This window comes from Neoarius graeffei, chromosome 3 (genome assembly GCF_027579695.1).
Source record: "Neoarius graeffei isolate fNeoGra1 chromosome 3, fNeoGra1.pri, whole genome shotgun sequence".
Taxonomy (NCBI): domain Eukaryota; kingdom Metazoa; phylum Chordata; class Actinopteri; order Siluriformes; family Ariidae; genus Neoarius; species Neoarius graeffei.
In genome coordinates this window covers 95,776,182-95,841,861 of record NC_083571.1, presented here as the reverse complement: position 1 = coordinate 95,841,861, position 65,680 = coordinate 95,776,182, and the positions used below count along the sequence as shown (strand labels likewise).

General features: G+C 43.0%; 2 protein-coding genes across 4 annotated transcripts; both read left to right on the top strand.

Annotated features, from left to right (window-relative positions):
- The first annotated feature begins 15,100 nt into the window (after positions 1 to 15,100).
- Positions 15,101 to 24,817, top strand: xrcc3 (X-ray repair complementing defective repair in Chinese hamster cells 3). Of its 3 annotated transcripts, none has more exons than XM_060917695.1 (8): positions 15,101 to 15,256; positions 16,519 to 16,656; positions 18,759 to 18,833; positions 20,270 to 20,482; positions 20,892 to 21,046; positions 23,098 to 23,310; positions 24,219 to 24,265; positions 24,385 to 24,817. In XM_060917695.1, exons 1-8 carry the CDS (start codon positions 15,202 to 15,204, stop codon positions 24,611 to 24,613), a joined length of 1,125 nt encoding a protein of 374 aa, XP_060773678.1. In that variant the 5' UTR covers positions 15,101 to 15,201; the 3' UTR covers positions 24,614 to 24,817. The 3 variants fall into 3 exon arrangements, with proteins under 3 accessions (XP_060773678.1, XP_060773677.1, XP_060773679.1); XM_060917694.1 differs by having other exon boundaries at positions 18,756 to 18,833; XM_060917696.1 differs by lacking the exon at positions 18,759 to 18,833.
- Positions 24,818 to 49,420: 24,603 nt separating this feature from the next.
- On the top strand, positions 49,421 to 51,738 carry LOC132882633 (creatine kinase B-type-like). The gene is made up of 7 exons (XM_060915720.1): positions 49,421 to 49,621; positions 50,090 to 50,244; positions 50,333 to 50,465; positions 50,579 to 50,750; positions 50,918 to 51,041; positions 51,121 to 51,310; positions 51,509 to 51,738. The coding sequence occupies exons 1-7, from the start codon at positions 49,429 to 49,431 to the stop codon at positions 51,736 to 51,738; spliced, it is 1,197 nt and encodes a 398-aa protein (XP_060771703.1). The 5' UTR covers positions 49,421 to 49,428.
- Positions 51,739 to 65,680: the final 13,942 nt, after the last annotated feature.

The window sequence follows — 65,680 nt, the reverse complement described above, 5'->3', positions numbered from 1 at the left end:
CGCATTGTTCCTCCTGGATCCGAGGTTCGACTATTGGTCGAATTCTCCTCTCCAGTACCCTGGAGTAAACTTTCCCTGGGAGGCTGAGAAGTGTGATTCCCCTATAATTGGAGCACACTCTCCGGTCCCCTTTCTTAAAAAGAGGGACCACCACCCCAGTCTGCCACTCCAGAGGCACTGTCCCCGACCGCCACGCGATGTTGCAGAGGCGTGTCAACCAAGACAGCCCCACAACATCCAGAGACTTGAGATACTCAGGGCGGATCTCATCCACCCCCGGTGCCTTGCCACCGAGGAGCTTGCAAACCACCTCAGTGACTTCGGCTTGGGTAATGGACGAGTCCACCTCTGAGTCATCAGCCTCAGTCTCCTCAGTGGAAGACATGACGGTGGGATTGAGGAGATCCTCAAAGTATTCCTTCCACCGCCCGACAATGTCCCCAGTCGAGGTCAACAGCTCCCCACCCGCACTGTAAACAGTGTTGGCAGAGTACTGCTTCCCCCTCCTGAGGCGCCGGACGGTTTGCCAGAATTTCTTTGAGGCCGACCGATAGTCCTTCTCCATGGCCTCCCCGAACTCCTCCCAGTTCCGAGTTTTTGCCTCTGCAACTGCCCGAGCTGCAGCACGCCTGGCCTGCCGATACCCGTCGGCTGCCTCAGGAGTCCCGGAGGTCAACATGGCCTGATAGGACTCCTTCTTCAGCTTGACGGCATCCCTTACTTCCGGTGTCCACCACCGGGTTCGGGGATTGCCGCCACGACAGGCACCGGAGACCTTGCGGCCACAGCTCCGAACAGCTGCGTCCACAATGGAGGTAGAGAACATGGTCCACTCAGACTCAATGTCCCCCGCCTCCCTCGGAAGCTGGGAAAAGCTCTCCCGGAGGTGGGAGTTAAAGACCTCCCCAACAGAGTGCTCGGCCAGACGTTCCCAGCAGACCCTCACCATACGTTTGGGCCTGCCAGGTCTGTCCAGCTTCCTCCTCCGCCAGCGGATCCAACTCACCACCAGGTGGTGATCAGTTGACAACTCAGCCCCTCTCTTCACCCGAGTGTCCAAGACATAGGGTCGGAGATCAGATGACACGACTACAAAGTCGATCATCGACCTCCGACCTAAGGTGTCCTGGTGCCACGTGCACTTATGGACACCCCTATGCTCGAACATGGTGTTCGTTATGGACAAACTGTGACTAGCACAGAAGTCCAATAACAAAACACCACTCGGGTTCAGATCGGGGAGGCCGTTCCTCCCAACCACGCCCCTCCAGGTGTCACTGTCATCGCCCACGTGAGCATTGAAGTCCCCCAGTAGCACAATGGAGTCCCCAGTCTGAGCACCCCTCAGTACCTCTCCCAGGGACTCCAAGAAGGCCGGATACTCTATACTGCTATTTGGCCCGTAGGCACAAACAACAGCAAGAGCCCTCTCCCCAATCCGAAGGCGCAGAGAGGCGACCCTCTCGTTCACTGGGGTAAACTCCAACACATGGCGGCTGAGCTGGGGAGCTATAAGGAAGCCCACACCAGCCCGCCGCCGCTCACCACGGGCGACTCCAGAGAAGTGGAAAGTCCAGCCCCTCTCGAGGAGCTGGGTTCCAGAGCCCAAGCTGTGCGTGGAGGTGAGCCCGACTATCTCTAGCCGGTACCTCTCAACCTCCCGCACAAGCTCAGGCTCCTTCCCCCCCAGTGAAGTGACATTCCATGTCCCAACAGCCAGCCGCTGTGTCCGGGGATCAGGTCGTCGAGGCCCCTGCCTTCGACTGCCACCCAATCCACACTGCACCAAACCCCTACTGCTACCTCTGTGGGTGGTGAACCCACAGGAGGTCGGGCCCACGTCGCCTCTTCGGGCTGAGCCCGGCCGGGCCCCATGGGCAAAGGCCCGGCCACCAAGCGCTCGCATACGAGCCCCAACCCCGGGCCTGGCTCCAGGGTGGGGCCCCGGCTGCGTCCTACCGGGCGACGTCACGGTCCTTGATTTTTTCTCCATAGGGGTTTTTTGGTGAACTGCTCTTGGTCTGGCCTGTCACCTAGGACCTGTCTGCCTTGGGAAACCCTAACAGGGGCATAATGCCCCCGACAACATAGCTCCTAGGATCAGTCAAGCACACAAACCCCTCCACCACAATAAGGTGGCAGTTCTAGGAGGGGGCGTGTGCATGTGTGTGTATATATATTATTATTATAATCAGTTGTGAGAAATTTAGGTGGGGTTTACATTAGACCGTATCAGCGGATCATCAGATTAACGTTTTTAAAATGATTAGCGTGCACACAGCAACGCCAATACACGATTCGCATGCACACAGCAACGCCAATACACGGATACGCTTGGCTCCGCAGGCATCCTGCGCTCCAAATCACTCCGCCCTGAACAGCGAGTGCCCTCTGGAGGGTGTGCACTCCGGCCCTGTGCAGCTCACAGAGCGCGTGAGTGAAGTGCACAAGCAGTGATTCGGGACTGAGCCGCTGTGTGTGTGATCCTAGTGCATATCAGGCATGCGCGTCACTTACCACTTGCAAGTGGAAGGATGGCAAGCCTAAAGACAATCATAACTACACAATGGGCAGTATTTGCATCAGTATTTGCAGTATTTTCCTACTTTTATACTCTTTAATGAAAGGTGATACAAGGCGGAAGTCCGCGCCGTTTTTCAGCAGTCGCGTCACATGACCAACGCCAGCGAATCAGGAAGGTGCATGTCACAGTGACGTTGTCCAATGACGACGCCAGCTAGAGCTCAGCACAGCGTATCCGCGTATTCTCAATGTTTACACAGCACCGGACCAGACACGATCTGGATTGAATACGTGGACCCTGGCGGATTCCCGTTTCCCGGCGTTTCCAGGCGTTTTAATGTAAACGGACAGTGCATCCGCGAAGAAAACGAGACAGATACGGTCTAATGTAAACTTGGCCTTAGGAAGTCCCAGTGAAAATCCAATTGATATAACACTCCCACATTACACTAGGCATCAGTAATATGGATTGCAAACAAAAAAGTGGGGCTTCAAAACGAAAAGCCAAAAAAATTAGGGAGGCAAAGCAGGCCGATTTTTTAAAAAATGTGCCTCTGATTTCTAACTTTTTCGACAAGCCTCAAGATTCAAGTATTGATAATGTCATCAGTGGCCCGAGTTGTAGCAATGAAGAGATCACTACTGGCTTGATCATACAGGAGCCCTCACAGACCCAATCAAGCGTAGACCCGACCTGTCAGGCTCAGGCCTCAGGCCCACAATCAGACCAGGCATCACCTGAGAAAGTGTTTCCAAGTGAGGAGGAGTGCACGGAGTCCAGTTTCACACCAGAAGCTTGGGACTCCAACTCCAGTTGTGAAACACTTAATGACCCTGCTTTACGGCCAAATACCACAACCGACCAAGACTGCACTCTTGTTAGTACAGGAGACTCACTGTCAGACCAGGCATCGCCTGAGAAAGTCTTGTCAAGTCAGAAGGGGTACACTGAGACCAGTATCACACCAGAAGCTGGGGGCTCAAACTCCTGGTGTGAAATAGATAATGACCCTGCTTTATGGCCAAGTTCCATTACTAAACAAGCCAAGTCGATTCTGGTTAGTAGAGGAGCAGCTGCTTTTCAAAATCGAAGTGAAAAGTACCCTGCCTCAAGTAGGGATAGGACAATGGGGGGCATGACTAGGAGTTTCACAAATTCCTTACTCAAATGTTCTTTACCTAATGGCCAGTCTGTGACTAGGCAGTGGCTACTTTACTCCCCTTCAACTGGTTGCATCTTTTGTCTTGCTTGCAAGCTATTTTCAAGTAAGCACAATGCGTTTGTCCACGGGTTTTCTGATTGGAAACATTCTGAGCATATCGGTGAGCATGAGAGGAGTGAGGAGCATAGGGCTTGCATGGTAGCATTACACAATCACTCCCAAAACACAGGAAGAGTTGATTCTGATCTTGTCAAACAAATGGATGCAGAGAGGCAATACTGGCAGGAAGTTTTGAAAAGAGTTGTTGCTGTAATCCAGTTTTTGGGGGAGAGGGGCCTTGCTATCAGGGGAGACGATGAGCAGCTGGGATCACCTCACAATGGTAATTTCTTGGGTATTGTCGAACTGTTGGCCAAATTTGACCCTTTTCTAGCTGACCATCTCCAAAGGTTTGGAGGCAAGGGCAAAGGCTCTGTGTCCTACCTCTCATCAACAATCTGTGAGGAATTTATCCACTTAATGGGAGAAAGAACAAAGGAAGCAATTATCAGCGAGATTAAAGAGTCCAAATACTTTTCTGTTATAGTTGACTCCACCCCAGACCTTGCTCATGTGGACCAACTCACTTTTATTTTCAGGTTTGTAAATAATGGTGGAGAAGTAGTTGAGCGTTTTCTGGCTTTTGAGCCTATTGGAAATCATAGTGGGAGCAGTTTGGCTGAGTGTGTTGTTGCTATGGTGGAGAACCTGGCCCTAGACTTAACTAACTGTAGAGGCCAGTCTTATGACAATGCAAGTAATATGTCAGAAAAGTACAATGGAGTCCAAGCTCATCTGAAATGAATAAACCCATTAATTTGTTATGTCCCCTGTGCAGCACATTCGTTGAATTTAGTTGGTGTCAATGCTGTTGACAGTTGCCCAGAAGCTGGCCATTTCTTTGACTTTGTGCAATCACTATACACATTTTGTACCTCGTCAACACACAGGTGGGGAAAGGTGTATCGTGATACAGATGTGAAACTCACATTGAAATCATTGTCAGGTACTCGCTGGAGTTCAAGAGCTGAATCCACAAAGGCTCTTTGGAAATATTATCTACAATTGAGAAAGGCACTGAACAATATTTCCAAAGATTCACAGGAGAAACATGAAACTAGAAGCGAGGCCTCTGCACTCTGTGGCAAGCTGGACACCCTAGAGATAGCCTTCATGGCACACTTTTGGGATACAATACTGAAGCGGTTCCAAGCCACAAGTCTGCAGTTGCAGAAACATAACATTGACATACACACGGCTACACGGCTTCTCCTTTCACTTCGTGACTTTGTGGCAGAACAGAGAGACAATTTCACCTTTTTTGAAGGGACAGCTTTAAATGTTACCCATTCAATCTCCCAAGACTACAGGCATGACCTCCAGCGCACAAAGAAGCGCAAACATATGGCTGATGAAAGTGAAGAGCCAGGTGTTGAATTTAGTGGAAAAGAAAAGTTTCGGATTGAAACATTCAATGTTCTAACTGACAAACTTGTGTCCTGTCTTAACCATCGGTTAACTGCATACACACACCTGACCAATCTTTTTCATGTTCTTTTCATGCCTGACAATATGTCCAACAGTGAGCTCACTTCAAGGGCCAAATCACTTGCTGCAGCATATCCCACAGATTTGGACATGAGCCTGGCAGATGAACTTGTACAATACAAATCATTCATGTCAGAAAATCAAAAATGCCCAAGTACAATGCTGAAGACCATGGTGGATTTGGATCTACAGTCCACTTTTCCAAATGTCTACATAGCACTCAGACTTTTTTTGACCCTGCCTATTACAAATTGTGAAGGGGAATGTTCATTCTCCAGACTGGCTCGTATTAAGAATGAACTCAGGATGACAATGTGCCAAAACCGCTTGAATTCACTTTCTCTTCTGGCAATTGAATCAGAGTTGGTCCGACAGCTTAACTTTGATGAATTAGTGGATGACTTTGCAAGAAGGAAGAGTAGGAAAAACTTATATAGCCTAGAATGAATTATTTCTTAGGTACGGCTTAATTACTGACATATCCTAATCAGTTTCCTTGTTAACTTCTTGACACAATACGGTACATATATCTTTAATCACTAACATTGTATGCCTTAATGTTCTAAACATACAGTATGTTCACATGTCACTTTATTTACTTCATTCACATGTTGCCCTCTGCTAGTTTGTGACCTCAGTAGCCTTTGTGTGTGTGTGTGTGTGTGGGGGGGGGGGGGGGGGGGGGGCTTTGCGAACTCCTGGCCCCAGGGCCCAGACCCCCCATAATCCAGCCCTGACTATGGCAAACAAAAAAGGACTCAAAGCAGATCCTCCATCAAGGATCTGCTTTGAGTCCTTTCTTGTTTGCCATAGTGATGGATAGCTTGACGGACGAAGTGAGGCAAGAGTCACCATGGAACATGATGTTTGCAGATGATATTGTGATATGTGGTGAAAGTAGAAAGGAGGTTGAGCTGGGTTTGGAGAGATGGAGGGATGCATTGGAACGAAGAGGAATGAAGGTGAGCAGTAGCAAAGCATGTACATCAATGAGAATGGGGATGAGAGTGGAGTGAAGACACAAGGAGTAGACGTAAAGAAAGTTGGTGAATTCAAGTACCTGGGGTCAACTGTGCAGGAAAATGGGGGCTGCGATAGTGAGGTGAGAAAGAGAGTGCAGGCAGGGTGGAGTAGTTGGAGAAGGATTTTGGGAGTCATTTGTGATAGGAAAGTCCCAGCAAAAGTGAAAGGTAAGATGTATAAGACAGTAGTGAGACCAGCTGTGATGTATGGATTGGAGACCATACCCTTAACGAAGAGACAGGAGGCAAAGTTGGAGGTGGCGGAGTTGAGGATGTTAAGGTTTGCGATGGGAGGTTGGACAGGATAAGGAACGAGAACATCAGAGGGACAGCACATGTGGAGAGCTTGGGAATTAAGCTAAGAGAGATGAGACTGAGATGGTATGGACACATTCTGAGAAGAGATGCAGAGCATGTTGGAAGGAGAATGCTGAGGATGGAGCTGCCAGGCACACGAAAATGAGGAAGGCCAAAGAGGAGATACATGGATGTGGTGAGAGAGGACATGAAAGTGGCAGGTGTGGTAGAGAAGGATGCAGAAGACAGGGAGCAATGGAGACAAAAGAGCCGCTGTGGCGACCCCTAATTGGGAGCAGCCAAAAGAAGAAGAAGACTGCAAACAAATCCACAGAACAGAACCAAACTCAGTAACCAAACAGTATGTCCTCAGTGCAGGTTGGCATTCAAAAAAATCAAATGCTTCAGCTTGGATGGGCTGATGCGGTTTCTCCTCTCAGTTAGTATCTGCCCTGTTTTTGAGAAGATTGTCTCCAAAAGAACAGATGTTGCCACAATACACAGTCTCCCCTCTATCACCTTCACCAGGTGTGGGAAGACTAAGGCCTTGGCCTGCCACCAGCTCAGTGGGTCTTCTGCTCGTTGGATGAGGGGCTCCTCAAGATAATATCGCATCTCCATTATAACATCAGCTGTAGTATTTCTCCTGTAGCTCTTTCATCAAAGAGCCTCCACACAGCAGAAGTTTGTGGCTCCCCCTCCACTTGGCCCTCTAATGGTGGGGCTGGCTGCTGGGGGTGCATTTTGCTGCTGCTGCAGTTATTCTCTGAAGTGCCTCGTCAACAGCTCTGTTGTCACTGAATGCAAGCTTTTTAAACCTAGGATCCAGTAATGTGGTTTCTGAGAGGACAGTGTTGAACTCCATACGCAGAAATTTTCAGTCCATGGCTGAACAAAGAGCTGCAACCAATTCCTTTACTTTCTGCATGGTTACTGTCAGTTGGTGTTGGGCTGTCACCCACTGAAGACCTTTGCAAAGCAGGAGCATTTTGGAGGCTGTGACATAGCTGAAGGAGAGAAAATGGCAACTTTTAAAATTAGGCTTTTTTAAAATTATGTGGCATAATTGTCACTGTCATCCTTGACACCTCTTTGTCATTCCAAACCCACATTAATAATGTTACCCGGTCAGCCTACTTCCATCTTCGCAATATTAACCACCTCCGTCTGTCCCTGACTTCCAATAGTGCTGCCATCTTGGTCCACACTTTAGTCACATCCTGCCTAGACTATTGTAACTCCCTCCTCTTCGGTCTCCCTCACAAGTCCATCCATAAGCTCCAACTGGTCCAGAACTCAGCCGCTCATATTGTCTCCAGAACTCCATCCATCAATCATATCACTCCTGTTCTCCAACAACTCCACTGGCTTCCTGTCAAATTTCGCATAGACTTTAAAATCCTGCTCCACACTTTCAAGGCCATCCACAACCTCCCCCCCCCCCAGCTCTCCGACCTTCTCCACATCAACACTCCCTCCCGGACACTCAGGTCAGCCTCCTCCATCAGCCTCACTGTGCCCTCTGCCCATCTGTCCACCATGGGGTCCAGAGCCTTCAACCACTCTGCCCCTCGCCTCTGGAACTCCCTCCCCCCTGACATCAGGAACATTAACTCATTATCCATCTTCAAAACCTGTTTAAAAACCCACTTTTTCAAACTTGCCTACTCACTATAACTTGTCACTATAACTATATAACTATAACTGTGTATTGTCACTATAACTGCTATAACTATAACTACTGCTGATTTATGATTTTATTGCATTTATATTGTTGTGTCTTTTTTGCTCTTTTTATTGTCGTTTATGTGTATTGTGAGGTGACCTTGAGTGCCCTGAAAGGCGCCTTAAATAAAATGTATTATTATTATTATTATTATTATATTGCTTTTTTCGGGCGGCACGGTGGTGTAGTGGTTAGCGCTGTCGCCTCACAGCAAGAAGGTCCTGGGTTCGAGCCCCGGGGCCGGCGAGGGCCTTTCTGTGTGGAGTTTGCATGTTCTCCCCGTGTCCGCGTGGGTTTCCTCCGGGTGCTCCGGTTTCCCCCACAGTCCAAAGACATGCAGGTTAGGTTAACTGGTGACTCTAAATTGACCGTAGGTGTGAATGTGAGTGTGAATGGTTGTCTGTGTCTATGTGTCAGCCCTGTGATGACCTGGCGACTTGTCCAGGGTGTACCCCGCCTTTCGCCCGTAGTCAGCTGGGATAGGCTCCAGCTTGCCTGCGACCCTGTAGAAGGATAAAGCGGCTAGAGATAATGAGATGAGATATTGCTTTTTTCAATTTAGTTTTGTCAATCATATGTGTTGTGTCTGCAATGTATAAGAGTGACTGAATAGTAGTAGAGAAAAAACAATTGTCCAAGGTACCTGGTACCACTGAGAGTGAGAGCTGAGCAGCGAAAGGAAAAAAAAAGTGGGGAGCCGGATCTCACTCGATGGGAGTTGGCTCTTCTGATTCACTACAAAGCATCGGTTGCGCATGACACATCACTACTGTGGTCTGTGTTTGATTATGGATGTTTGGCTTATATGTCGGGGCGGCACGGTGGTGTAGTGGTTAGCACTGTCGCCTCACAGCAAGAAGGTCCGGGTTCGAGCCCCGTAGCCGGTGAGGGCCTTTCTGTGTGGAGTTTGCATGTTCTCCCCGTGTCCGCGTGGATTTCCTCCGGGTGCTCCGGTTTCCCCCACAGTCCAAAGACATGCAGGTTAGGTTAACTGGTGACTCTAAATTGACCGTAGGTGTGAATGTGAGTGTGAATGGTTGTCTGTGTCTATGTGTCAGCCCTGTGATGACCTGGCGATTTGTCCAGGGTGTACCCTGCCTTTCGCCCGTAGTCAGCTGGGATAGGCTCCAGCTTGCCTGCGACCCTGTAGAACAGGATAAAGCGGCTAGAGATGATGAGATGAGACAAGTTCAGGCTTTAAGAATTTGCAGTGGGTCTTTTAAAACATCCCCAGTGTCTTCAGTGCAGGTGGAAATGGGGGAGATGCCATTAAGGATCAGAAGGCTACAATTGATGACATATTGGGTCAGTCTTCAGGGGCATTATGACAACCATCCTGCTAAAAGTATTACAAAAGATTGTTGGGAACACTATGAATCTAATTTCCTAAGTTTTGGATGGATAAGTGATGCTAAAGCAGAAAGTATTGCTTTACATCAGCTACAGTACTGCCCAACAGTTCCATTATCACCAGTCCCACCATGGATATTCCCATTACCAGTAATGAAATAAGAAAGAAATCAAAGGATATACCAGTAAGAGAAATTGTACAAAATTATTTGGATTTTTATTTTTCTAAATATACAGTAGTGCTTGAAAGTTTGTGAACCCTTTAGAATTTTCTATATTTCTGCATAAATACGACCTAAAACATCATCAGATTTTCACACAGGTCCTAAAAGTAGATAAAGAGAACCCAGTTAAACAAATGAGACAAAAATATTATACTTGGTCATTTATTTATTTATTGAGGGAAATGATCCAATATTACATATCTGCAATAAACAAAACAGTCATAATCTCAGATAATTACTCAGCATTGGAAAGTATTCAATCAGGTAAATCATTTTGAACAGATATAATCAATGAAATCTTTATAACTTTGCGTAAAATAGATTCAAAAGCATTTCAACTAGTTTTCTTTGGGTACCTACACATGTTGGCGTGGAGGGAAATGAACAGGTTGACAAGCTGGCTAAGCAAACGCTATATAATATAAATATATAATTGCAAATCCCAATTAGTAAGGCAGAGGCTAAGATTTACATCAAGTCCTATACAAAGTCAGTCTGGCAGGAGTATTGGGATCGCAGTGAAACAGGAAGATATCTATACTACATTGAAAAACAGGTGGATGGGGGCAGGAGTCGGAGAGAAGACATCATGATCACCCGATTAAGAGAGCACAACTTTATTCATCACACACTTGTGAAATTCCTCTCTGCATTTAACCCATCTGAAGCAGTGAACACACACGTCAAGTTTCTTTGTATAGCCGCTATACTATAGCACTTTTCACAAAAGACATTGTCCCAAAGCAGCTTTACAGAATCTGAATGACCCAAGACATGAGCCAATTTTATCCCTAATCTATCCCCAATGAGCAAGCGGTGACAAGGAAAAAATCCCCCAGACGGCACGAGAAAGAAACCTCAAGAGGAACCAGACCCAAAAGGGAACCCATCCTCACTTGGACAACAACAGACATGACTATAACATTAACAGTTTTAACATGAAGTCAGTTTTGTTGATGTTATAAACTCTTCATTAATGGAAACTTGAGTGCAAAACTGTTTGTGACAACTGCAGTCCTAAAGTTAGCAAGTCAACTGCAGTCCTCAGCCATAAAAGCATTACTCTAAGTGTCCAGAGCGTCCTCCAAGTGTGACTTTCAACTGTCCATATGGGGCCGTCGTCCACACGAGCGATGTGATGAGACTCCAACCAGACATAGGGTATCAGGATGGATTAGGCAGGTCTGAGGAGCAGAAGAGGTCACATGCACACACGTGAACAATGAGCACACACACATAACCAGAGCAAATGGGCAGCCATGCTAACAGCGCTCGAGGAGCAGTTGGGAGTTAGGGACCTCACCCAAGGGCACCTCAGCCCAAGGCTGAATTGGACATACAGGACTTAATTATTCTCTTCACAAAATAGGCAAACACCCAACCGGAAATTGTGAATACTGTAGCCATTACTGTAAGAAATACGAACGCGAAAGAAATGAGCTTTATAAATCTCTCAGAATGGTTAATCATAACAATTTCACTTTATCTGGTTTAGAAGAAGAAACCTTTGTTTGTCACATGCACACTTCAAGTACAGTGAAATTCATCCTCTGCATTTAACCCATCTGAAGCAGTGAACACACACACACAGCAGTGGGCAGCCACACCAGAGCACCCAGGGAGCAGGTACCTTGCTCAAGGGCACCTCAGCCCAAGGCCACCCCACGTCAACCTAACTGCATGTCTTTGGATTGTGGGGGAAACCAGAGTACCCCCACACAAACACAGGGAGAACATGCAAACTCCACATAGAAAGGCCCTCACCAGCCACTGGGTTCAAACCCAGAACCTTCTTGCTGTGAGGTAACCATGCTAACCACTACACCACCATGCCACCCATTAGGAAGAGCATCAAGTCAGATGTATTATTATCTTATCAAATGTCTGAAAGATTCAGAATTAGCTAAAAGAATATTAGGTTCATCTCATTATCTGTAGCCACTTTATCCTGTTCGACAGGGTTGCAGGCAAGCTGGAGCCTATCCCAGCTGACTATGGGCGAAAGGCGGGGTACACCCTGGACAAATCGCCAGGTCATCATAGGGCTGAATATTATTTTATTTTATTTTATTTATTTTCCTCCCTTATGGGTGGCATGGTGGTGTAAGTGGTTAGCATGGTTGTCTCACAGCAAGAAGGTTCTGGGTTCGAGCCCAGCAGCCAACTGGGGCCTTTCTGTGTGGAGTTTGCATGGTGTCTGCGTGGGTTTCCTCTGGGTGCTCCGGTTTCCTCCACAGTCCAAAGACATGCGGTTAGGTTAGTATGGGACGGTCTTGAGCAAGGCACCTAACTCCCAACTGCTCCCTGAGCGCTGTTAGCATGGCTGCTCACTGCTCTGGGTGTGTGTGTGTGTTCACTGCTTCAGGGTTAAATGCAGAGAGGAATTTCACAAGTGTGTGATGAATAAAGTCATACATGTCAACCTTTGGTCAATCAAACCTGTATAACCAACCTCCAAAATCTGTATTTCCCTTATAAAATCCTTATAAGATGCAAATTAAAATAATTTACCTAAAATTTGAATGATAATTAACAACAGGGGCGCAGATACGTTTTTTGAACTGGGGGGGACAAAGCTACCAGCAAACCAACCCCACCCCCACCCCCAACATGTGTTGTGCGAGGAATATACTCTGATGCCCTCAGGGCGGCGACATTACTCAGCTAAGACAAAAAAAACATCACTCCTTCATCCCTGCAACCGTTAGCTTAGGCCTACTAATAAATAAAGAGTCTCTACTCCGTACGATTTTTCTTTCACTACGACATTACTTTGAACAGACTATCAAAAAATTGCAACGTGATATGATAAAGTAAGGCACAGTTTACTTACAGTCGTTGTTTTTTGAAAAAACGATGCAATCGTTTTCTGCCTTTTCGGTTTGTCATCCTTCATCATGCCGTGTTGGGGTCCTGAACTAGGAGCTGTCCCCGATATGCCTGTCAAACTTGTTGTGGGTAACCATAGCAACCAAGCTCGAGCTCGCAACCTGTGCAGTCTGCGCAGCTCAACCAACCGAATATCAGTCTTCGTTTTGTTTTATGTGAGTTGTTGCAACTATGTATGTATTGCTGTGCACCTCAATAAACCGAATGGTAATTAGTCTTTTGATTTTTCCGTGAGGTTTGCCTTATGCAAAGAAAGACAGCATAGACGTTTTTTCCTCCCTATAAGTGGGGGGGACCGAACGAGGTGAATTTAAATCTGGGTGGGACGAATCCCACCCGTCCCACCCTCTATCTGCGCCCGTGATTAACAATGATATATCCAAGTTACTTTTTATTCAATATTAATAATAATAAACCTTCAGAATGAATACAAAGCTCCAATGTTTGACAAAAACACAAAGTGTCACTCTAATGTTCTGAATTGTAGGGGAGAGTGGGGAGGAGTGAGCCGCTTTTTTTATTTTTGGACCCCTAGCCAAAATAAAAGGGCTGAAGTTAAAATGATCCTATGCAAATGAAAGGTATTCAGAGTAGTTGTAACACGAACCAAGTTGTACAACTAATCGTGCAACCATCAGTTCTACAGATGGGAGAAAAAGCCTGTTAATTTTATGGCTCACTCCTCCCGATCTAAGGGAGGTGTGAACCACCCCATGGGGAGGACTGGACCACTGGCTTGAAATCATGAACAAATGACATTTGTCATGAAATACAAACTTTTATTTGAACTGTAACAAATGAAACGTATTAAAAAAAACAAAGACTGTAAAACTTGTAAAACAGTAAAGATATAAAAAAAATCTAAAATCTTAACAAAAAAAGTCCAGCTATTATGTTTTTTTTTTTGTAGGAACACGTGTTTGCACAGCAGCATTACAGTCTATAAAACATAATTAAACCTGAGGCCTGTCTTTAGCCGAAACACCAAAATAATCTGAAATGAGATACTAGTAATGGGCACGCTTAGCCAAATAACCAACTAACCTGAAATTGGAACTCAAGGCTTCTTAAAGCCTACAACAGAAGTATAGGTACCTCGTATGCCATCCCAGCATACAAAAATGAACGTGTTAAAAGACCACATCAAACATGAACTGGTCTAAAGTACGTTTGATGCCAACGACTGGTTGGTAGGATTATTGGTAATCTGTGGATTATAGCCCCATACCTTAATTACATGTAAAAGTATTAGTACGGTAATGTATCACCATGACACAAGATTAGTTAAGGGAGGAGTGGGCCACTGAAGGGAGGAGTGAGCCTAGGCTCACTCCTCCCATGCACTGTGTGGCTCACTCCTCCCAAAACGACCCGCCATTGCTTCTGATGTCGACCTACATTTGAACGGAAGGATGTGGCCCAGGTTATGTCATCACACAATACCATAGTACATGCCTAATAAACAACAACAACAACAATGTGATTGTTATCTTGGTTTATTAGACAATAGGATGAAAAAACATGTTAAGTGAAATATTTACTTACTACCTTGAATTTTAGACTTTTGTTCTCCTATTGTGAGCAGGGTGCCAGGCTTCCATCCACTGTGGGTTGAAGTCAGGGGAATTCCCTGGTGACTTCATATGACAAGTTAACTGGGATAAACCCTGGCTAAATTTAGAAAAATTTTAAGTGGTTCACTTCTCCCCATGGCTCACTCCTCCCCACTCTCCCCTACTCCATGACAGCTTTTTTAGCAGTCTGCACCAATACCTCACGAGGCTGCATGTCACAGCAAGTGTCTGTGTTGATCTTGCCCAAGTGCCCATTCAGAATCTTTTCAGTCGCTATTGAAAGTCGCTCAGGTGGAAATACGCGTTTCAAACAAAATGTTACTTCCCGGTTGGCGGGATTCTCGCAATGCGGTGTGTGCATGATCAAAAGTGGAACGAAGTCTCGCTAGTCGCTACCACAAGATAACGCGTGATTTCATAAGACTCTTTACTGGCTGTTTGTGCTTTCTGTGGTGTACAGTACGTTTGTAAAGGTTATGCGCTCTTTTATCATCGTGGGAATTGATTATAGCTCTAAATAAATATTGAAGTTTTTTTAAAGAATCTGTATAACTTTATTTGTACGCCCGTATACTACGTTTATTGAATGCTTTCTTTCTTTATAGTGCCTGTTCCACACTCCAGCCCAGTAGGTGGCGGTAATGCAACTTTAAGTTGGTTTGTCAACCGCTATAAAACCTTAAAGAAGAAGAAGAACTTTTATTTTGGCGGTTGTTGAAAGGTTGATTCTAACCCGGAAGTACTAAACAGGGAATTTTATTCCTTACAGCTATTAAAATATTATAACAAGAATGTAGTATATTTCTTTAAGGTTTGTGACTGTAAATATGCTGAAAGCCAGACACAATGGATTGGGAGAAACTTGAACTGAGTCCAAAGATTATTAATGCTTTAAAAAAAGGTACATATATCTGCAGCTATAGAAATGAAATGGAGTAACTCTAGGGCTTCTGTGATTAGAGAACATGAATGTTAATTGAGTTTATTCCAAAGGTTTGTACTCCACGGGCATCCAGTCAAGGATGAAGGAGACAGTAGAAGTTTGTTTGCAATCTTTAATCTCTTTTCCAGTTCTGAACCTTCTTCTGTTGGTAGTTTCTGAATTTTATTATGAATATATACTATGCAGTGTTCAATTACACTACCGTTCAAAAGTTTGGGGTCACTTTGAAATGTCCTTATTTTTGAAAGAAATGCGCTGTTCTTTTCAACGAAGATCACTTTAAACTAATCAGAAATCCACTCTATACATTGCTAATGTGGTAAATGACTATTCTAGCTGCAAATGTCTGGTTTTTGGTGCAATATCTCCATAGGTGTATAGAGGCCCATTTCCAGCAACTCTCACTCCAGTGTTCTAATGGTACAATGTGTTTGCTCATTGCCTCAGAAGGCTAATGGATGATTAGAAAACCCTTGTACAATCATGTTAGCACAGCTGAAAACAGTTTAGCTCTTTAGAGAAGCTATAAAACTGACCTTCCTTTGAGCAGATTGAGTTTCTGGAGCATCACGTTATTTTGTGGGGTCGATTAAATGCTCAAAATGGCCAGAAAAATGTCTTGACTATATTTTCTATTCATTTTACAACTTATGGTGGGAAATAAGGCAGCACGGTGGTGTAGTGGTTAGCGCTGTCGCCTCACAGCAAGAAGGTCCGGGTTCGAGCCCCGTTGCCGGCGAGGGCCTTTCTGTGCAGAGTTTGCATGTTCTCCCCGTGTCTGTGTGGGTTTCCTCCGGGTGCTCTGGTTTCCCCCACAGTCCAAAGACATGCAGGTTAGGTTAACTGGTGACTCTAAATTGACCGTAGGTGTGAATGTGAGTGTGAATGGTTATCTGTGTCTATGTGTCAGCCCTGTGATGACCTGGCAACTTGTCCAGGGTGTACCCCGCCTTTCACCCGTAGTCAGCTGGGATAGGCTCCAGCTTACCTGCGACCATGTAGAACAGGATAAAGCGGCTAGAGATAATGAGATGGTAAATAAAAGTGTGACTTTAAATGGAAAACACAAAATTGTCTGGGTGACCCCAAACTTTTGAACGGTAGTGTATATCTTCCCTCCCTGCTTCTGGTTCCACTTCTTGTAGTCACTGAATCCCACTCCAATCTCTTTGTTAGGGCATTTTCAACAGAGTTAATTAATTTGATTGGGATTTTCTCAGCCAGTGTGAACTCAGAGAAGAAGATTCTGAGTCTCCCAGCTCCTGATCTGCAGAAACTCCTTCAGCTATCTCTCTCTGAGGTGCAGCTGGTCCACACTGCAGTAGCTGCTCTTTACCGCCCAGTCCCACCTGTTACAGGTAAACACATTGATTATAGAAATGCCAGAGCAAATTCTGCACAATAATTTGTTTACCAGTATTAGTGGTTTGACTCGATACATATACAATGGTGCTTGAAAGTTTGTGATCCCTTTAGAATTTTCTATATTTCTGTATAAATATGACCTAAAACATGATCCGATTTTCACACAAGTCCTAAAAGTAGATAAAGAGAACCCAGTTAAACAAATGAGACAAAAATATTATACTTGATCATTTATTTATTGAGGAAAATGATCCAGTATTACATATCTGTGAGTGGCAAAAGTATGTGAGCCTTTGCTTTTAGTATCTGGTGTGACCCCCTTGTGCAGCAATAACTGCAACTAAATGTTTCCGGTAACTGTTGATCAGTCCTGCACACCGGCTTGGAGGAATTTTAGCCCATTCCTCCATACAGAACAGCTTCAACTCTGGGATGTTGGTGGGTTTCCTCACGTGAACTGCTCGCTTCAGGTCCTTCCACAACATTTGGATTGGATTAAGGTCAGGACTTTGACTTGGCCATTCCAAAACATTAACTTTATTCTTCTTTAACCATTCTTTGGTAGAACGACTTGTGTGCTTAGGGTTGTTGTCTTGCTGCATGACCCACCTTCTCTTGAGATTCAGTTCATGGACAGATGTCCTGACATTTTCCTTTAGAATTCGCTGGTATAATTCAGAATTCATTGTTCCATCAATGATGGCAAGCCATCCTGGCCCAGATGCAGCAAAACAGGCTCAAACCATGATACTACCACCATCACCATGTTTCACAGATGGGATAAGGTTCTTATGCTGGAATGCAGTGTTTTCCTTTCTCCAAACATAACGCTTCTCATTTAAACCAAAAACTTCTATTTTGGTCTCATCTGTCCACAAAACATTTTTCCAATAGCCTTCTGGCTTGTCCACATGATCTTTAGTGAACTGCAGATGAGCAGCAATGTTCTTTTTGGAGAGCAGTGGCTTTCTTCTTGCAACCCTGCCATGCACACCATTGTTGTTCAGTGTTTTCCTGATGGTGGACTCATGAACATTAACATTAGCCAATGTGAGAGAGGCCTTCAATTGCTTAGAAGTTACCCTGGGGTCCTTTGTGACCTCGCCGTCTATTACACGCCTTGCTCTTGGAGTGATCTTTGTTGGTCGACCACTCCTGGGGAGGGTAACAATGGTCTTGAATTTCCTCCATTTGTACACAATGTGTCTGACTGTGGATTGGTGGAGTCCAAACTCTTTAGAGATGGTTTTGTAACCTTTTCCAGCCTGATGAGCATCAACAACGCTTTTTCTGAGGTTCGCAGAAATCTCCTTTGTTCTTGCCATGATACACTTCCACAAACATATGTTGTGAAGATCAGACTTTGATAGATCCCTGTTCTTTAAATAAAACAGGGTGCCCACTCACACCTGACTGTCATCCCATTCATTGAAAACACCTGACTCTAATTTCACCTTCAAATTAACTGCTAATCCTAGAGGTTCACATACTTTTGCCACTCACAGATATGTAATATTGGATCATTTTCCTCAATAAATAAATGACCAAGTATAATAATTTTGTCTCATTTGTTTAACTGGGTTCTCTTTATCTACTTTTAGGACTTGTGTGAAAATCTGATGATGTTTTAGGTCATATTTATGCAGAAATATAGAAAATTCTAAAGGGTTCACAAACTTTCAAGCACCACTGTAAGCCCACTCCAAGTATATTCACATGACCATCCATGATCTGAGGATGTTTAGTTATGTTGCAGGTTACACAAAATGATCACGTCACATTTGTAAAGCTGAAAAACACCTGAGCGATAAAACAACACACTAAAATCAAATGATGTCCTGCAACTACAGTTGAGACAGGATACAGCTGAGCAGTTCAAAGTTGTTGGGATTTGAGCTCACAAGTTTCTGATTAGCAGGCCACTGAGCGGAAAAAAAATCCTCTTAAAAAATTCAACACCCAGACATAGTGATGCAGGGGATTGAACTCTAGACCTATATAATATTTTATTTAAAAGCCTGTAAGCTGCCATTGAGCTACACCTTTAGTTGTAGTGTGTATGAATGGGCAGCTGATGTATTTTCTGTAACAGCAGCTCTGAGAGTAATGCTGGCTGCAAGGCAAATCACATTTTCATCCTTACCATCAAGATTGGATTTCCTAAAGAAAGGTAAATAACTATAATATTCCCATGTTGTTTAATTCAAAACATTTCTGAACTAGAAGGGCACTCAGGCCCTGTCCACACGGCAACGGGTTCAGGTGAATCTGATAAAATTGTTTATCGTTTCGGCCTGGCGTCCACATGGCACCGGCGTTTTGGGTGCCCCAAAACGAAATCTTTTGAGAACGGGTTCCAGAGTGGAAAAATCTGGCAACGGCCCCGTTGCGAAGTCGTCTGGATGAGTAGAACGGATTTGTTTACGATGACGTCACAACCACATGACTGGTCAGTGCTTCACGCCGGGTGTAACGAACTCGATGCGAGTTGTCAACAAATCCTATAACTTGGTTCATGAAACGCGCTTACAAAATATTTTCACTGTGAATATTTATTGTGTGATGGTGCAAAGTGAGAGAGAGTGAGAGAATAGCCCTTAGAGCAGAGTCTTTAGTCCAAACACTGCGGAAGTACTGAGTATAACCAAACTGCGCACCGCCCGTGCGCTTTCCAAAAACAATCCCGCCAGCAAAAATAGGAAAAAAAAAAGGAGCGATCTCACCTCTTCAGATGTTGGTTTAAGTCCGACAATACATTCCTCAAAAAGGGCGTAGAAGAACAAAGTAATCCATCAACGTGTAGCATTCAATTTATTCCGGACCATTAAAGAATTCTGGAAGATATCAGAATGTTGGTGTACCGGCTTCCATCTGCCCCCATTCATTCCTCTTTCCGCGTCTTTCGTTTTACGCTACTGATTAATAATCAAAATTTTATGTGGCTAATGTTACAGAAGAAGGGGTTTATGCGCATGCGTCTACTTCTTCTATTGTTCTGGTGTCTCCGATGGGACCGTCTTACAGCGCATGTAGAGGTGTGGCATGTGTATTGCATCGTTTTCAGCAAGCGTTGCGTTGCCATATGAACCTGATATTTTACTGATCCGTTGCCCATGTGGACGTGATATTTAAAAAAAAAAAAAATCTCGTTGCCGTTGTTGTGTGGATGTAGCCTCAGTCGAGTGCATACCTCCACCCAGCCACATATTATCAACATCAAAATCAAATCACTTGAACCTGGGATAATACTAAAGTTGTCCACCAAATTTCATCAAAATCCATTCACTACTTTTTGACTTCTGTTGGGAACAGACAAAAAATTCCTGGATCCACATACATGTCCGGATTTGCATCAAAATCTAATAAATTGTTCCTTGGCCCATGGCCCACCATTCCTCCCAATTTCATCAAAATCCATTCACTACTTCTTGAGTTACATTGGGAACACAAACAAACAAATGGAGGCAAGCACATAACCTTCTCCAACAAAGTTAAATGCGTTTCTGAACACAAACAACATAAACCCATAAATTTACTTGAATTACCAAACAGGCTCTTGCAAAACATTTTTCCTTTGAAGTATGTATTCCCACATGCTCTTTACAGCTTTGCAGCTAACGCTTGGAGAATTTCCTTCTTTGGAGCCTGGACATAGGCTTTCGTTTGCTTGTCCTGTTTTGGATGGTCTCTTGCATGGTGGCCTTCCACTGCATGGGATAACGGAGTTAGCAGGCGAGAGTGCTGCTGGAAAGACCCAATTTGGCCTGCAGCTTTCTTTATCTGTCCAGTATCCACGTGAGCATGGGGGACTCGGGGCAGGTAAGGCTGGAATAGGCCAACTGAGCCTGAAGATAAACTGCAGTGTTTATTTGGTCTTTCATGGGGCTGAATAATAGTGGATAGATTGCTAATCACTAACCATTTACTTAGAAAATCTTAGAAAATCACCCATATTCCTTTAATCATTTAGATCAAAATCTAAATGTAATCAAAATAAGACATCTTATCAGTGTGTTGTTGTTTGTACCTTTCAAACATTACAACCGCACAGATGGTGTTAATACAGATTCAGCGAAGACCAGTAACTTTTGCTAACCTCAGCAATATTCACTACTGATTGTTTAATTAGTTGAAGAAATCAAATCTGTTGATCATGATTCATTTTTCAGGCTTGGTCATCTTTATGTCAATCAGAAATACTGTAAGTTTGATTGTAATCCATGAACAGGAGCTGTATATATCTGCACTGAAGACCCTTTTCCCATCAAACGGTTGAGGCAGTTAATTACCCAGCAGTCTCGGCTTCGCCCAGATGTTCCATCAGCTCTGATCCGCGCCATCCGCTTCAGTGACAACGTCTACATCGAACACACTGCAGACTTGGTAAGAGGAGCTGTCCCAGGGTTACTAAGGTACAGAAACATTTCTTCAAGTGCATCTCTTAAAAAAAAAAAAACTCACAAAAAGGCATGAAATTAGCCCAAAAATGGAAAAAAGGGAGACACATTCCATGGTGCACGTGTATTTTTGATGTACAGACAATATCCACTCCATATTCCACTTTTCCATCTCTCAATCTTTTCATAGAGATATTTCTGTACATCATCGGCACACTGTCTGCACTTACACTTGTTTGTGAAAATGTATTACATTTCATTCTGAATATCTGTAATAAATCATGGCAGGTATGGACTGTTTTTGAAATTGCCCAATTTAATGTAAAACCCGTGACCCTGGTTGTGCACGTTCTACTGTATTTGAAGAGTTCAGATGCAAAACCCTCTAACTCCACTTGAGCACTTTTTGAGAAAAAGGCCATTTTTTATCAGGCCTTTGTATTTAAGTATAGAAACCTAGATTAATTTGAAATCACAAGGTTATTAGTTAGGAAAAACACTGTGTTAATCTCACAAATGTTACTTCAGCAAAATTACTGTTTTTAACAAAAATTTTCTTTCTTTTGCGTCAAAACCAGCTAAATCCATAGGTTCTTTGTGTGCAAAAACCTCTAAATCCATTTTTTCCTTACAGACATGGGTAAGTGTTACAAAATCACCAGAGATACAACTGGAAACATTGAAAATTAGTATGCCACACATATAGGGTGGTTGTAATAGTGATGGTGGTGTGGTTGGCACATTTATAGCTGTTAATGGACCTATGATCATGAGATAATCGTGTCATGTTTTTAAGCAATACCTAAATAAATACCAACACTCCTCTTCATAAATGAAGGCAAAAGGCCTGTCATGTCAACATTTAAGAAATTCGAAATCCACACAGTTTAAACAACGCCAATAGGTTTATTTTCTTCACATCAGCAGACTTTTGCTTTCCAAGCAAATGATACAAAGTACTAAACCAAATAAAATACATTGGAATAATACTGAAGTGCAATAAAAACCTGGTGTAAACAACATGAAAATCTTAACACAAATACATGTACAGTAAATGCAACAAGCAATATTCTGCCAAGAAGGGCAAGTTTAAGTTAGTAACATTAACAACATTGACACAATAACTGTGATAATAATAATAATTTGATTTGATGGTAAATAATATTATTTATATTATATTATTATATATTATTAATAATAATAATAATATTAATATTATTTTAATTATTATTAAAATAATAATAATTAATTTGATGGTCACGTCTCTTTGTCGTCTCTTCCCCTCGTCGTCAACTTGTTCTCTCCTCCGCTTAACCGGCATAATATTCAAGTGAGACAGAAGTATAGCGTCCTGTTCAACCTTATCTTTGGACGTGTATAACTGTTTTTTGAAGTAAGCCAGGTCGATCTGAGTTAAGCTTACCGCGGCGCACATCAAGCTGTTGTGATGGCAGACTATTCCATTTTCAACATTTTCACCGCTATATCGCTTCATTTTCGCTAAATAGCGACCATGATTTTCCACAACACGACGTTTCCTCCGCCCATTCACTGTCTGGAGGACAGGTTCATTCATGCCATCGTAATTCATGTCGGTATTAGCTGCCATTTCGCAAAAATCTTCCTGTGAATAAAGTTTTCCTGATGAAACTTTGTTTACAAACGTTATGGCACGTGAGTCCAGGTCACGTTCTGATTGGTTGTTGAAAGTAGAGGCTTTTGCTGCTAAAGTGAAGTGGCGTTTAGAGGTTTTTGATACTAAACCAATATTTTAGACAAGACAGGGAGTGGTTTTTATGTAATTTTTTTACAAAAATATTTCAGTTACATATACTAGATGTAGACAGGATTCACACATCATCATTAACTCATTTTTCACAGAGATGGCGTTTAGGGGTTTTTGTATCTGAACTCTTCATTTGTAGTTGTATTGTATGTACAACAACAATAAAAAAATATTCATGCAGCTTTAAAGACTTTTGAAAATAAATAAGCACTAGTATTTCTGATCACAGTGGTGTGTGTGTCTGTCTACAGGAGGCCCTGCAGACTTGCGTGACACAGCGAGTGCGCACACTGCTAGAGCGAGGTCTAGTGCGCCTCGTTGTGGTGGACTCAGTGGCTGCTCTGTTTCGTAGTGAGTTCCAGGCTGATGAGGCCATAGAGAGAGCACGCCACCTACTGGCCTTCTCCGCCACACTACATCGACTTAGCCATACATTCAGTGCACCTGTTTTCTGCATTAACCAGGTCTCTCTCTCTGTCTCTTTAAAAAAAATTTTTTTCATCTTTTAGATTCTTCAAAGTAGCCACCGTTTACCTTGATGATGCTTTGCACACTATTGGCATTATCTGAACCAGCTTCATGAGGTTGTCACCTGGAATGCTTTTCAGTTAACTGCTGTGCCTCGTCAAAAGTTAATTAGTGCAATTTCTTGCCTTCTTAATGTGTTTGAGATCAAACAGTAAATAGAAATCATAAGAAATACAGCAAATAGCCCTATTCCACAACTGTAGTAATCCATATTATGTCAAGAACCGCTCAACTAAGTAAAGAGAAACGACAGTCCATTATTACTTTAAGACATGAAATGTCTTTTAATGAATAAAGAAAAACTATTGAATTAGAAGGTCTGTCCAAACCTTCGTCTGGTACTATAGGTTTGAATAAATGCGTGTTATTCATTTTCATGTATTTTTATAAAAATTATCCTAAAATTGATACTACACGTCAGTAGCTAACAGTTGATGATACTCCATATAGTAAGCAGATAGATAGATAGATAGATAGATAGATAGATAGATAGATAGAGGGCAGGAATCTATTTGGGATTTGGCACAACGGTGTTGAAGGGGCTTTAAAAAAAGATTCCTGCAGGATGGTTTTAAATAAATAAATAATAATGAGAGAGATTAAAGCTTATAAGAATTATATTACATCCATACTACTAAAGTTTAATATGTCTGTGGCAGAATTCAAATGCTAAATATCTGAAACATGAAAATTTGAATTCATTTTGATGTTATTTTTATATTGATCGCTATAAAGTCATGTTCAATTATTAGATTTTAAACTACATCTTTTTCAGCACATCGGAAACGCAGTATTGTTCACAGACAGACTTAGAGACATTTCATGATTGTTGCTCCTTTTATAGGTGTCGGATGTTGTGGATGGCCCAAACCCAGGCCGCTGTGATTACGGGTGAGTATTTTCCGGAAAGAAATGCTTCCTATCTGTACTATATTTCCTCTTGTAAGTGAATAACAGGTGCTAACAGCTTGTATTTGTGTATTATGCCTGTTTGTTTGTGCCCCCTTCAGGCTGGTAGAAAGTAAGGTGCTCCCTGCTCTGGGTATTATTTGGGCCAATCAGGTGATGGTGCGTCTCATGCTGTGGAGACAGGAACGCTCTTTAAGATCAGGGGAGCAGACCAGTGCTGCCCGCAAATTAGAGGTGGTTTTTGCTCCTCATCTGGCTCGATCGAGCTGCCTGTGTGGAGTCTGGGAAGAAGGAGTTAGAGGAATCGCACAAGAAGGGGTCGTCAAATAGTCTCCAGCGGTGTCAATAAAAACAAAGGGTTAGAGCAAAGAATTAGAGATTCTCTGGAGGTGATGGACTCCATTTGAACTGAAGAGCCATATTAAAATGATGACACAAATGTGTTATTGCACCGTTAGAATACAAATATAAGTATACTCAATGTTTTTGTGTACATGTAGCTTTGATTTAGTCAATAAACTATCTTTTATCTTAGTAATTTTCATTATTTCATTAGAAACCTGTCTGATGATGAGTACTAATCCGTAATTAAATGTATAATGCCTTTCATCATTAAAATTTTCAAAGCAGCTTCACAAAGGACAGAAAACAGTACTGTGCAAGCACCCTATTTTTCTCGAGTACAAACTTTGTACGGAACTAGATCTTTATCTCCAGTGTGTCCTGGGTTTGTTCCAAAGGGTTAGTGTCGGAGCAGACCGGGGGAATTCCAATGAAATACAATAAAATGGCTTCTTTTGGCCACAAGATTGTGTCTAAATAAAACAACAAAACCAGTAGAAAGCACTAAAATCATGTAACACCATAAAACGGAAGCATGTAAAAAGAAAAACAAATGAAGAAAATCCATCTCAGAACATCTACAGGATTAATATTAGACATACTGAGGGAATGATCAATGATGATTTATGTTAACAGGTTGCACACAGGAAACGCTGTAATGAACTAAACGGGACATCTACAGAGATGCCAAAATCCATGGTTTAGTTGTGCATTTTATATTTTTAATGCTGAAACTACTCTTTCCTGCTTGTTTTTGCAGATAGATAAGTGTTCAGATAAGTCATAATTTTTACGTTTCATTGATATTGTTGGAAGGTGTGCAGACACTGCTTTTTGTGGTAAAACTTTCTCTCTCTCCATCTGTTAGGATTTTCTTGTTGGCAATGTACTCCTGCATCAAAATGTGCTAAAATGTATTTAATATTGACCAGGAGATGGCGCTCTGTGTTTATGAACTTCATTCACAGTATTTATCCAAACCAGAGCAGGATATCATTAAAGTGCCATTCCACCATTGGATGTATTCTTTGGCATAAAATACAATATATTTTGACAACATATATAAATGGTATCACTAGATAGAGAAATCTTTTAGCTTCAAAATGATATATCAAACATAATTTTTTGACAACGACAAGTATATTAATTTTGCGACCAAAGTCACCTACCCTTTTAATTTCCGCGCGTGATGTCATCGGCAGGTTCCCCTTCTTGTGTACCACGTGATGTGTGACGTGGCACATATTATCAGCAATGGCGGATAGAACGCGATAAAAATAATACCAATAAATCTAGCTAATACCAATAAATCTAGCTAACTGAAAGGTTAACTCAAAATTTTTCGCAATTTTTTTGGCCCCCATATACGAGGAGAAATGACTCTCTCACTTTGGGGGTTTCCTGGTCTAAAAATAGACCGACACGTGGTACACAAGAAGGGGAACCTGCCGATGACATCACGTTTCACTACCGCGTGGAAATTAAAAGGGTAGGTGACTTTGGTTGCAAAATTAATATACTTGTCGTTGTCAAAAAATTATGTTTGATATATCATTTTGAAGCTAAAAGATTTCTCTGTCTAGTCATGTTGTCATAAAATATATTGTATTTTATGCCAAAGAATACATCCAATGGTGGAATGGCACTTTAAGGGGTAGTGGTGGCTCAGTGGGAAACTGTTGGTGCAGAAGCACCCTCTAGTGGGCTCGCCGCCGATCCCAGAAGGTGGCGCTCTCACGTTCTTTAACCCTACAATAAAGCTGTACAACAAATAGCCATTTAAAAGGTACCTACTTCATCAGCACTTCATCAGTACATCAGCTACAACCCAAGTCATGTCATACAATTCTGTCCTACAATTCACTAGAAAACAAAGAAAAACCCTCACACACCCTTTGCTGCCTGCATTGAGTCATTTAAATTATCCATTGAAACGTGTTTTTTGCCAGAATGTCTGGGGTTTTTTTTAAATTAAAAATCATTTTCTACCCAAAGAACTAAATAATAATACTGAATAGTTTAACTGATCACATGACAGTAGTTTATTTGTTTACTCACCTGATCCTAGAACAGGCATCTTTTTTATCCATAAAATATTTGTGTCATCTTCTCAAATTCATAGAGATGGCAAAAAAGATTTTCTTTTAAAACCAGTCCAAATATTTAAAGCTAAAGATGTCTTCTAAGACAGGGGTTCTCAACTTTTTCTACTTTAAAGTGCATATCACGGGTAAATTCAGGAGCAAGATCAATGTAATTCTCCTGTTTTATATTAAACATTGGTCAAATATCTGTCACATTTTGCATTTTGTGCAATTTTTTTACCTTGCGCAATACCAGAAAAATTCAGTTGAAATCAAGCCATTTGAGGTAAATTGGTCTGCCTCTGAAAGAAACTTGGCCTTTGGATTTCCCGGGATTTGGATTTCCCAGGAAACATTGATTTTTTTTTCCCCCTACTAGAACTGCCACCTTATTGTGGTGGAGGGGTTTGTGTGCTTGAATGATCCTCGGAGCTATGTTGTCGGGGGCATTACGCCCCTGTTAGGGTCTCCCAAGGCAGACAGGTCCTAGGTGACAGGCCAGACCAAGAGCAGTTCACCAAACCCCTTATGGATATTAAAAGAACAAGGACCATGACGTCGCCCGGTATGGCGCAGCTGGGGCCCCACCCTGGAGCCAGGCCCGGGGTTGGGGCTCGTATGCAAGCGCCTGGTGGCCGGGCCTTTGCCCACGGGGCCCGACTGGGCTCAGCCCGAAGCGGTGATGTGGTCCCGACCTCCTGTGGGTTCACCACCCACAGAGGTAGCCGTAGGGGGCCGGTGCAGTGTGGATTGGGTGGCAGTCGAAGGCAGGGGCCTCGATGACCTGATCCCCAAACACAGCGGCTACCTGTTGGGACATGGAATGTCACTTCGCTGGGGAGGCTCCACCTCCAGGAGAGCTTCTCCCAGCTTCCGAGGGAGGCGGGGGACATTGAGTCTGAGTGGACCATGTTCTCTACCTCCATTGTAGATGCAGCTGTTCGGAGCTGTGGCCGCAAGGTCTCCGGTGCCTGTTGTGGCGGCAATCCCCGAACCCGGTGGTGGACACCGGAAGTAAGGGATGCCGTCAAGCTGAACAAGGAGTCCTATCGGGCCATGTTGGCCTCTGGGACTCCTGAGGCAGCTGACAGGTATCGGCAGGCCAGGCGTGCTGCAGCTCGGGCAGTTGCAGAGGCAAAAACTCTGAACTGGGAGGAGTTCAGTAAGGCCATGGAGGAGGACTATCAGTCGGCCTCGAAGAAATTCTGGCAAACCGTCCGGCGCCTCAGGAGGGGGAAGCAGTACTCTGCCAACACTGTTTACAGTGTGGGTGGGGAGCTGTTGACCTCGACTGGGGACATTGTCGGGCGGTGGAAGGAATACTTCGAGGATCTCCTCAATCCCACCATCACGTCTTCCATTGAGGAAGCGGAGGCTGATGACTCAGAGGTGGACTCGTCCATTACCCAAGCCAAAGTCACTGAGGTGGTTTGCAAGCTTCTTGGTGGCAAGGCACCGGGGGTGGATGACATCCACCCTGAGTATCTCAAGGCTCTGGATGTTGTGGAGCTGTCTTGGCTGACATGCCTCTGCAGCATCGCATGGCGGTTGGGGACAGTGCCTCTGGAGTGGCAGACTGGGGTGGTGGTCCCTCTTTTTAAGAAAGGGGACCGGAGAGTGTGCTCCAATTGTAGGGGAATCACACTTCTCAGCCTCCCCAGGAAGGTCTACTCCAGGGTACTGGAGAGGAGAATTTGGCCAATAGTTGAACCTTGGATCCAGGAGGAACAATGTGGTTTTCGTCCTGGTCATGGAACACTGGACCAGCTCTATACCCTTCATAGGGTGCTCGAGGGTTCATGGGAGTTTGCCCAACCAGTCCACATGTGCTTTGTGGATCTGGAGAAGGCATTCAACCGTGTCCCTCGTGGTATTCTGTGGGGGGTGCGTTGGGAGTATGGGGTTCGGGGCTCTTTGCTAAGGGCTGTCCAGTCCCTGTATGAACGGAGCAGGAGTCTGGTTTGCATTGCCGGCAGTAAGTCAGACCTGTTCCCAGTGCATGTTGGACTCCGGCAGGGCTGCCCTTTGTCACCGGTTCTGTTCATAATTTTTATGGACAGAATTTCTAGGCGCAGCCAGGGGCCAGAAGGAATCCTGTTTGGGAACCACAGGATTTCATCTCTGCTTTTTGCAGATGATGTTGTCCTGTTGGCTTCTTCAAACCAGGACCTTCAGCATGCACTGGGGCGGTTTGCAGTCAAGTGTGAAGCGGCTGGGATGAGAATCAGCACCTCCAAGTCCGAGGCCATGGTTCTCGACCGGAAAAGGGTGGCTTGCCATCTCCAGGTTGATGGAGAAGTCCTGCCTCAAGTGGAGGAGTTTAAGTATCTCGGGATCTTGTTCACGAGTGAGGGAAGGATAGAGCGTGAGATCGACAGGCGGATCAGTGCAGCCTCCACAGTGATGTGGTCGTTTTACTGGTCTGTCATGGTGAAAAAGGAGCTGAGCCAAAAGGCGAAGCTCTCAATTTACCGGTCGAGCTACGTTCCGACTCTCACCTATGGTCATGAGCTTTGGGTAATGACCGAAAGAACAAGATCACGGATACAAGCGGCCGAAATGAGTTTCCTTTGCAGGGTGGCTGGGCGCTCCCTTAGAGATAGGGTGAGAAGCACAGTCACTCAGGAGGAGCTCGGAGTAGAGCTGCTGCTCCTCCACATCGAGAGGAATCAGCTGAGGTGGCTTGGGCATCTCTTTTGGATGCCTCCTGGACGCCTCCCTGGGAAGGTGTTCCAGGCATGTCCCCCCGGGAGAAGGCCCCGGGGAAGACCCAGGACACGCTGGAGGGACTATGTCTCTCGGCTGGCCTGGGAACGCCTCGGTGTTCTTCCTGAGGAGCTGGCCGAGGTGTCTGGGGAGAGGGAAGTTTGGGCTTCCATGCTCAGACTGCTGCCTCCGCGACCCGGCCTCAGATAAGCGGATGAAGACGAGACAAGACATTGATTTTCATGATGTCACGTGTGGGATGCCTCCCTCTGAATCCTACGTCAGTGTTGGTTTGTTTATGAGAAAATGACCTGGTGGTTTTCTGCAAATTTCTTCAACGTTATCATGTAATTATTAAAATGGTAAACAGATGTATCTTAGGAAGGTGTAGCAACATTACATTCTTCATCCAAAGGTGAAGTAACATTGCACTCAGGTGACAATTCCATATGTGGCAGATCACAGAATCCAGGGACACATGTCTGCCCGGGGGCATTTTGAGTTATTGACAGATTCAGAAAGTACAGTTTCTAAGCTTTCCAATGATGCCTTCCATGTGGAGATCTGACAGTATTTGAAGAATGTGTGGCCTTTTGAAAGTGTATACTTCTTAAAACAGAAAAGGGAGAAAATCGCCCTCAAAGTTTTCCATCTCAGCTACTCTGGGTGTAGGGCGGGCACATAATGGTGCTCATCTGCATGACATTAAGGAAAGCCCTACCCCCTACTAGCTAGCACGATACTACTTTCATGTAAACAAAGATCACCACGTCAATTTTCCTTCCATGCAAAGTATGCCCAAAACAATTATGAAGTACAAAAATAAGTCCTAAAGTATACTTTAACGTTTTGTGGTTGAAAAATTACTCACACCGTAAGAAAGAAAGATAGCACGATGATGACACAACTAACACAACACTAGTTTCATGTAAAGCCTCGGTCACAACCGGCCGTACAGTACGCGCTCCTACGGCCGGTCTACATGCAAAAAACGCAAGAAACACACGGAGAGCGCACATGAAACGCACGAGAGCGCGCGTGTGACGTGCTGATTTTCGAGCCGCAGACCGGCCGCAGAGGTTCTTTGTCATGTCAAACAAACTCTACAGGTGCTTACGTTTTTTTCAGGTTGCAAGACAAACTTGCGGCCAACGCGCATCTTTCTCCATGAACAAAAAAAAAAAAACGCAGCGATTTGGGAAACGCCAAAAATCACACGGCCAAAAAATCATACGTCCGGTTGTGACCTAGGCTTAACCAAACCACAACACTCTCCATTACATGCAAAAATAACCACACAGCCTTAGATTAATAAACTTACCCCATCAGAAAGAGAAATGGCGCCTTGCACACACCAATGCCTCCGATGGAATGTAATCCTAGAACGGTCCGTGTATCATCCGATCATTCAAGTATTCCATTCAATCTGGAAAACGAGGTTGCGGGGTTTTTTTGCTAGAAATGGTTATCTCCGATGTAAATACCGAGTGTCTGTTTGCTTCGTGGTGTTTGCTCCTCTGTGCTCTGTTTAGCTTCCTCATTCCATAGTGAAATTACATGCCTATATGCAGTTAAGTAGCCATGCGCTCAGCCCGTATCATACAGCTGATTCGCGAAAAAAAAAACAAAAGACTTAAATCATCATGTGAATGGCCCATATGGTAATTTACCCACACCCCCCAGCAGGCTACAGTCCTGACAAAAACGAGACAATTTGCAACAAAAAATGTATGCTTTTCCAACAAAACAATCTATTATCTGAAATGCTGATTGCATTCTTCAAGATCTCAACTTGCACATGATGGAAAAAAACAAAAATCACAAATTTCGAAAAAAAAATGCTTCTTTTGCGATTATCTCGGATTCGTTTCGGCCGACATGTGTCCCTGGATTCGGTGAGGGGTCACATATTTCAATGCAAAATCGCTAGCTGCTAAACTTGGTCTACACAGGCTGTGCACTGAAACTGTGCAAGCTCTTGCAGCCTGCTGGCGCTTCCACAGGTGACATCACGAATCTGGCTCCAGACTCCCTTGGGATTTTTCCAGATGTGTTTTGTTATTTTATTTTCTTCTGCTGTAGACAGATGGCCTTGTGCAAAATTACCCTTCTGGATGAGTGTGTAAAGGGATATTCTTTCATATAAAAAAAAACATATTTGGTCCAGGATATGCACTTTAAGGCCCACCTAATCATACTTCTTGTCACAGTCTGGTCCAGTCCATCCATGCCTTAGACTGTGGGACTTCCACGCCAGCTCCAGGCCGGATCCAGGACAGGAGTTCGGTCCTGCCTTGCTGAAGGCCATTTCCTGAAGCGGTACTCCCACACCTGCTACCTCTCCCATCAGCTAGGGCTTTTTAAGAACTGTTTGGAGTTACTCCATTTGCCAGACTGTCTCTTGTAGGCTTTCCTTGCCTTGCTACAGCTCATTGGTATTGTGTCTTCTTGATTCCCCCTGCCTGAATTTTTCCTTGTTTTTTGTCAAGTTTTTGCCTGCCTGTTCTTTTGAATTGTGTCCTTTGCTACCTCTGCCTGGATTTCCCTTGTCCCTGTGTTCATCAGTTTTTGTGAAGATTTTTCTGTCCTGTTTTTTGACCCTGATTGTATCTACCTGCTCCTCTGTTTTTGACCTCCAGGCCTGTTTTTTGACTACCGATTTTTGCCTGAGTCCTACTGTACCTTTTGCCTTTCTGCCATCTACTTCATTAAAGAAGTTTTCTCTTTACACTGCCTGTTTTCTGAGTCTGCTCTTGGGTCCTTACTTCACCTCAGCTCACCATTCCTGACACTTGTAATGAGTTGGGGCCCATTAAAAAAGATCCCCAATTATTTTGGCTCATTTATTCTATTGGAATTTAATAAGCTATTGTAAAATGTATTAAAGGACTTCAACATCACTCCCTGTTACAGATGGTAGCTCAGGAATTAAATAAATGCAATAAAAACTGTTTTTAATTGTAGGGATTGTATTTAAAACTGTGTGGATGTGCCAGAAGCCAACATCAAACTATGCATGCAGGACATTCTCAGTCAAAAGGGATTAATGATCCAAAAGTGGAGTCTGTTCCATTAACACAAGAACTTGGTGCCATGTTTGTGTACAGCAAACAAGCAAGTTATTAAAACCAAGAAGTACACTCAAAAGAAGGGGATATAGAAACAAGTAAATGGGATAGATCCTTACACGTTAACAAAGAAGGATTTTTCCTCTGAGTTGGAAAATCATCCATCCGTTGAGTTCCCCGACATCTCAAACTACCTGGTGCTGCAGACATTGTTCTACACAGACAAACAGATGAAAGCATGGAGATGTACAACTTTTTAGATGTGGCTGGGTTAAAGATCTGGGGATCAAGACACTACAAGATAAATCCTGTATCCTTTATGCCCAGGGAGGTTGGAATTTCTGGGCTTTTTGTATGTGTCTTTGTGATGATTGCTAGGATGCTACAAGTTTTAGTATTAGGTGTAAGCAAACCACAGCCGGTCAATCCTCAATCTTCCCTTTCAGCTAAATCATTCACAAAGATCCACAGAAACACCTTTAAAGTGCTGATGACACGTTTTTGACATCTTTGGCGATGTTTTATAACATAATAAGTAATTCCCGATGATCCATATATTAATTCACGAAGGCGCCTATTTTACAAGTTATGATAAAAAATGCGGCTATTTGGGCAAATTTGACGGGGCTGCAGCACCCAGGAGATGAAAAAGGAGGAGGAGCTATATGACGTCAGCGAAAGAACCTTCCTCCTAACTTACCAGTTTGTTGTTGATGCGAGAGGTGTTCAGTTTATCATTATTAGTATTTTATTATACATTATTATACATTATATATATATATATATATATATATATATATATATATATATATATATATATATGTGTGTGTGTATATATAGTTATTTAGTTATTATGCCTTCGCGTTGTGTTGCCGGCTTTTGCTCCAAAACCCACAAGGATGGGGTAAGTTTATTCAAGTTTCCCAGAGATCCTGAGCTGCATGCGAAGTGGGTGAGGCAAGTCAGGCGCACTCGTGACAAGTGGGAGCCCTCACCAACATCCGTCCTGTGCTCTGAACACTTTGATTTGGATTGTTTTGACACCCTTCCCAGCTTAAAAGAATCTCTTGGGTGTGCAGTTCAGCACAAACGTGTGTTACTACCATCAGCAGTGCCTACAGTATTCCGGAGGGGGTCTACTAGTAGCTATGCCAGATCCAGCAGTCGCCTGGGACAAGGCGACTCCTCCAAAGACAGTCCTCCTGTCAGAACATGTGTTGAGAAACGACATAAGATAAAGGTACGTAGAGCTATAGAGTGCTCCGACATGATGCTAAAAATAGTAACCATGCGGTCTGCGCGGCCATCTTGGAAGTGACTCGCTCCAGAGCGCTCATAGAGTACATATCATAGAGTATACATTCATGATAATCATAAATGTAATCATAAAGTCAGCGTGATATCAGTCATGTATTTGCTTGTGAAAGCTTGCGGCTTTCATGTAACTGCCGCCTAGCAACGAGAGGCAAAGGGTAAAGAGGGTAGGCTATCATAGATTCTATTCGGAAGAGATCAACACATGATTGCTTAAAAATTAGGTATTTTAACAATTTGCATCTGTTTTGTGATTATCGTGACACTTATGTGTTATATAGAACTGTATGTCTTATCAGCACATCGAGGATCTTCCACCGGAGGCTTTAGCAAGTACTCGTAGCAACACTACACTTTACCCTTTGCCATGCATTGTTAGGGAACGGTAGCAAGTACCCCGATGACCGACTTCAAGAATATGTAGAAAAAATTTAGAAATTATACTTTCCAAAAGTCATTTGAGCTTAGTGTATTGCATTTCCATTTATATTGTCGGTTCTTGCTGATGTTTTTGCGGAGTATGACGCAGCTGCTGAATCAGAAGCTGCAGAGTTTGTATGTACTAGTTGTGAACATTCACATTATTATCAATCTCATTTATTTAAAATCAGATAAAATCATGCCATCATGATCACTGCTTAAAGTACCAGTATTTGGTTGTTGAAGAGCTAGCACTAGAGAGTTCACCGGCGTTTTCATGCGCCATTTCCATTGAGTAGAACAGCCAGTGAACCGCAGCGTGTTCTTCCGCTGACGTCACAACATGGCTGCGAGCCACGGACCCAGTTTTCTTGCGCTGTGCAATTAAAAGTTGGATGTTCGCGTAACAACAGCTTCTTTTCACGTAATTATAACAGAAATCTAACATGTTTGCCATGTTGTATAGTTTATTTAAGAAATTGCATAGTGTTCGTGTCATCAGCACTTTAAAGACCTGGGTATTACATGTATTATATACACGTTAGTTTACAACATGGTGACCATGATCAAACAGTAAACAAAAACACATCTGAGGACTTAAGCATCTCCTGAACTTCAAAACATCACAAAATAATGGAAAATGCTAAGAAAAGTACTTTGCAAATCCAAACTAAATCAGAGGAATTTACAAACCTTTCATGAAGTGATCACTGTAAACTCAAGCGTTTTTCAACTCTGCTCCCTTCCATCACAGCGAAAGGTTCAAGGGCCATCTTTCTCATCATCTTTTGGTAAAATCCTTTGCTCTTTCTCCCTTTATCACTTCACAGGGAAGCCGGAAGAAACTTTTATCGGTTTCATGGTTTGTTTGATTCGAGCAGCCCAAAACAATGCAAGCATAGAGCATTTTAATCAAATCAAATCAAGTTTATTTGTACAGCGCTTTTAACAATAAACATTGTCGCAAAGCAGCTTTACAGAATTTGAACGACTTAAAACATGAGCTAATTTTATCCCTAATCTATCCCCAATGAGCAAGCCTGTGGCGACGGTGGCAAGGAAAAACTCCCTCAGACGACATGAGGAAGAAACCTCGAGAGGAACCAGACTCAAAAGGGAACCCATCCTCATTTGGACAACAACAGACAGCCTGACTATAATATGAACAGTTTTAACAGGTATAACCCTCAACTGTCCTCATGGGGCCGTCCTTCACAGGAGTGGGGCGATAAAACTCCGACCAGACACAGGGCACCAGGATGGATCAAGCAGGTCCGAGGAGCAGAAGAGGCCAGCATCTCAATCCCAGGATCAACATGTAACTCAGAGGGACAGATGGGGGGGGGGAGAGAAAGAAAACACAGGTTGTTAAGGTATGCCCTAAAAATGACAAGTATTAAATCTGTGTGGTAGGCTCGCAGAGACGAGAGTCTTTACATCAGGCATGACACACAATGGCATGTTAATATGGTAAAAAAATATATCATAACCTGCTCTGGCTGGATGCTTGATTGGGTGATGGGAGCACACTTTAGCATTTAGCAAAAAGTAGGAACAGTATACATATTGCACCGAGTACAAGCAGGGACTCCGGCAACTAACTATGACAGCATAACTAAAAGGAGAGAGCCAGAAGGTAACACAGGCATGAGGGAGCCCCGGGACATAAAGCAGCCAGCCACTGCACCGTCAACAAACTCGAGTGAGCAAGCGAGTGGGGACTGACAGCATCCATACATCCCAGTTTACCAAAACACTCTATGTCTGAGGACCCTCCAGATCTACTCCTTTACCTCATAAACACCATTAATAAAAGGCTTGACTAAACAGATATGTTTTCAGCCTAGACTTAAATGCTGAGACTGTGTCTGATTCCCGAACATTACTTGGAAGGCTGTTCCATAACAGTGGGGCTTTGTAAGAAAAGGCTCTGCCCCCTGATGTAGCCTTCACTATACGAGGTACCAGCAAATAGCCTGCACCTTTTGATCTAAGTAGGTGTGGCGGGTCATAGAGGAGCAGAAGTTCACTCAGGTACTGTGGTGCGAGACCATTTAGTGCTTTAAAGGTCAATAGTAGTATTTTATAATCAATACGAAATTTGATTGGGAGCCAATGCAGTGTGGATAAGACAGGCGTGGTGTGGTCATATTTTCTAGTTCTAGTAAGGACTCTTGCTGCGGCATTTTGAACTAACTGGAGCTTGTTTATGCACTTATTGGAACATCCAGACAGTAAGGCATTACAATAATCCAACCTGGAGGTAACGAAAGCATGGACTAGTTTTTCTGCATCATGCAATGACATTAAATTTCTTATCTTTGCAATATTTCTGAGATGAAAGAAAGCTATCCGGGTGATGTTATCAATGTGAGTTTCGAATGAAAGACTGGGGTCAATAATCACTCCGAGGTCTTTTACTGCTGCACGTGAAGAAACAGAAAGGCCATCCAGAGTTACTGTGTAATCAGAAAACTTACTTCTAGCTGTATGTGGTCCTAGCACAAGTACTTCAGTCTTGTCAGAGTTAAGCAGAAGGAAATTTATAAGCATCCAGTGTCTAATGTCCTTAACACATTCCTCAATTTTATTAAGCTGGTGTCTCTCATCAGGTTTTGCAGAGACATACAACTGTGTGTCATCAGCATAACAGTGGAAACTAATACAATGTTTACGAATAATATCGCCCAGAGGTAACATATATAGAGAAAAAAGCAGTGGACCCAAGACAGAACCTTGTGGAACACCAAACTTTACCTCGGTACGTCTAGAAATATCACCATTTATATCAACATACTGATAACGATCAGTTAGATAAGACCTGAGCCAGGAGAGGGCCATTCCCTTAACTCCCACAACATTTTCTAGTCTATCCAGAAGAATGGAATGATCAATGGTATCAAATGCTGCACTAAGGTCAAGCAACACAAGTAGCGAGACACAGCCCTGATCAGACGCCAACAGTAGGTCGTTTACTACTTTAACCAGTGCTGTCTCTGTGCTATGATGAGGTCTAAATCCTGACTGATACATTTCATGGATGTTATTCCTATGTAAATATGAGCATAACTGCTGTGCCACAGCTTTTTCAAGGATCTTGGAGATAAAGGGGAGGTTTGATATTGGCCGATAATTGGACAGCTGACAGGGATCAAGGTCAGGTTTTTTAATCAGGGGTTTGATAACTGCTAGTTTAAAGGATTTGGGTACATAGCCAATCATGAGAGAAGAATTTATTATTTTTAGAAGCGGTTCAATTACTCCAGGCATTATCTGTTTGAATAGATGTGTCGGTAAGGGATCTAGTACGCAAGTTGAGGCTTTTGATGTAGAGATTAATGAAAGTAATTCAGTTTCTTTTAGGGGAGTAAAACATTCTAACTGATGATCTGATACAGTTATATTGTTAACTACAAGGTCACTTTCATTGTCTAACCTTAAATTAGTAGTTTGAATTTTTTGTCGGATATTCTCAATTTTGTCATTAAAAAAATTCATGAAGTCGTTGCTACTACATACTGCAGGTGTGCATCTGTCTATAGTGGACTTATTCCTGGTTAATTTTTCTACAGTATTAAATAGGAATCTAGGATTATTTTTGTTATCTTCTATTAGGGAGAAGAGATATGTTGATCTCGCAGCACTAAGAGCTTTTCTATACTCAGGAAGCTCTCCTTCCACGCCAATTTGAACACTACCAATTTTGTTTGACGCCATTTACGTTCCAATTTTCGAGTGGTCTGTTTTAAAGTGCGAGTGTCATCATTATACCAGGGTGCTAATTTTTTGTCTCTGACCATTTTCCTTTTTAGAGGAGCTACATTATCTAAAGTATGGCGGAATGTTGACTCTAAGCATTCAGTTGCCTGATCGAGTTCTGCAGGGGCTGACAGTGACCCAATCAAAGTTGACAGCTCTGGGAGATCATTTATAAAGCTCTGTGCAGTAGTTGACGTGAAAGTACGTTTAATACAGTAGCATGGTGAGGTGCATATATTATTACTCAGACATATTTTGAATGAGATGAGACAATGATCTGAGATAACTTCAGACTGTGGAAGTATGACTATATTGTCTACGTTTAATCTGAATGTTAGTATTAGATCAAGGGTGTGACCACCATTATGGGTCGGTCCTATGACATTCTGCTTAATCCCGACTGAATCTAAGATGGACACAAACGCTGTTTTTAAAGGGTCTTCTGGGTTATCAAAGTGAATATTAAAATCTCCGACAACTAAAGCTTTGTCTAAGGAAATAACCAAATCTGAGATAAAATCTGCAAATTCAGAAAGAAACTCAGAATATGGCCCCGGGGGCCTGTAAATAATAAGCAATGGAATTAACTGGGTAGACTTATTTTTCGAGGCTACATACATTATATGAGTATGAAGAACTTCAAATGTATTAAATTTATAACCAGGTTTGTGTGTTACACCTAGATAATCGTTATAAATAACCGCGACGCCTCCTCCTCTGCCAGTTAGACGAGGCTGGTGTATATAACTGTATCCAGGAGGACTCGCTTCATTTAATGCTATATATTCATTTGGCTTAATCCATGTTTCTGTTAAACACAGTACATTAAACTCCTGATCAGTAATGAGTTCATTAACCATTAGCGCTTTAGATGTAAGAGATCTAATATTTAATAGCCCCACCTTTAGATCAAAGGTGCTGGCAGCAGCTGTACAGTCAGTCTGATCTAATTTTATATTGATTAGGTTACTGGAACAAACTCTCTGAAAATTTCTACCTTTTTGTTGAGCTCGGGGAACAGACACAGTCTCGATGTAGTGGGCCCTGAGTGACGACTCTGTGCAGCTAGCAGACAGTCGGTTTAGCCTGTTCGTCTGCTCCCTGGCCTTGGCTCTGGATTGTCAGAAATTAACTAGGCCTGTTCTGAGACTATGACCTATGCTGCAGGAAATGAGAGCAGCACCTTCCCGAGTATTTAGCATCCCATTTTAGCAACTAGCAAGACACCCCAGCAATTAGCTGACCACCACTTCATGTCTTGCATATCTAATGAGGCAGATGTGACGTTGGATGCAACCCAGAAATTGTACCCTCTTAACCCAGAAATTGTACCCTCTTAAAAATTAGCTTCAACTTGAAAATAAATTACAGCCCACTAGATGGCGCTTCATGGCCCACTAATGGGCCATGGCCCAGTGCTTGAGAAACACTGTTCTAAGAATCTACACAGTTAAATTTTGCCCAAAAATAAAATAATCCTTGTGTAAAAGCTCTTTCTCCAAGCTGCACCTATGAAAATGACCCGCTTCTGGTATAGACATGCACTCAGAAATACCTACTGCCTCGGTTCCTGCTTAGCCCACATATTTGAAATCTCTTCCAGCCAACAGCACAGAGTCTGACCTTTAGAAAGATACACTGATTGGCTACTTTCAAAGACAATAGGGGTGTGAAAATACCCTCCCTAACACAGGGCTCCTAAGCAGTATGGAGAAGTGTAAAATTTGATTTTAGTAATTTCCAGGTCTGGATAAGTATGGAAAAAGGAAAATAGAGTGTGGAAAAACATTTCTGTTTCTAGCTTATTGCCCCTACTTTCTTTTCTAAAATATAAAATTAAGCCAAAATGTTCAAACTAGTGTGAGTTTGATCTCATTGAATTTAAGTAAGGCAAGATGTGTGTGCAATATATCTGAGGTGATTTCTGTGGCATCTGCCATCAGTGTACTATCTGACATTAGCACATTGGGCTCTGTTGTACCTCTGCAGAACTAAAAAATTGTTGCAAATGCACATTGCAATACTACAAATGTAAGAATGGGTAATTGCAAGTTTTTTGAGGCCTATCAAATTTTGCCAGTGTTGTGGGGCTTCCCTAGGCAATTTATGGCAATTATTTGGCAACCTACTAGCTTACGTTGGCTCCGTCAGTTTTAGTCGACCATGGATGCACCCAGTTGAGGTCTCAGTTGGACATAGAGCATTGTCAACTGTGGCTAAACAAGCTGATCTGTGAGTGACAGTCCTTTGCACAGCAGCTGCACATGAAGGCTGATGGTTCTGGCTGGGTGGCTGCTGCTGTAACTTTCCTTGTATTTTTTCTGTTCGTCCACTGTCTGGTTCGCTTTTCCTCAGCAGTGATGATGCCTGTGTATGCAGCCTGTCGCCAGGCACAACGGTTTGCAGCTATCTCTTCCCACTTGTCCATGCTGATGTCAGCAGACTTCAGGTCACGCTTGAAAATGTCCCTGTATTGTTGTAGTGGGCACCCTGGGGGCCGGGATCCTGTCGCGAACTCTCCATACAGGATGTCTTTGGGTATCCGGCCATCCTGCATGTGATGAATGTGGCCGAGCCAACATAGTCGTCGCTTTGTGAGAAGGGCGTACATGCTTGGTATGTTGACCGGGTTCAGGATGTCCTTGTTTGGCACACAGTCCTTCCAGGAGATGCCAGGAATCCAGCGCAAGCATCGCATTTGGAAACTATTGAGGCGGTGCTCTTGTAGGCTGTCCAGCTCTTGCTGCTATAGAGGAGAGTACTCAGTATGCAGGCTCTGTATACTGTGATCTTAGTGGCTGTGGTAAGCTTCTTGTTTTCCCACACTCTCTTAGACAGCTTGGCCATGGCAGCAGCAGCTTTTCCGATCCGCTTGCTGAGCTCAGGTTCGAAGGATAGGTTACTGGAGACTGTGGATCCTAGATAGGTGAACTCCACTACTTACAGGGTGTTATCACCAATGGTGATGCTGGGTGCCTTGCTGACCTCCTGGCCCATGAGCTCTGTCTTCTTCAAACTGATGGTGAGGCCAAATGCCTGACAAGCATGTGCAAGGTAGCTGACCAGCCTCTGGAGACCAGCTTGTGTGTAGGACATGAGGGCAGCATCATCAGCAAATAGGAATTCCCAGATCAGGACCCAGTGAACTTTGATCTTTGCTCTGAGGCATGCAAGGTTAGAGAGCTTGCTATCGGACCTAGTGTATAGGTACACGCCATTGTCAGATGCCCTGAAGGCATATGACAGTACAAGGGAGAAGATCCTGAAGAGCATTGGGGCGAGGACACAACCCTGCCTCACACCGCTTTGGATGGGGAAAGGCTCTGAGGAAAAATTGTCAAACTGCACTATCCCCTGCATGCCATCATGAAAGGAGGTGATAAGCTTCAGCAGCTTCGGTGAGCATCCGATCTTCTTCAGGAGTGAGAATCAACCTGTTCTTCTCACCAGGTCGAAGGCCTTGGTCAAGTCAATGAAGGCAATACATAAGGGCTGACTCTGTTCTCAGTTCTTCTCCTGTAGCTGCCGGAGTGAGAAGATCATGTCAATTGTAGATCTCTCTGCCCTGAAACTGCACTGAAACTCAGGATAGACATGCTCTGTGCCTGCAGCCTCTTTAGAACCACTCAGGCAAACACCTTGCCAACAACACTGAGCAGGGATATGCCTCTGTAGTTATTGTAATCACTGTGGTCTCCCTTGTTTTTATAAAGCTTAACAATGTTTGTGTCTGGCATGTCTTGGGGAACTGACCCCTCCTCCCAGCACTGGCAGAGCAGTTTGTGAAGACGGCTCAGTAGCACTGGTTTCCCACACTGGATCACTTCAGCAGAGATTGCCATCCATGCCTGGTGCCTTGCCATGAGCCAGTGAGTCAATGGCCTTGCTGAGTTCATCCTCCCAAGGGGGTGTGTCCAATTCTACCATGACAGGCATAGCGGGGATGCTGGCAAGGGCAGGCTCAGCGACCACGTTCTCAGTGGAGTACAGGTTCTGATAGTGCTTGGCTCACCTCTCCATCTGCTTGGCATGGTCTTTGATGACTTCACCATCCTTGGACTTCAGTGGAGCAATCTTGCTAGTGGTGGGTCTGAAGGCTTTCTTCATCCCCTCATACATGCCTTGCACATTGCCACTATCAGCACAGGACTGGATGTTCTGGCAAAGGTTTTGCAAATACTCGGTTGCGCAACATCTAGCTGTTCTTTGGGCATTGCTTTGTGCTGTTCTTAAATCAGTGAGGTTCTTTTCTGATGGGTCTCTCTTGTAGGTCATCAGGGCTTCTCTCTTGGTATTGGTAACAGGCTCCATCTCTGATAGATTGGCTTCAAATCAATCTTGGCTTTTCCTCTCCTTCTTCCAAAGGGATGTCATGGCTGTGTTGCAGATGGTGTCACAGATGAGTTGCCACCTCTTCTCCATGGACATGGCTGTATGTTCTTTAAAGGCCTGTTCCATCTGATCGTTTAGTGCTGTGAGACGCTCTGGATTGGCTGCCCTAGTGGTATTGATGCGTAGGCATCATTTTTGCTTGGTGTGGTGGATCTTCCTAGGTTTCAGTTGGACTTTGTTGCACACCATGGGGTGTAAAAACTCCATGTGAGAAACGTGCTGCTAAGAGCAACTCTTCTGGTGATGATTATGTCCAGCTGATGCCAGTGTCTGGACCTTGGGTGTCTCCAGGTGACTCTGTGGTGAGGCCTTGTCTTGAAGAATGTGTTGGTAATGCACAGCTTGCGGTAAGAGCAGAGTTCCAGCAGCCTCTGACCGTTATTGTTCATCTTGTCAACACCAAATTGTCAGAGACAATCTGGCCACGAGCTGTGGTACAATCTGAGTCTAGTGTTGAAATCACCCAGCAGAATGATGTGTTCTGAATCTGGTATCTTGCTAATGGTAGTGTTAAGGTCCTCATAAAACTGATCTTTTGTCTCTTGAGGTGAGGATAGCATTGGGGCATAGACATAGGAGGAACTACCATGGTTAGCAGCCTGTTCTTGACTGTGAGTCCAACACCATGCAGGTGGGGTTCTTCAGGGGGTCTGCCCTGCCAGAAGAAAGTATAGTTCTTCTCTCACAACATGCCATCTGCAGCAAGCCTGGATTCTTGCAATGCTGTCATGTCTATGTCCAGTTTCATCAGCTCAGAGTTAATGACTGCTGTTTTCCTACTGTTGCTGATCCACTATAGGTTGTTTGAGAGGCCAGGACACATGGTCCTGACATTCCAAGTGGCCAGTCGCATAACTTGCGCTTTCTGTTTTCTTCTTTGTAGTTTACCTGGTGCAGAGATAGCTGTCTACTTGACAATGAAAATCTAAGCTTCAAGCACCCATTGAAGCAGGCAGACAGTGGCAGATCAGCACCTTACTGTCTGAGGGCTGCCCGGGTTGAGGCGGGCAGTAGCCGATCAATGAGATTTGATGACCTCTCCCACTGATGGAGGCAACCTGTAGCACCCGTACCTTACACCAATCAGGTTGGATTTATAACTGCTGCCTCCCATGTTGATTTTGCCACTTTGCAGCAGCACTGGACTGACCTCTCCAGGGTGCAAGCCTGGGCAGTGAATATGGAGATCCTAAGCTGCCCAGACATCAAGATCCCCCTCTTGGCCTTGCAGATGTGATCCAAAGGAATGTGTACCAGTACATTTGGCATCAGCTTGGCTACAGGACTTGTCGGATTGAGATGTAATACATTACCGTACTGCCTTAGGGGCTCCACTCCGGATTTCTGTAGGGTTTACTCCTTAGCCTTCTTTTCTCCCGAAGATATAGCCGCAAGGCAGTGAAGGTTTTGAATCAGAGTTTTCCTTCTCCTAGATGGTGTGCATTCCCATGCTAATGATTACCATTGACCCAAAGCAGCTGGTTTTGAGATGCCAGCTAGCTTACATACTCACAATGTAACAACATACATATTAACAGTTGGATTTTAAAATAATTTATTTAAATAATAAACATTAATTATTTGTACTGTGGTGTCAAACATGGTCTCAAAATGTACCGTGAAGTCTGGAAATTTGAGGATGGAAAAAATATGGAATTTTTAATGGAAAATGTGTCAGAACCCTGCTCACAGAACAATGCTGAGTCATTGTATAAATACCACCCCCAACTTCCCCTAACCCTGCACAGTTCCCCTCCTCCAACCCCATTTTACCCCACTCCCTCCCCCCCCCATCACCTAGGGCATACACTGTCTCCCTCTGGTGTGTCTAGGAGGTAATAACAGCATATTTTCAGCACAGTGAATGTAACAGATGTGTTTACAGATGTTTTGATATAAAAATGCCCACGATATGAAAACTGCTGTATAATACTTATAAAGCTTTGTCTATCTGCTTCAAAATTTGTACACAATCTGTCAAAATGTTGTTGAATCAGGAAATGTAATTTTTAGGTTGTTAGGCCTCTCAAAACCCAGTCCTAAACTCCATATAAAAAATGAATTAGGTGTTTATAATTTTTTATTACTTTTCTATTTCTGCTCTGAAGTTTAATCTAAAATGAATATCATAAAATATTTAAGTGACTGAAGTTGACGGCTGGGGTGGCATGGTGGTGTAGTGGTTAGCACTGGTGCCTTGCAGCAAGAAGGTCCTGGGTTTGAGCCCAGCGACTGGCGAGGGCCTTTCTGTGTGGAGTTTGCATGTTCTCCCTGTGTCTGTGTAGGTTTCCTCCGGGTGTGCTGGTTTCCCCCACAGCCCAAAGACATGCAGGTTAGGCTAATTGGTGGCTCCAAATTGACTGTAGGAGTTTGTTTGTCTCTATGTCAGCCCTGCGATGACCTGGCAACTTGTCCAGGGTGTACCCTGCCTCTCACCCATAGTCAGCTGGGATAGACTCCAGCTTGCCTGCGACCCTGTAGGACAGGATAAGTGACTATGGATGAAGTTGATGGTCCAAGTGTGTTCTTTAATTTAAGCCATTAATGATTATTATATAATGTGTAGAAGCACAGTTATTCAATCAATCAATTAGCAACTTTATTAAAGTGTCAAACTTATAGCTGGCCACAAGTGGCCTAGTAATTGGGGACACTAAAGGTTCAAGGTTCAACTGAAAGAGTCAAATCTAGGCAAATATTATCAATTTTTCCCCTTAGACTCAACAGGCGAAATGGGCTGAAGCAGTGCCTCATTCCACCAAAGCCCGCCTACCTGCCTGCCTGTCAGTCATCTCCAGGACGCGATGTCAAGGCGGGGTCACATGATCTACACGATCCCTTAGTAGCAGCCAATCAGAGCGGAGTACCGGCGCAGTATAAATAATGACGAAGCCGCTTATTACCGGCGACTATAATTAGTCTTTGTGTGCCTTTTTTTTTTTTTTAAATTTGTGGACTACAGGAGTCAGTTTCATTTTTTACCCCAAAAAGGTAGGATGGGTGGGTTTTTTTCTCTCTGTAGATGGATAGTGCAGTTGATTATGTTGTCACTGTAACAGTTTAATGTTTATATTATGATTAAAACGACTGATGGGTGAATATTGTTAAGATTAATTTGTTGGGGCTGTGAACATCTCTGCATTGTTGAATACATCTGGTGTGTGATGTTTATGCGCTTTTAAGTTGGAAAACTCAAACTATGAATAGCAAATCTATTTAAAAATACTATGAATAGCAAATCTATTTAAAAATACTATGAATAGCAAATCTATTTAAAAATTTTATATATATATATATATATATATATATATATATCTCATCTCATTATCTCTAGCCGCTTTATCCTGTTCTACAGGGTCGCAGGCAAGCTGGAGCCTATCCCAGCTGACTACGGGCGAAAGGCAGGGTACACCCTGGACAAGTCGCCAGGTCATCATAGGGCTGACACATAGACACAGACAACCATTCACACTCATGGTCAATTTAGAGTCACCAGTTAACCTAACCTGCATGTCTTTGGACTGTGGGGGAAACCGGAGCACCCGGAGGAAACCCACGCGGACACGGGGAGAACATGCAAACTCCGCACAGAAAGGCCCTCGCCGGCCACGGGGCTCGAACCCGGACCTTCTTGCTGTGAGGCGACAGCGCTAACCACTACACCACCATATATATATATATATATATATATATATATATATATATATATATAAATAAATAAATTTGTAGGTTAGTAGCTTTTCTGTTCTCAAGAACATCAGTGACGACCTTGCGGTTTCTCTGGAACACCTACAAGATTTTTAGGACACTGTGCAATTAGACACTTTGTGCGCAAGAAGCGTGATTTTTTAAAATCTTTTTTTTATTTACATCCCAGTTCATACTGTGCACTTTGAGTTTGAGGACTGAATTCCTGCACCACTGCGGGAAACGGGTGCTCTAATACAGTGATGTCACAATTAATGCGGCTGAAGGGATCAGAATCAGAACCAGAACTCTTATTGTCATTGTACGGAGCACAACAAAACTGGTTAGTAGTCCTAACAGTGCATTGATGCAATGAAATAAATGTGTGTGTCAGAAAGTACCCATCTTCATTACTTAAGTCAAAGTACAGATCCCACTGGTCAAATATACTCCGATACAGGTGAAAGTTGTCCAGTCAAATTTTTACTTAAGTTAAAGTACTGAAGTACTTGCTTTTAAAAATACTTAAGTACATTTTCTGTCAGTGCGTCACTGTATTATTGCCACGACGCTTACAAAACCTAATGTTGCTACCAAAGACAGAAATGTGAATTCACAAAATGAACGCATGCTGTGCCATCATGGTGGTTTAACGTTAAGCTAGCTAGTCAGTGAAACTCCACCTGGCATGCTAGAAAACGCTTTTCAAACTCAAAATCATATTGGGTAGCTAACGCTACTAGAAAAGGAAGATTTCTACATTTTATTTATTTGGCAAGATTATGCTAAAACATATTTCTGAAAGGACTTCAGATAAGTTAACGTTATTCATGTTAGCGTAAGTCCATTTTTACATGCTAACTAACAGTGTCCAAGTTAACTAGCTATGTGTTATTGTCGGCATCCGTACGTCCAGAAGGACGATGGTATAGCACTTTTAGGTGCTGCTGCACTTCCTAGAATGGCTATGAAGTCCAATCCTAGAATGGCAGACAAAGTCAGAAGATTTATTAGATGCTGATAGTGCCTTTGCCTTGCGGGCAGCTCTCTTTAACTTCAGATGTTCACTTCTGGTTGACTCAGCCCTTGCAAGACCTTCCCTCAAGCAAGCTTTCCATGAGACCCATGAGGCTGCAACGGTCTCCCACGAATTAGGATCAATGCAGCCGCACTTTAAGTCTCTTTTACGAACGTCTTTATAATGGAGGACTGGCCTTCCAACAGGGTGAGACCCTTTGCAAAGTTCACCATAGAGGATATTCTTTGGGATCTGTCCACAATCCATGCGGTGTACATGCCCTAGCCACCTGAGGCGTCTCTGTATCAGCAGGGTGTACATGCTCGGAATGCCAGCTCATTCGAGGACTTCTGTATTTGTTACCTTGTCCTGCCAAGAGATGTTCTGGATATGCCTGAGGCAACGGAGGTGGAAGCTTTTTAGGTGTTTTCAGGATTCGCTGCCTTACGATAGGGTAGATAGAACACAGGCATGGTAAACTCAGAGTTTTGTATTAGCCGATAGCTTGTTGTTGGTCCAAACTGTTATTTAGCCTACCCATGACTCCTGAAACTTTGCCAATCCTTGCATTTATTTCAGTGTCCAGTGAAAGAGAACTTGTGATGGTAGATCCCAGATAAGTGAAGCTCTCAACTATCTCTACAATGCTGTTGTCAATGGAAATTACGGGAGGGTGGTCAGCACCCTGAGCCAGGATCTTGGTCTTCTTAATGCTTATTGACAAGCCAAACTCTTTGCAGGCAAAGGAGAATCGGTCCACTAGGTATCGAAGGCCCGTTTCCGAATGTGATGTCAAGGTTGTGTCATCTGCAAAGAGCAGCTCACGAATGAAGATCTTCCTGACTTTTGTCCTAGCGCAGAGCCTGGTGATATTAAAGAGCCTTCCTATCTGCTCTAGTGTGTAGATAGACACCCTCATCACAGTCATCAAACGCGAAGTCAAGGAGCATAGAGAAGAATATCCCGAACAGATTTGGTGCCAGGGTGGCACGGTGGTGTAGTGGTTAATGCTGTCGCCTCACAGCAAGAAGGTCCAGGTTCGAGCCCTGTGGCTGGTGAGGGCGTTTCTGTGTGGAGTTTGCATGTTCTCCCCGTGTCCGCGTGGGTTTCCTCTGGGTGCTCCATTTTCCCCCACAGTCCAAAGACATGCAGGTTAGGTTAACTGGCGACTCTAAATTGACTGTAGGTGTGAATGGTTGTCTGTCAGCCCTGTGATGACCTGGCGACTTGTCCAGGGTGTACCCTGCCTCTCGCCCATAGTCAGCTGGGATAGACTCCAGCTTGCCTGTGACCCTGTAGAACAGGATAAAGTGGCTAGAGATAATGAGATGAGATGAGGTTTGGTGCCAAAACGCAGCCTTGTTGCTCACGGCATTTCTCTTGGTTATCATTAGCCGTGGACAAGGCGATGGCAATTTGGTGGGAAAATCCATAGAAGGTCATTTGACTAACCAGACTGCATAGCTACGTTTGCAACGTCATCGCTAGCTCTAAAAGCACAGACAACTTCATTGCAAGCTTTCTCTTGGAATAAAACATTTATATACCTCAATATGCTTCTGCAGGCTGGACGGTGAGTTTTTGTAGGCCATGATGTGGTTCGTTTTCGGCAAACATTTAAAACGAAACATATCTTTAATCCTTTCTGAAATTGAAACATGGGTTCTCGGTATGGCCATGGGTGTGTGCATTCCCCAGAAGAACCACCTCCTTCTATTCTGCCATCAACTGATCGTGTTCAAATAATGCTGCTGAGAAATCATTGAACTTGCTTTTATAGTCTATGGGTGTGACATGACCCTAGTGATTACTGATAGGCTGTCACAGTGTCACCTGCGGAAAAAAAAACAATTACGCTTTAGAAAAGAAAAGAAAAAACATCCACTTTCAAAGCTGCTCCATAGTAACAAGGACCTTGATAGAAATGTAGTGGAGTGAAAAGTATGATATTTTGTCTTTCAAATGTAGTAAAGTTAGTCATAAGTTTAAAAAAATACTTAAGTAAAGTACAGATACTCAAATTGTACTTAAGTGCAGTACTCAAATGTATTTTGTTACTGTCCACCTTTGGTGGGTGTGTGTGTGGGGGGGGAGAGTTTGTGTTTAGATATAGATGCAAATCCTTCCACATGTGCAAGGCAGAAATTGTACAACATGAGTAGGCAACTGAGAATGCACAGTACAGTTATTAGCAGCTGAGATGTTGCATTTCTGAGTTTAATTGCAAAAGAATGAGGTAGTGCAGGTAGATATACATATTCAGGCTTCGTCCTTGAAAGCTGTGGCTCACCATCTGGGTCTTGGATGCATCTCATGAGTAGCTTCTCCCCTTCATTTCTTCAGCTCTGAGCAACCATGCCTTTTGGAAATACCCACAACAAATGGAAGATGAACTACACGGCTGAGCAGGAGTACCCTGACCTCAGCCAGCACAACAACCACATGGCCACGGTGCTTACTCCGGAGATGTACGCAAACCTGCGGGGCAAGGAAACCTCTAGTGGCTTCACACTGGATGATGTCATCCAAACTGGCGTTGATAACCCAGGTAAGAGCCTTCTGCTTTTTGAAAGTCACATCGTTTTGTTATGGTCCTTGCATCAAAGCATTATTTTAACCTTCTTGGATGGTAATCTCCAATTTATATTACTCAAGTTTATGTGAATAATGTTGGTGTATATAGATCTGAGAATGCGTGGCCATGTACAGCAAATCCAAACCACTGGGTTTCCAGTGTGTGGGGTGTCGTCCCCTCCACCCCCACCTTAAAGTCTCAACTGCCACAAGTTCAGTTGCATGGCACAAACTGAAAACAATAAATGTACACGTAAATGATAGTTATAGGTTTTCTGCCCCCATTCCGCTTTGTGTAGACACACAGGCATGAGTTTATACTCTACTGGATCTATAATCCATGAGATGATTGATCTTGCTGTAGCTTTGGTAATCAAATGGTCTGCCTTAACCTGTCAAAATAGACTAATTGTATTATCAAGCCCTCCTCCCTTCTTTCTAGGCCATCCATTCATCATGACTGTAGGTTGTGTTGCTGGTGATGAGGAGACCTATGAGGTGTTCAAAGATCTTCTGGACCCAGTCATCGAAGACCGCCATGGAGGCTACAAGCCCACAGACAAACACAAGACTGACCTGAACCCAGACAGCCTTCAGGTATGTGCAGTTTGATTTGTGCTCCTGTATTTAACTTGTTTTGTGACTTTAGATTGGACTGTAAAAGCATTTAATCATTGTCTCATAGGGTGGTGATGACCTTGACCCCAACTATGTCTTGAGCTCCAGAGTAAGAACTGGCCGGAGCATCCGTGGCTTTTCCCTGCCCCCTCACTGCAGCCGTGGTGAGAGGCGTGCCATTGAAAATCTGGCTGTTGAAGGTTTGTATGACTTCCGAATAACCCATTACTTTCCAGCTTGAGCTGTTTGTGATCCATTATTTATGGAATGAAATGTGACATGGTACCTTAGGCAGCTCTGTTGTACTCCACAGGTTTAGGTTCTCTTGAGGGTGAATTCAAAGGAAAATATTATGCCCTGAAGAACATGACGGAGGAGGAGCAGCAGCGACTGATTGACGATCACTTCCTGTTTGACAAACCAGTGTCCCCACTGCTGTTGGCCTCTGGGATGGCACGTGATTGGCCTGATGCCAGAGGAATCTGGTAACTGTTTGGTGTTTCCTTGGCATTGAACGAAATTGGTTATAAAATTCAGTGATCTTAATATTGGACCAATATTAATAACTTCTTGAAGTCCAGTTAATTGGCTGGATTGAATATGCTCGGTTCTAAACACATTGGTCATTGTTTTCCTTCCTATATGCTTTAAGGCACAATGATGACAAGACCTTCCTGGTCTGGGTGAATGAGGAAGACCACCTCCGTGTCATCTCCATGCAGAAGGGTGGCAACATGAAGGAAGTCTTCACTCGTTTCTGCACAGGGCTCACAAAGGTTGGTGCAACTAAAGATGCAGATGCAATGTGGATAAACCTATTCTAAATTAAAATATGGTGTTTCACTTGCTATGTAGATTGAATCTCTGTTCAAAGAGAAGGGCCACGAGTTCATGTGGAATGAGCACCTGGGCTACATACTCACCTGCCCTTCTAACCTGGGGACAGGGCTGCGTGGTGGCGTCCATGTTAAACTTCCAAACCTGAGCAAACATGAGAAATTTGACAAGATCGTCAAGAAGCTGAGGCTTCAGAAACGTGGAACAGGTACAATATACAACCTGCAGCTCAGCATAAACTAATCGCAATGTGATGCTCTTGAATGTAAACTGTAAGTTTTAAGTTTAAGAAGGACTTGAACATGAATTGACTGTAACCGAATTGCTACAGACTCCCTCCCTTGTTAATTATGAAGACTCTGTCCCATGTGGTTCTGTGCTAACCATCCTATTTTCCTCTGTCTAGGTGGAGTAGATACTGCTGCAGTCGGTGGTGTCTTTGACATCTCCAATGCTGACCGGCTGGGCTTCTCTGAGGTGGAGCTGGTACAGATGGTTGTAGATGGTGTCAAGCTTCTCATTGATATGGAGAAGCGTTTGGAAGCTGGTGAGTCAATCGATGACCTGATCCCCAAGGAGGTCACTTTGCCCAAGTTGGAGGCACTAACATTAGACGAGCCTTCAACCAGTCCGTAGGATTTTGTACTTCGAGCGTCTTGAGGATGGCTATATCGACTTGGTGCGTCCTTGGTTTTTCCTTTCACAAACAGAAAGCCACTTGTAAATTAATAGCTTTTAAGGGTAAAGCAATTTTAAACCGTCTTTACAGGTAACAAATCAATTTTTCTCATAAAGCTTTGGTTGTACTCTACACTAACAGCTCCTGAGACTCGAACCCATGAATCTACTTTTCACGACCCAGGAAACTGAATTGTTCCACTCAGCTACTGGACACCACAGCTGGCCGTTTCTTATGTGAAGGTATTATGACTGGTCCTGATTCAGCGGCTACACTCACACTTCATGCAAGTTAGTATGGATTATTATTGATTTTTAGGATGTATTTATAATTGATTTTTCTGACTATTGCTGTGCGTGCTTTACAATTAGCAATGTCTGGAGACGTAGCCACAGCTGAAGCTAGCTGGAATTTTAACCTTGGCTTATTTAAACCCACTCCAACTTATCACGCTCTTTTCATCTCATCCGCTCTATCACCCGAACATTTTGCACAGTGAGTGCCCATATCTAACCCCAGCCAAGATGCGTATATAAACACGTATGTGCATTTTAATGTTTAACATGCTGTTAGTTCATGAGTTACTGCTGCTTCTTTTATATTGCATCCGTACTGCTAAAGTTTAATGTCTGTGGTAGAATTCAAATGCTAAGTATCTGAAGTATGAAATTAATTTTGTTGATCATAATAAAGCTACATTCAGTTAGATTTTAAACTACATTTTTTTCAGTACATTAGAGATGCAGTATTAATGGTTAACAATATCAGCTTAGGGAAATTTCATAATTGTTGCTCATTTTATAGGCGTTGGATGTTGTGGAAGGCGGTGTAGTGGTTAGCACTGTTGCCTCACAGCAAGAAGGTCCTGGGTTCGTGGCCAATGGGGCCTTTCTGTGTGGAGTTTGCATGTTCTCCCCATGTCTGCCTGAGTTTCCTCTGGGTGCTCAGGTTTCCCCCACAGTCCAAAGACATGCAGGTTAGGTTAACTGGTGGCTCTAAATTGACCGTAGGTGTGAATGGTTGTTTGTCTCTGTGTCAGCCCTGTGATGACCTGGCGACTTGTCCAGGGTGTACCCTGCCTCTCACCCATAGTTGGCTGGGATAGGCTCCAACTTGCCTGTGGTTACAGATAATGGATGGATGTTGTGGCTGGCCTGAACCCAGGTCACTCTGATTACAGGTGAGTATTTTCTGGAAGGAAATGCTTCCTATCTGTGCTATATTTCTGCTTGTAAGTGAATTACAGGTGCTGACAGAGCTTGTATTTGTTTGTGCCCCCTTCAGGCTGGTAGAAAGTAAGGTTCTCCCTGCGCTGGGTATCATTTGGGCCACTCAGGTGATGGTGTGTCTCGTGCTGAGGAGACAGGAACATTCTTTATGATCAGGGGAGCAGACCAGTGTTCCTCGTAAATTAGATGAGGAGCAAAAAAAAAAAAAACCTCTGGCTCGAGTGAGCTACCTGTGTGGAGTCTGGGAAGAAGGAGTGAGAAGAGTTGTCGAATAGTCTCAACATGTATAGATACATATGCAATATAACAACATGTACAAATAGTGTCAAAATAAACAAAGGATTCAAGCAGAGAATTAGAGATTCCCTAGAGGTGATGGACTCCATTATCTGAGGAGCCATATTAAAATGATAAATTTATTATTGCACCATTAGAATACAAATAAGTATATTGTTTGTGTACATGCAGCTTTGATTTAGTCAATAAACTATAATTTGTTGGTAGTTATCATTAGTTCATGAAACACCTGTCTGAATACTAATCCATAATTAAATGTATAATGCAGTTCAAAGTTCAAAGCAACTTCACGAAGGACCAAACACAAAGATATAGAGTACTGTACAGGCACCCCCTTTTTATTTAGTGCAGAATTTGCACTAAGCTAGATCTTTATTTTATGATTCCTACATTATCAAATCTGTACAAAAAACATTTTATAGATTCCCAAGTGTTAGTTTTCCAGTACAAAAATATTTGCCAGTAAAAAAAAAAAAAAGCAGCAAATTGCATAAGGGACACTCTTCAGGCAAAATGCATAATGAAGGCTGCTCAATTTTGCTGCAAAAATAAGAGGAAAGTGTGACAAAGTCTCCAGAAGAACTGTGGCTGGTTCTGGAAGATGCTCAGTAAAACTTGCAGCTCATCTCATCTCATTATCTCTAGCCGCTTTATCCTTCTACAGGGTCGCAGGCAAGCTGGAGCCTATCCCAGCTGACTATGGGCGAAAGGCGGGGTACACCCTGGACAAGTCGCCAGGTCATCACAGGGCTGACACATAGACACAGACAACCATTCACACCTACGGTCAATTTAGAGTCACCAGTTAACCTAACCTGCATGTCTTTGGACTGTGGGGGAAACCGGAGCACCCGGAGGAAACCCACGCAGACACGGGGAGAACATGCAAACTCCACACAGAAAGGCCCTCGCCGGCCCCAGGGCTCGAACCCAGGACCTTCTTGCTGTGAGGCGACAGCACTAACCACTACACCACCGTGCCGCCAACTTGCAGCTCATTTCCTTATAAAACAAAACTCCAATAACTGTACCTGAGACGACTATTGCGTGAAGCAAAGCATCGTCACGCCACATAATGACTTTGTTTCATTTATTACGGTTTACTGCTCTTTTTAGAGTTTTTTTTTTTTAACAAATGCATAAACATAGGGCGGCACGGTGGTGTAATGGTTAGCGCTGTCGCCTCACAGCGAGAAGGTCCGGGTTCGAGCCCCGTGGCCGGCGAGGGCCTTTCTGTGCGGAGTTTGCATGTTCTCCCCGTGTCCGCGTGGGTTTCCTCCGGGTGCTCTGGTTTCCCCCACAGTCCAAAGACATGCAGGTTAGGTTGACTGGTGACTCTAAATTGACTGTAGGTGTGAATGTGAGTGTGAATGGTTGTCTGTGTCTATGTGTCAGCCCTGTGATGACCTGGTGACTTGTCCAGGGTGTACCCCGCCTTTCACCCGTAGTCAGCTGGGATAGGCTCCAGCTTGCCTGCGACCCTGTAGAACAGGATAAAGCGGCTAGAGATAATGAGATGAGATGAGATGCATAAACATTTAATTTCATTTTTGCTGAAGGCATCTTTGCTCTACATTTCTTTGCTTGTGCCTAATACTTTTGCACAGTACTGCAAACATTCATTTCTGTTCACTCCTCCTGGTGAGGATCATGTTAGCAACAGGCTGACAAGATGAGTCCAAATACAAGATCCAGCTACATATTCCAACTTCTCTTCAGGTATCCGTAGACATTCCTGAGTTAACTGTGAGATCTAATCCCTCCAGTGTGTCCTGGGTCTGTTCCGGAGAGTTAGTGTCTGAGCAAACCGAGGGAATCCCAGTGAAGTACAACAAAATGGCTTCTTTTGGCTACAAGATTGTGTATAAATAAAACAAGAAAACACAGAAATTGCTAAAATCATGTAATACCACAAAATGGAAGCAAAACCAAATGAGAAACTCCATCTCAGAACATCTACAGGATTAATATTAGACATGCCGATGGAATGGCCAATGAGGATTTATGTTAACAGGTTGCACACACAGGAAACACTGTAATGAACTAAACATGTGACATCTACAGAGGTGCCAAAATCCATGGTTTAGTTGTGTATGTTATTTTTAATGCTGAAACTACTCTTTCCTGCTTGTTTTTGCAGATAAGTGTTCAGACCATGCAAATAAAATTGGCCAGACAGGAAAGGCCATTCACAACAGAAGCAACTTTCTTTCATTTAAAAAACATCATGGATACCAAGTCAAAATTCAGACATAGTCATAATTCCAATATACTAATTCATAACTATGAGAAAATGTCATAATTATAACAATCTGATTTTAAGATGGGTGGCACAGTGGTGTAGTGGCAAGAAGCAAGAAGGTCCCCTGGGTTTGAGCCCAGCGAGGGCCTTTCTGTGTGGAGTTTGCATGTTCTCCCCTTGTCTGCATGGGTTTCCTCCGGGTGGTCCTGTTTCCCCCACAGTCCAAAGACATGCAGTTTCAGATAATTGGTGGCTCTAAATTGACTAGAGGTGTGAATGGTTGTTTGTCTCTGTGTCAGCCCTGCGATAACCTGGTGACTTGTCCAGGGTGTACCCCGCCTCTCACCCATAGACAGCTGGGATAGGCTCCAGCTTGCCTGCAATCCTGTCGACCAGGATAAGCAGCTACAGGTAATGGATGGATTTTAAGATGTCAAAAGTTTGAAATATTAAGTCATTGATTACATAAAAAAGTCATATGAGATTTAAAGTCACACCTATGACATGAAAAGTCATAATTTTGAGATACTATATGAGATATTACGAGATAAGTCCTAATTTTGACATGCTGTTGATATTGTTGGAATGTGTGCAGACACTGTGGTTTCTATTTATTAGTTTATTTTGTGATAAAACTTTTTTTTTCTTCTGTCTGGTCGGATTTTCTTGTTTGGAATGTACCCCTGCATCAAAATGTTCAAATAATAATAATCATCCTGACCAACAGAGGGCACTCTGTGATTATGAACTTTTATTCAAGGTATTTATCCAAACCAGAGCAGGCTGTTATTAAGGAGTGGTGTTGGCTCAGTGGGTTAAGTTGGGGGGTTGAACCTGTTGTTGGGCTCTTGAGCAAGGTCTTTAACTCTACTGGTTCAACCTATCTACATCAACCCCACACAGAAGTGGGAAGAAGAGCTGGATGTCATTGATTATCTGCTGTACACAGGTTATTTGTTTCTTACATTTTTGCTGAGACAGATCTGGCAGCCCAATGACACTTTGATCCATACCACAACAGTCACGGTCACTTGTATTTGGGGACATGGCGCCCCTGAGACAGACAGCAAATACAGGAAAGCTGCTATAGTTATATCATCGAAATGACGGTGTTCTGGGGAATAATAAATCACTCAACCCTTAAACAAGACTATTACATTCTGTATTATAACCATGTGTATGAGAGGAAGAGGTCATAAAGGGTCCGTCCTCTCCCTGATCATGCTATTTCTTGTGGGTGGACAGTAAGGATGGACCCTGATGGACTGTTCTAGACAACAGCTGCCAGTCTAACAGTCTATTAGGCAGCAGTGCAATGATCAATTTTTAAAACTAATGGAAGTGGGCTTTGATTCAGCATTGTGCTCGGTACAGGTCAAAGAAAGGAGAACTAACCTTGAGTCATCCTCTGCTATCTGATTTGGGAGAGTGTAGGTGTGTGTTTGTGTGTTTTGTAGATATACTGCACATGAGAGATTTTGTTCTGTGTGATAAACATGGACAGCAGTTAAATGTGAGTACTTTGCTTGTCGTTTGTTCCTTTGTAGAATTCAGAGTGAAGAGGAAACTGGTTAATAAAAACTGACTACTGACTAATGAATCTTCTCAAAGTCACCTGAAAGACATTCTGTTTACATAAAGTTTTAGGGATTATGATTTTCATGTTTCCCCCCGTGTCTTAGTTATGAACATAATTAAAACAAACACATTCTCATAAGCACCTTGCACTTTATGAACTGTACTAAACTAACTGCTCAGAAAGAAAACTAGCAAACATTTGTGACCTTGCCATTATAATCACTGAACACTAGCGCTAACCTTCCTGGCACAGTGTAGCAATGCTATTTGCCATTACTCAAATTTACATTGTCAATGAACTGTGGAGGGTCTACTTATCACAGCAAGCCAAACATGTACAAACGTGCAAATATGCATGCACATGCGCACACACACACACTGATTTGAGAAGTGTTACATGAGGTTTGCTCTTATGCCGAGCCTCCAGTGGAAAAAAAAAATCTGCACAATTTGCATTCTCACACTTTTTTTTCCTAATAAATTTATATTTATCCTGTCATATTTAGTGTCAGTAGAGCAGAAGTAAAGATATTTCACTGCCATTAAAAAAACATAAACAGTTATTATTAGTCTACATCAATTATTTTAATGCTTTGAAATACTGACGAATCTTGCTTAAATCTCAGCATCCTTTTGCATGTTTGCTGTTACTTACATTAAGACGTTGCAGATACAGCATTCTTATTTACCATTGTAACTTGGCTTGTATGGTTGCCTAGCTGTCAGTTGTTGTCGGTTGTTTTTTTTTAAACTTTCTTATATAGACAAAATATAAAGCTTTACTTTCAGGGCCAATTTAAAATGGATTTAAATAAGCAAATACTTAAGAGCCTTTGATTGGATAATTACTGCAGTGATTAATGTGTTTCAGCTGGCAACAATTGTTTTAACCCTAACTGATGCAGTGAGTAGCTTCTCATTTCTTAAACAAACATGTCGGAAGATGTATCCCGTGGTCGTGGAAAAGATGTTATTGTGTTTCAGAAGGGTCAGATTATTGGCCTGTATCAAGTAAAGAAAACAACTAAGGAGATTACTGAAATAATTGGAATTGGGTTAAGAACTGTCCAATGCATTATTAAAACCTGGACGGATAGTGGTGAATCATCAACTTCGCGGAAGAAATGTGGTTGAAAAAAAATCTTGACTGACCATGATCAGAGATCACTTAAATGCTTGGTGAAGTCAAATCTTTAAAAAGTCGCCGCTAGAACTCACGGTTGTGTTTAATAGTGAAAGGAAGACCATTTCTATGATACAGGGTAAATGTTACAGGGCCCAATTACCTCTCTGATATGTTGCAGCGGCCTAACCCAATCAGATCTACCAGATTGCAGCAGCAAAGTTTACTGGTAAAACCTGTTGTTAAAACAAAGTGTGGTGAAGCAGCTTTTAGCTACTATGCAGTACAGCTATGGAACCAACTCCCAGGGGACATCAAAAATGATCCTGCTGTTGGCAGCTTCAAATCTAGACTAAAGACCAAGCTGTTCTCAGATGCTTTCTGCTAACTGATAAATATCGTCATCTTTACATGGTTTAAACTTTACTTAACTTTTACAGTCTCTGCATGTTTTAAACTTTACTTAACTTTTATTCTATTTTATTCTGCTGTTTTTTACTGAACTTTTACTTCATTTTATTTTATTTCTACTATTGTTTAATTCTTATTTTTTTCTCTCTTCTTCCCCATTTATTTTATGTAATTTTATTTTCTATTGTTTACTGTTTTGCTTTTACCTCTGTAAAGCACATTGAACTGCCACTGTGTATGAAATGTGCTATATAAATAAACTTGCCTTCTACACTCACAATGTGACAATAACTTATGGGATTGGGACTAAACAGTTGTGTGGCCATAATGCCTTCAATATGCTAAGGAGCATAAAGATTGGACTCTGGAGCAATGGAAAAAGGTTATGTGGTCTGATGAGTCCAGATTTTCCCTATTCCTGAGTGATGGGCGTGTCAGGGTAAGAATGGAAACACATGAAGCGATGCACCCATCATGCATAGTGGCCACTGTACAAGCCTCTGGAGGCAGTGTTATGATCTGGGGTTGCTTCAGTTGGTCAGGTTGAGGCTCTGCAACGTTATGGAGCAATAAAATGAAGTCAGCTGACGACCTGAATGTACTGAATGACCAAGTTATCATATCAATGGATTTTTTCTTCCCTGATGCCTCAGGCATAAAATTAGGGCTCAAATTGTGAAAGAGTGGTTCAGGGAGCATGAGGAATAATTTTCACACATGAATTGGCCGCCACAGAGTCTTGACCTTAACCCCATTGAAAGTCTTTGGGATGTGTTGGAGAAGACTTTACGCAGTGGTTTGACTCTCCCATTAACACGAGCTCGGTGAAAAATTAATACAACTCTGAATGGAAATAAATGTTGCGACATTGCATAAGGTTGTTGAAATAATGCCACTGCGAATGCGCGCCGTAATCAAAGCTAAAGGCGGTCCAACCAAACATTAGCATGCACGAGTTTTTTTTCACTAAACAGTGTGTCTGAATCTGTATACGTGTGAATCCATTTATCTGTAAGAGTTATACTTTACCTTGTTGATGCTATGTCTCAGTTATGGATGTTATTAGAACAAACACATGCTTATAAGCATCTTGCACTTTATTAACTGTACTAAACTAACTACTAGCAAAGAAAACTAGCAACAGTCAGTGACCTTGCTATTATATCACTGAATGCTAACACTAAATTTCCTGGCACAGTGTAGCAATGCTATTTGCCATTACTCAAATTTACTCAAATGTGATAATTTACTTATCACAGCAAGCAAAATATGCACACACACACACACACAAAGCCTCTTCTCCTTCTAGCCTTCGCCATTACCATGGCGACAATCACATGGTTTGGCTGTCCCAGATTACTTAACCCACCCCACTGAGCAAAGCAACTCTCCATTGTACTGTGAAACTGAACCCATTCCCCTCCTGTCTCGCTCTTTTACACACACACGCACTGTTCCTCTCAGCTGTTTACTGCTGTAGTTTTAAAAAAAAGCTTATGTAATGCCCATGGTCTATACACTAGGTGCAGTCAGGCAAACCAAATATAGACATCACCCGCCATCCATACTTCCCCTTGTCTTCAAGATGTCTTCCAGGCCGAAGCATTAGCTATAAGAGTGCAGACTCGTAGATCAGCCTGAAGCTGTGTGGAGAGGAGGAAAGGAGGAGGTGGCGGGCTGGGTGTTAGTATGCATCCTGCATCCTTTCATCTCTCGGCTTCATTCAGCCATTCTGGATGTGCTGTCGAGGAGAGATGAAAACTCTGCAAAAATGATATTAGCTGTCATTCAGTGAGTGTATGCGGTATATGTTTTTGATTACATGCATGTAAACAGCTGAGATGATGTTACCCAGGAGATATATATATATATATATATATATATATATATATATATAATTTCCTCAGATAAGCACAGACACACTGGGAAGCCTAGTGTTACATAACTACAGCCATGGATAAGAGCACATGATGGCTCTCTGATGGCATGTTTGCAGTTGTTAAAAAAAAAAAAGGAGCCTGAACAAGGAACTGAAATGTCTCTGCAATATCATGCTGTTTTGAAACTGCATCAAGTGCTTACGTGGTAAACTGGCACCTTCTACTTTCATCTCTCATCTCCAAATGTTGAAAACAAAGCTGTCTTTCATGTCATATTACCAATGTGACTTACTTAAACAAGCGTTGCCAGGCAAAACAAACCTCACCCGGTAGCACTTATGATGAATATGAAGGAAGATATTGCGAAAAAAAACTAGGTACCCTATGAGTACACTGCTTATAAATAAACTTGTTCTCTGATACCACGTCCATACAGTAAATATAGCATATATATTTATTCCATGAGGCAGTAGCCACAAAAATGAAGCGTAGTCCAAAAATGAACAATTTAAAAATCACAGAAGTAAAATACACCAAGTGTCTGTACTTTATATTATTCTACTCTTACCTCTTATGGTGATGATACACGGGGCAACTTTTTGGGCAATGTTGCCGAGCAATGTTGCTGGCAACGGGCAACTAGGTGAGACACAGGGCAACTTTTCAGGGCAACTAACAATGGGCAACAACAGTTAGCAACGGCAGTTTACAGTTAGCTAAAAAAAAATCGATGTCTTAATTTTTGCTGTGACCATTTAATCAAGCTGTCTGTTGTTTTTTAGAGCTTTGGTGAGGTAAATTCCTCCATATAGAATATTAAAATAACTTACCGGCGTAAAAACAGATGAGGAGTCTCTCCATCTCTTCACTCCACTGACACTGAGCGGCCGCCATATTTGTTTGAAATTTCTGATCCGAACCTCACCGGAGGTCACATGACTCGATACTCGCGTTCTGATTGGCTTATCTCAAAAAGTTGCCAGAGATTATCAAAACCATTCAGAAAGAAACAATGTTGCCCAATCTCAATAGAAAAGAGTCAAAACGCAATTGCCCAGCAACATTGCTCGGCAACATTGCCCAAAAAGTTGCCCCGTGTATCATCACCATTACAGTTTTCAAAACCAAAACCTCTGAACTGAGGCTGACATACACACGCTGTCACCATGACCAAAACTCTTATTTCCCAGAAATGGTCCGGCGCTAGAGCTCAGTGGAACGCACTTTCCCTCTGTAATAAGCATAAACATATCTGAAAGCGATTTCTTTAGTCTAGTCCATTTATTTCGAATGGTGAACCGAATTGTATACACTCACCAGCCATTTTAATCGGAACACGTGTATGCGCATGCGAAAATTCTTACAGCACGATGACGTAGTGGCTAGCGCCTCTATATGAAGCAGTAGCTACAACAAAAACAATTTTGACCGTTTTGGTGACCTTGACCGGATGACCCTCAAAATGTTGGAGGTTCTACGGTATTTGAAACCAATGCCCATCTATCCTGAAAGTTTCATGAAGATTGATCCAGCCATTTTGCCATAATATCGTGAACAAAGAAACAAACAAACCTGACCGAAAACAATACCTCGCCCCCTGGTGGACTCCGTCCCGGGTGAGATAATTACTTCACATGTGCCAATGCAGGGTCCAAGCACAATACACCCTCCATTTAGTGATCCAGACTGGAGTTCCTCCCATAACAACTCATCATCTGTCACAACACTGTGACAAAAAGTCTTTCTCTGGTTCATTTAAAATTCACTAATTTGAATGTCCAACCCCAAAACTCAAACTGTAATGGATATCTGATATATCAAAATGCCTGTAATCTTGTTTATCCACTTAACTGATCCTTCTTTCAATATTGGACGTAGTCCAGCTCACTCCCACAATTGATTAATAGGAGGAGATGAAATAGAAACATGACTGAGAGGTGCATTGTGGCCATGAAAAGCTTGGCCATGTCAGCTAAATATACGGTATAGCAACTAAAAATATCCCCTAATGGATTTAGATGGTTGGTTAAAATCATAGGCAAGAGTACAGAAGGGTGAGGCTCATGACGTCATCTGAGCTGATGGTGAAGCAGCATCACAGGGGGAGCGCTGAGAACACAGCAGAGGATGAAACGCCATTTTCATCTCCAGCATGCTTACGCACTATTAATGCTTATAAAAGCACTGCATACAAAGCCTGTAAATTTGCTTCAGAAAAGATTGTTTTAGAAAGCTTTTGATGAGCTACAAGCATACAAAATGAGCCCTGAGCTGTTTGCATGCACTGCCCAGGACTAAAACAACGAATTAACTTCTTGTTAAAAGGCTAATGAGATTCAAATGGATCGTCGAGAAACATGAGCTAAATTACAGAACATCAGACTACGTGCTGTTTACATCGCCGTCTCTGATCTATCCGTATGTGCGTGTGTGTGTGTAAAGTTCACCCTCCTCTCACAACCCCATGATTTGCATTCTCATGCTGTCTTATAAGACAGAGGGTGAGAAAAGGGTCCTAGGACATGTGATCATTTAAATAGAAAACACAAAGCTGACCTGAGATCATCACAAGATGAAGGCCTGACTGTAGGTGTTGTACAGTGGCATATGAAAAGGTTTCAGATACACAGTGGTCTTATTCAACGCCAGCACAAAAGCAGGCCACTCCGAAATAGGAGGCTCTGGCTCTCAAGGCCTCGATTGCCTCTTTATACTTGCTAAGGAAGCTTTTGTGCTTTCTTTGTCCATTGAAGAGCCACCTCAATGACCTGGAGAATCATTGCAGGATGATGTCATGATACCCACCCCCTTCAACCACACCCCCCGCCCCCCGAGAAATACCCCCAGCCCCCTAAAAAATTTTGAGCTGTGTGCACAAACTGAAAAAACTAAAAAAAAGTAATCCCTGACACATTTTGATACAAGAATGTTGAATGAGAAGAACATTTTAAATGACTCCATGATTATGCATGGAAGATGTTTCATAGCTGTCAAAAATAATTTTCTCTTCTACTCAAACATAGCAAGCATATGTCTAGCAAGATCTTTGTGAACACATTTCACAAAGAGACACAAGTACACGCCCTGGGCTGTCTGGCAGATCAGGACGTGGCACTCAGAATGTTTTAGGAAGAATCATTAATGAGCCAGAAGCATTGTGCTGAGAAGGGATCTCCATGACGACGAGAAGCCAGGCTGGGCCGAAACACAATTGACAGAACCAGATGGGGCAACTGAAGGGGAAAGCTGCAAAGCATGGCGCTGTGTGTGTGTGTGTGTGTGTGTGTGTGTGTGTGTGTGTGTGTGTGTTGTTGAAGGTGGGGGTAAGAGTCAGCTCTGAATGTGCATGCATACTTACTAGATAAGCCTCAGAGGCCTCAGTCATCCAGAGAGGTCAACACATGCACCCAGAGGTCGAGCAAGAAGCATATATATATATATATATATATATATATATATATATATATATATATATATATATATGCAAAGATAATGTACCACATTTGCAGCTACCTTGCAGCAATACAAATCTTTACAATATAAAATTAAATACTCTGATATACAGTTTAATTTAACAAGAAAATCCAGGCAACATACTCAGAATACAGAAGTGTGATAAAATTGTGTGTTGTATTATGCTGGTCATCAGGATTTATCAGTAGGGGACAGCGGGGAGACTTGGGACAGTTTGTATTCCCAAAAATTGATTTCAACCAGGGGCGGCACGGTGGTGTAGTGGTTAGCGCCGTCGCCTCACAGCAAGAAAGTCCTGGGTTCGAGCCCCGTGGCTGGCGAGGGCCTTTCTGTGCGGAGTTTGCATGTTCTCCCCATGTCCGCGTGGGTTTCCTCCGGGTGCTCCGGTTTCCCCCACAGTCCAAAGACATGCAGGTTAGGTTAACTGGTGACTCTAAATTGACCATAGGTGTGAATGTGAGTGTGAATGGTTGTCTGTGTCTATGTGTCAGCCCTGTGATGACCTGGCGACTAGTCCAGGGTGTACCCCGCCTTTCGCCCGTAGTCAGCTGGGATAGGCTCCAGCTTGCCTGCGACCCTGTAGAACAGGATAAAGCGGCTAGAGATAATGAGATGAGATGATTTCAACCAATCAGGATTCCATCAGAAGTTAGATGTTGCCCCTGAGAGTAACCTACTTCCTTTGGAGCCATGAAGCTGGACAGTAAGATGGACAGTAAGATCTGTGCAGTTCAATATTTTTGACAAAAAAAAGGTTGTATTTTCTACTTCAGTCCACCTCCATTCTACGGTGTAATGTATGCTGGCGAATTGTGGATTTAAATTTTAATTTTAATCAGGAATTAAAATCTGTAGTCTAGACTTACCGTATATAATATTATTTATTAAACTTAAATTCTAGGGAAAAATGTTTAAGCAATTTTTTTTTCAAAATGCCAGATGGGGAGAGTTGGGACAGTTCATCATGTTCCAGGTTTTTCCTTGTTATTTACAAATATAAAATTGTTTAAAATGTTTGTTAAAAATGTGGGCGTGTACCTGCATGAGAATTAACTTGATTTCTTGATAATGGAACTGTTTTGTCTAGTCAGGTTTTGGGTAAACTGACATTTTTCTATCGCTGTACCAGCACTGTGTGTTCATATAGTTCATGTGTTACAAGTTTTGATAATAAATAAAAATGAATCATGTAGGCGTGTATTTTATAGGCATGTATTTATAGGCATGTATTTTATTTGTGTTCCATGTCTCCCCGCTATGTCCCAAGTCTCCCAACATAATGTCCCATGTCTCCCCTCAATGTCTTATGTCTCCCCACAAAAAAAATAATGACAGAAAAAGTGAAGCCTGAAGGCCAGTACATGTGAAAAGCTGAGAAACTAATGTTGTGGTAGTTACATGTCAATCCTGAGATCGAGATGCTGACCTCTTCTGCTCCTTGGACCTGTCTAATCCATCCTGGTGCCCTGTGTCTGGCTGGAGTCTCATCACATTGTGGAGGATGGCCCCATGTGGACAGTTGAAAGTCACACTTGGAGGACGCTCTGGACACTTACAGTAATGCTTTTATGGCTGAGGACTACAGTTGACTTGCTAACTTTAGGACTGCAGTTGTCATGAACAGTTTTGCACTCGAGTTTCCATCAATGAAGAGTTTATAACATC

Coding starts and splice junctions, on each gene's coding strand:
- LOC132882633 (XM_060915720.1), top strand. CDS start 49,429: ATGCCTTTTGGAAATACCCACAACAAATGGAAGATGAACTACACGGCT. Junction 50,466..50,578: donor TGAAAATCTGGCTGTTGAAG/GTTTGTATGACT, acceptor TGTACTCCACAG/GTTTAGGTTCTCTTGAGGGT. Junction 51,042..51,120: donor TCTGCACAGGGCTCACAAAG/GTTGGTGCAACT, acceptor CTTGCTATGTAG/ATTGAATCTCTGTTCAAAGA.
- xrcc3 (XM_060917694.1), top strand. CDS start 15,202: ATGGATTGGGAGAAACTTGAACTGAGTCCAAAGATTATTAATGCTTTA. Junction 16,657..18,755: donor CCCAGTCCCACCTGTTACAG/GTAAACACATTG, acceptor TTTCTGTAACAG/CAGCTCTGAGAGTAATGCTG. Junction 24,266..24,384: donor CCAGGCCGCTGTGATTACGG/GTGAGTATTTTC, acceptor TGCCCCCTTCAG/GCTGGTAGAAAGTAAGGTGC.